At 38.0% G+C, this 72,089-nt stretch overlaps 1 protein-coding gene across 1 annotated transcript; it reads left to right on the forward strand.

Annotated features, from left to right (window-relative positions):
* Window positions 1-20,373: 20,373 nt before the first annotated feature.
* On the forward strand, window positions 20,374-51,908 carry LOC114261916 (serine carboxypeptidase-like 11). The gene is made up of 14 exons (XM_082912392.1): window positions 20,374-20,693; window positions 20,827-20,972; window positions 33,800-33,876; window positions 34,480-34,602; window positions 34,752-34,854; window positions 35,882-35,919; window positions 36,617-36,715; window positions 38,059-38,145; window positions 38,246-38,398; window positions 40,127-40,198; window positions 41,945-42,060; window positions 49,939-50,052; window positions 50,144-50,189; window positions 51,665-51,908. Exons 1-14 carry the CDS (start codon window positions 20,560-20,562, stop codon window positions 51,746-51,748), a joined length of 1,392 nt encoding a protein of 463 aa, XP_082768518.1. The 5' UTR covers window positions 20,374-20,559; the 3' UTR covers window positions 51,749-51,908.
* Window positions 51,909-72,089: the final 20,181 nt, after the last annotated feature.

Below are 72,089 nucleotides of genomic sequence, written 5' to 3' on the forward strand. Positions count from 1 at the left end.
GCTTCTGTGCGCACAACACCTCCCGTTCTTGTGCTCATAGCACACTCCGTCCCCACAGGGGCTTTGGCCTTCCTGGCCCTCTCGAGATCTTCGATCTTTTCCCGTTCGAACTGCTTCAGTGCAGCCTGTTGCTCAGTGTCTTCAGTACTCAAAATGCTCTGATCCTGAGCAAAATTCTTAACACCGGTGCTCTCCGACGATCCACTCTGATTCCCGGCCATTCTGGCTAATGCTGATGTTCTCGTCTCTGACGGACCCTGTTCTGGCTGAGGCTACTAAACAACATCTGGCTCGTCACTAAGCCGCCCAGTATCTTCTGCTCACCCTTCCAGATTAAACTAGTTGACAGTCACGTCTCTCGGATCTTGTTCGTTGAAGAACTGAAGGTTGGCAATGTCCTCTTCTAGCCCCGCTAGGTTATCTAGGCCCTGATTAGGTCTATCCTCTCGTACTACACAGATCTCTGTCCCAACTGGCAGCTCTACTCTCGACCTATCCTGGCTTGTTGAAGTAATGTAACCGCTCGGGTTATGCACAAAGCTTGCAAACCCCTCAGGCTCTGAATCCTCATTACCATCTGCCTCAGCAGTCATCTCAATTCTATCTTCGATAGCAACCACCACCAGTTCAGGTTGGGTTTGGGAGATGTCTAACATGCATAAGTCAGTGCTGTCAGGAATGAACACCTCCGACTTGGGTAGGTGGAAAGGTGTGATATATGTACTTGGGTCGTATGACACAACCCCAGTTTGGATCGTGAGATTGGGCCGTTGGCACGAAATCCGCGAGCTTCAACCCGATTGTATATGCCGTCCTCGACGGACACACGTTGATAGCAGATCCTGTGTTGACAAGGACCACTGGTATCCATTTATCTCTACATTCCACAGAGATGTAGAGTGGTTTGTTATGGTTTGAGCCCTCAGGCGGTAGTTCCTTGTCAATGAAGGTTAACGTCGGGGAAGCTCCTCCCGGAAAGACCAGCCCTACCAGCTGTTCAGGTGTGGTGTCGATTGAAAGTTTGGCCCTGTCCATCGCAGAAAGGACAGCCTATCTATGAACTCTTGAGTCCATGAGCAGTCCCTAGATGGAGATGTCAGCTTGTATCTTCTTAAGCTGTTTCAACACAACCTCCTCCTCGAGTAATTTTTCTTTCTGCCTCTTCGCCTCTTTGTCCTTCCCGAACGCCTCTGGTTGATCCAGGTGTGGGGGCTTGAAGTGCTGCCCACTCCTAGTCATGTGGTCTACTTCTCCAATATACCAAGGATCATCCGGTTGGTTGTTCCCCCAGTCTTCGTCGGTGTGGGCAAGACATAAGTCATCGTCTTCCCACCACATTCTGTCGGCAACCGACAGACACCTGTTCGGTTCCGTTACAATCGCTTCTGTGCGCACAACACCTCATGTTCTTGTGGTCACAGCGCATTCCATCCCCACAGGGGCTTTGGCCTTCCTATCCCTCTCGAGATCTTCGATCTTTTCCCGTTCAAACTGCTTCAGTGCAGCCTGCCGCTCAGTATCTTCTGTACTCAAAATGCTCTGATCCCGAGCAAAATTCTTAACACCGGTGCTCTCCGGCGATCCACTCTAATTCTCGGCCATTCAGACCACTGCTGATGTTCCTGTCTCTGACGGACCATGTTCTGGCTGAGGCTGCTAAACAACATCTGGCTCGTCGCTGAGCCACCCAGTAGCTTCCGTTAACCCTTCCAGATCAAACCAGCTGACAGTCACGTCTCCCGGATCTTGTTCGTTGAAGAACTGAAGGTTGGCAATGTCCTCTTCCAGCTCCGCTAGGTTATCTAGCCCCTGATTAGGTCTATCCTCTCGTACTACACAGATCTCTGCCCCAACTGGCAGCTCTACTCTCGGTCTATCCTGGGTTGTTGAAGTAATGTAACCGCTCGGGTTGTACACAAAGCTTGCAAACCCCTCAGGCTCTAAATCCTTATTACCATCTGCCTCAACAATCATCTCAATTCTATCTTCGATAGCAACCACCACCAGTTTGAGTTGGGTTTGGAAGATGTGTAACATGCACAAGTCAGTACTATCAGGAATGAACACCTCCGGCTTGGGTAGGTGAAAAGGTGTGATATATATACTAGCCTTGGACAAAGACATGTATAGTGGGGTGAAGGTTCTTTGGCCTCTAGGTGCATACCTGGTTGTTTGCAAGCTACTTCCGGATACACCGGTAAAAGGTGTAGCTACAAGGGTTTTGGAAAGGGTGGTGGTGACCATTCCTACATCTGAAGTTCTGGGAGCTGCAGCACTGCTTGTGCCTACATTCGTACTGCGGTTGAATGCCCTCCTAGGCTACTCTCTTTCATGGTCAATCAGACCTTGTTTCGTTGCGTCCTCGATCTGCACCCCTATCTCATGTAAGTCTGTAAAGGTGGGTAGGGGGAAGACGATCATCTTTTGCATGAGCTTGGGTTGAAGGTTGCGCACAACCATCCGAATCTGATCGTTGTCAATGGGCCTGATGGTCATCATCGAGGCTTTAGCCCTCCAGCAGGTTACAAAATCGGAGAAGCTCTCCTTTGGTTCTTGCCTGGTTGTCTCGAGATCACGAGTTGTGACCTCGATCTGTGTGTTGTAGGAGTATTGAGCTATGAAGGCCTCAGCCATCTCTTCCCAACTTCTCTTAACAGAATCCTCTAGCTTTGCGTACCAAATAGCCGCTATACCCGACAGGGTCCGGCCAAACAGGGAAAGCTTCTGCAATCTGGTGAGGCCCATCGGCCTTAGGATATCTGAAAACAGTCATAGGTGCACCATAGGATCTCTAGACCCGTCAAAACGGTCGATGTGCGGCATCTTAAACCGGTCCGGCAGAGTCACAGCCGAGTCGATATATCCATCATCTATGTCCGGAATGGATTTCACACCTTGAGCCTTCTTGAATAGCTTTTCTAGATTACTCACTTTTAGCGCTGTTGGATCCACCTCAAATTCAAACGGTGAATCCACTAGATTGGTGGGCGCTTTATACTGCTGGGGTAAGATTGGGGGCGAAGTTGGCCCCGTTGGAACGTCTGTATTTTCCTAGACGTTTGCGGTCTCCCTGAGTATTAGAACTCTTGGTGGGGGGGAGCTGGGTGCAAAGCAGATGTTCCGGTTTGCTGCTGTAGCCTGGCAATTAACTCTGCCTGTTGGGCCACTACTTCTGCTTGACGTGCAGCCACTTCTGCTTGGCGGGCAGCATCCTGCTTTATGGCTTGCATACTTTTCTGGAGCTGACGCATCATCTCTTCCATACCTACCATATTGTCCTGATCTATCTAAACAACCGGTATATCTGTTTCTGCAGTAGACTCAAAAATCTCAGCCCGACTACTTAGGGACCACTGATCTGGTAACCGTTGTACTGATACACTGCGCCTTACTGACCTCCGTCTAGTAACCGGGGGTAAAGAAAGGAACACTGCTTGTCCGTCTATCAGATCCTCGGATCGATTAAGTCTTCGACCTCTAACCTAGAGTGCTCGGGGAATATCTGCCTGGTCGGATGCAATTGTGCTAAACTACCTTGCAAAAAGATAAATAAAGCATAATAAGGAAACATACAACCAGAAAAAATGAACAGCATAACGGCTTAAATAAAGACAACACACAGTTGACATGACAACACACAGTTGGCACTTGTAAGCTGAATACACTGTTCTCAAACACTGTTTACTGTGCCCAAATTGCTGCCCCAGATCTGATACCCTCAGGTAAAACTAATTCCTGAATACTGATGCCCGCAGGCCTGATACCCAGACTTGCAAACTGATACACACAACCCTGTAGAGACACGCTCTGACAGCAAATATCATGCAAGTAAGAGCCAAAATACCCTTATGTTCAGGTGGGGTTTCCCTGTCCTATTTTGTCAGGAGCTAGGGTTTCACTACGCACGCAGCGGTTTCAAACAACCTACAACCGAGTAAGCAACCTGTCCTAGTTTGGAATAGTCACTATGGATTCCAATATGCACTAGGTCGAATGGTCAAAAGGGTTGCCTTGGTAATAACCGAGGTTTGTGTTCCCATCGTGGTAGAGCCCGTAACCGATCCGCCTTATGGCACACAGCCTCCGGCAAACCGTTTAGGAATAGCAAACGGCGACCACGGTGTCTTAGGCACACTAATGCAAATGCAATGCAAAGAAACACATAAGTATAATCAAAACAAGATATCAAGAGTTTGAGTCAAGTTCTCTAAGTCCCCAACAGAGTCGCCAGAAATTGTAGATCGCCCCGAGAACTCCCGCTCTCCACGCCACGAGGGCGCGAATTCATTTTGTTCTGAGCTACTACAGTTCGGACACAATGTCACGGTTCTGAATCTAATCTCATAAAGTGCAATGTGAAACCGATAAATCACCAAAGAGTCCAAAATCCGGCAAATCGTTTTGAAAAACTGATTATATAACGAAGTGCCAAACATGGACTGCTTTGCCAGATACAGAGTCGCCGCCTAAATGTTTTATTTTGGGGAAATTTAGAAAACCCTGACTCGTGCCTAAGGCCACGTGTCCGTCATCACCAAAGTTGCCTCAGCTCGGGAACTTGGGTACGAGAGGGGAAGGTCATGCAATGAGCACTCCCGCTCGCCCGATCAAAGATCGGCCTGTACTAAGCTTGATATTTTGTTTTTCAAAACACATGTGTTCTTATTTCGGTTATTAACCTAGAATTACTATGTGATGCGCACAACATACAAGTATAGACTAGATCGCCTAAGTTGGAACAAAACATTTTATGTTTGTTTGTTTGAAAAATGGTTTAGAATTGCTACTCACAAGTAGGCTAAGTCGCGGATTTCAATGAATTGTTCCAATTTAAGCAATCCAACCTTCACCCACAGGCATTCAGGCAGTTATATCAAATAAGCAGTTAACCTCATGACAAGCATGCTTTCATGGCAACATTAACACACATGCAGTATGCTAAAGCGTAAACACTCACAGTGTACTCCGAGCCAAAACAAAGAACTAGTTAGAAATCATGCATGATCCTAGTTCATGTTAAGATGGCTAATGCAACACATGCAAAAGTGCAACTAAGATAGGCTCGGCTATCTAGAACGTCATGTGAAATGCAACTTGATAACATGTTGTTGAACACGTATTCAAGGGAATGTATTGAAATACAATGTAGTTAGTATGATGCGCCGAGCCCGGTACATGCAAAACAGATGAATGGACGCACACATGCAAGCATAAGGTGTGCTAATTGAAATATGCCCTAAGACTAGCCATTGAAAGCAGTTAAGTAAAAGGGAGAAAGAAATGGAGATTGGAAGACATGCATCACACACACGCACGCTTATTACAACAGTTGGCCCTCTCAACGGAGGGTCCGAATAAAGAGCTAACTAGGTAATCTAAACTAATTAAACTAATTATTAAATCTCAAAAATTGAATAACTAGCTACAACTAATTATTACAGATCAAGCTAATTAACTAGCAAGTTAACAAATAGCTAATCATATACAAATAAGCAGCTAAACGCATTAACTACTTAGGTACAGAACCAAAGCATAAACTAGCTAAGGAAAGAAGTAAGGAGAGGTCCTCGAGAAGAGGAGTGTATGCATGCCCGGTCGCCTCATTCGGAAATCCGTCACGATGCCCCAATTTGCCTCTGTTTGCAACTGTTCTCAGAACCTTGCACCAAGCTCCAGAAAGCTTCTAACTCACCTTGAGGACTTGTAGGAACATGGCCGACCACTTGTTGATGCTGCCAACCACCTGCCGACCACTTTTCTTTGCTGCAGACCAGAAAAAGTGGTCGGCCAGCTAGTTTTTCCGGTCGGGCGACCACTTGTTGCTGCACTTCTCCAATTTGCTGCAACAGAGAGCAAGAAAGGACATGGCAATGTATTTGCCAGATATGTGTGCACAACCACCCTCCCTATCATTTCATAAGCTCAAGGGAGTGTGGTTCTCGACCCTCAGGCCACCAATCACGCATCTCGATGCATGATGGCCGAGAAGCCGAATTGCACAATTCAATATGAAATAAATGCACACATAAACACATAAAGCTTAGAACTCTATCATGTATGATCAAGAGCGTCAGCGACCGAGAATTGAGGCACGTTTCATCACTTCAAGTATGAAACGTCCCTCGCTTCTTGTGTTTGGATTAACACCCAATCCAAACACAAATGCAACAACAACATGCAAACATGCAATGCAACTACTTGGCATACACAATGCAAAGAATAACATGGCATACTTAATGCAATGTGACATGATCAACTTAACAAAGCTAATGACATGTGAACAATGCTAATGCATGCATACACAATACAAGGCAACATAAGCACGCAACAACATGATATAATGTAACAACATTCACATAACATGCTCGATGGACTTAAACCAAAATGGACAGACCTTAGTCATGCCCAAATCAGTGGCCATTATGATGAATAAAGGCATGAAATGCAAGACAATGCATGCTCAATGCAATGGCTCATCAAGTAAGCCTAAGAGCACAACCCTCAAGAGTGCTAAGGGAGTGACAAATGTGGAAGTGTAACAACACTATAAGCTCTGAAGTTAAGCAAGAAATGATGCCAAATCATTCAAACAACATAAGCATGGCATGCTAGGGTCCTTAAGGCATAAGGCTAGCAAAGAGGACTATACAAAGGGACATGCAACACATGACACAAATGCATGAACTAGCCATGGACAGAGCTTAGTTAGGTCTACACAAAGACCAAAATATGCTGAGATGGGGGCTCAAAGGCCTAAGCATGCATGCATATACACTGGGCCATAAACAAGGCAACAATGCATAACACTCAAAGGTACTTAAAGAGTGGAAGAAGTAGGAACATGGCAAGTCTATATGCTCTAAAATGTCATGTTAAAGGATGTCAAATCATGTACACAACACAAATGAAGCATGCTATGGTACCTAAAGCTTGAAGCTAGCATAAGCATTTGTACTATAGCTATGCAAAACATGAAGCATATGGTCAAGGCAACCCAAAACAGTCCTAGAACATGTCAAAATGAGTCTAAAGTATGCATGTAAGGAAGCTAAAATAAGCTAGCATGAAGGGCATAAGGCATGGAATATGCAAGGCAAATAAGGTGGATTACACTACACCTACCAAGACCAAGCATGAGATGGATTCGCCAACAAAAATCAGAGTTATATCATGGCAAAATAACCCCAAATACAGACTAAAATGATAGCTCGCAAGCTTAGGCATGAATGCATACGCAATGATTCATGTTTAAGGCATAAAAGGGCAAACCTTCCAACGCATTGAAAGAGTGATAAATACAAGTGTATGACCATGAAACATGCACTAAAATCTCATAACAAATGATTCCAAATCTTTCAAATAGGCTAAGTAATGCATGCTAGTGGACTTGATACACAAAGCTAGCAAGCTAGAATGCACCATAGCTATACAAAGCATGGCATGCATGACCAAAAAAACATAAATCAGAGCTAGAGCATGCTAAAACATGGACAAAAGCTTCTTAGAGTGAAGCCGAAATCATGCTAGAATGATGGTCTAAAGCATGATACACATTAGGCTAGTTCTTGGAATTGCACTACAAGTGCATAGAGCATGCAAGGGGCTATCAAACCAAACCTTAACAGAGGTATATCATGGCAAAAAAAACACCAAGAACATGCTGAGATAGACTCAAAACAAGCTAGAAAGACATGCTACTTCATGAAGCATACAAAGCTAGTTTGCAACATTTACACTACAAGTGTATAAGGCATGCAAGGAATGACAAAACCAAGTCAAAATAGAGGTATACCATACTGAAATAACCCCAAATACATGCTAAGATATGGCCAACAAAAGCTTAACAAACAAGCTCACACATGAGGCATTCAAAGCAAGCATGCAAGACATAAGGAGAGGGGATGACCCTGTCCTATTTGGGACCTTAAAACACCATTTCCACCACTACAATTCCTCTGAGTTTCAATGGTGAGAAGGCCAAAACAAGGTGATCCCAATAGCTTAAAAAGATGGCACAAGAACAAGGCCAAACAAGGCCTGAGAGGGGGTAGACTACCCCCAACACAAAAGTGACCTTAAACAAACATCACAAGCATGCAAAATCAGAATTTTTTGCAGTCGGAAGTCAAGCCTAAATAAGCATGAAAAAAGGTTCAAAAGCTTAAGCAAAAACCAAGGTTTAAGGGGTTAAAGGCTCACCCTTGTAGGACAACTTTGAAGCTACAACTCCAGCAACTTTTCTGAGCTCAAACCTCTCCAAAAACTCCAAAATCAACCTCAAAGAGCATCAGCAACAAAAGGATGGTGTTTGAGTGTGTGTTTGTGTGCAATAGTATGAAGAAAAGTCACTTTTAAGGCACAAAAATGAGACAAAGGGAGAGATATAGAGATATATGTGTATCCATAGCTCAAGCACAAAAATCTAAACCTAGAGGAGGAGGGGGGAGGTTCTCTCTTATAGAGAACTAAAGTGTAAGCTTGTTGGACAAGCTTAGGGTCTAAGGCCATCCCTCCATACACGTGTATGGAGAATGGTTTTTGTGCCTTCTAGCTGTGACAACTGGATAGAAAATATCTCCAAGAATGAGCTGGAAAGCTGCCGACCACTTGAAGTGGTCGGCCAGCTACTTCTACTGGTCGGCCGACCAATGGAAGTGGTCGGCCAGGGAAAAAAGTGGTCGGCCACAGGAGAGAGGTGGTCTGCAACATGAAACCAATGTAGTGGTGTGGTGGCCGACTAGAAAATATGGCCCAAAGACCAAGAAAACCAGTTTTTCGACCAAAAAACTGGCTGGCAAGAAGGAAAGTGGTCTCCAAGGGGAAGAACTGGTCTCCCACCCTTGTACCACCTTCCAAACAAGGAAAACAAAGTTTGTGCCAAAAACAAACAAAAAAGGATGCAAGGCGAAAGTCTGGAAGGCAAGGCGCGTAGCCGAGAGACCCGAAAACTGGTCTACGAGCACCAAAAGTGGTCTACGACCACAAAAGCGGTCTCCCAGACCACAGTGTCCCTCTATGCAAAGGCAACAAGGTATGGTTCAAAAATCACGCCAAACGGAGAACGTTAAGCGGTCCCGAGTTAAGGCGCACGGCCGAAGGCTCCAAAAATTGAAAATTGGTCTCCAAGCAGGAAAAGTGGTCAACGACCACAAAAGGATGGTCCACAGACCACCCCCCTCCCTTCAGGGAAGAGAAAACAAGTTCAGTCCGCAAACTGAGCCAAAGCACCGAGAGTTCAGAGGCCCGGAGGCAAGGCACTCAGACGAAAACTCCGGAAACTCGAAACAAGCACAACATGCATAATCACCGAGCGCTCAATCGATGACGTCTGAATCTTAAGGTCGGTCAAAAATGGGGTGTCTACACTCCCCCTTTCCAGAGGTTCAGCAATTTTGGAGACAATATATCTCTCTCTCTCTGGAATTCTCACTCTCTCTCTATATATTGTGCTTAATAATGTCTCAAAGTGTATTTTCTCTTCACTTTTACACTACAACACCTAGTAAAGCACCATCACTTTGTTGCTGAGGTATTTGAGGGTCTTGTTTGGACATCAAAAGGCTATTTTTGGCTTAGAGGAAGGTCTGCTTTGTTACTGTCCTTCAAAGGTGAGTGTATTCTCCTTTTACGCTTACTCTTGTATGCCATCTTAGCCAACTTTGCATGCTGTTTTGGACCTAAGTTTCAACTGAACAAAGTTCTGTATTTAAGTGCTTAAAATGGTGGTTTAAGGCCTAGTTTGAGTTAGGGGTGGTTTACCCCATTTGGTGGCTTGTTTTACCTTGCTTTGTGCCATCTTTTGAGGCCTTTAAGACCATCTCTTTTTGACCTTCTCACCACTAAAACTCAGAAGAATTTCAGTGGTAGAAAAGTGGTTTTAAGGTCCCATATGGGTGGGGGTTGTCCCCTCTCCCCTTCTCTTGTTTACTTGTGTTGATGGCCCATCAAAAGAGCATGTATTTCTATCTTCTTGAGGCTTTGTTTGAGCTCATTTTTGTGACTTTACAGACCTGCCTTAACTTTATTTTTGGCTATCTTGTTCACCTCTTGCATGCTTCACACACTTGTAGTACAATCTTGCATGATAGCCTAGCTCACTTGGTGTTTTGGCCTATCATTTTAGCATGTTTTGGCTCTGCTCCAGAAAGCTTTTACTCATGTTTTTCCATGCTTAAGCCCTATTTCAAGTGTTTTTGGTCATGCATGCCTTGCTTTTTATAGCCATAGTGCAATCTTGTTCACTAGCTTTGTGTTTAAGGTCCCTAGCATGCTTGGAATGTGCTGTTTGCATGGTATAGCCTCATTTCTCACATGTTTTTAGAGTATATTTCATTGCCACACTCTCACATTTTCCACTCCTTCAATGTGTTTGAGAGTTGTGACTTCATGCCTTGTTTGTGAGCCAATATATATGCAAGCTTGCCTAAGTTTTTGGGCTACCATCTCAGTGTATTTTTTGGTCTTATTTTGCCATGATACAACTCTATTTTTGGTTGGTTAGAGAATCCCTCATTTGCTTCTTACACTTGTTGTGTAATTATGCTCAATAGCCTAGCTCACTTGGTGTTTTGGCCTATCATTTTAGCATGTTTTGGTTATACTCCAGCATGCTTTTATTCATATTTTGGCATTCTTTAGCTCTATTTTGAGCCTTCTTGGTCATATGATGCTTGTTGTGCATGCTTGTAGTGCAATTACCTCGACTAGTTTTGAGTTTTGAGGTATCTTGCATGCTTGGCTTGAGGTGTTTGGATGATTTGGCATCATTTAACACTTGATTTTAGAGCATATAGCATTGCCATATTCGCATGCATATCACTCTTTGATTGTGTTTGAGAGTTGTGTTTAATGCCTTATTCATGGGCCAATGCATGAGCATGCATTTTCTAGCTTTTAATGCTAGCATTTCAAAGCATCTCAGCCACTGTTTTGGCATGCATGGGGTCTGTTTGGTGTTGGTTTAGTCCATCGAGCATTGCTTTGCATGATTCTAGTGTTGTGTCTTTCACTAGCTTTTTAATGCTTAAGTATTCTAGCATGTTGTGCATGAGTGTTTACATGTTAGAGTCTCGCATTTCATGCCACCTTAGCATTGGTAGATGGGCATGTTGCTTGCTTTGCATTGTGTTCAATCGGATGTCGTATTGAACACGAGGAAGAATGGTTCATTTCATACTTGAAGTGATGAAATGAGCCAATCTCCCTTGGTCTCCATTGCCTTTGATCTCTCATGATAAGGAGATGGTCTAAGTGTCTTGTTTGTCATGCATTTATTGAGTTTGTACAAATTGGATCTTTGGCCATCACGCATTGCGATGCTTGATTGATGGTCTTGGATCCAATTATGCCTCTCCCTTGATGTTTTGAGATGATATGGAAGGGCATAGTACATACATGTTCTAGGAAGACCCTCCATTTTCTCTATTTTGTGCTCTATTGCAGCTTGGTGTCATAACACACCAGTGGTCGGCACCCTCTCACTGATGGCCGGCACCCTTTCATCTGTAGCCGACAGTGTTCATCCTTGGCCGACAGGGGGGTCGGCAGCCACCATTCATGGCCGGCAAGCCACTGGTGCACTCCCCAGCACTGTTTTGGTAAATTTTAGCAACAAGAACTTGAAGACACCTTGCAAACAAAGCCTCTAAAGAGCATCCGGAGAGCTTTTTGGGGCAAGAAACCGAGTGCATGCATGTTCATTTTCCAAACAGAGTTGTGGCAGCATATTTTAAGGCTTTATTTGTTAAGTTTAATTGGCTTTGTAACTTAATTGATTTGTATAATTAGTTAAATTTTTGTAACAATTAATTAGCTTAGCATAGTTAATTAGTTGTTTTGTAATAATTAGTTTAATTAGCGTAGCTAGTTAGCTAAATGCATTCGGACCCTCCTTCGAGAGGAAAAATGCTGTAATAAGGGTGCGTGTGTGTGTGCATCTCTTCCAGTCCCACTTCTTTTTCCCTTTTACTTCACCGCTTTCGATGTTTAGATTTAGGACATTTTTCAATTAGCATACTTATGCTTTGCATGCGTGCATCATTCATTCGTCTTGCATGCACCAGGCTCGGCACATCATTCAAATTGCATTGTATTTCAATACACTTTCTTGAATATGTGTTTCAAAGCATGTTATCAAGTGTTGCATTCATATGCCATCTAAGATAGTCGAGCCCATTTAGTTGCATTTTTGCATGTGTTACATTAGGCATCTTGCATAGCTAGGATCATGCATTGATTACTAACTAGCTTCTGTTTTGGCTCGGAGTACACTGTGAGTGTTTACGCTTTCGCATCCTTGCATGTGTGTAAGTGACTGCCATGATAGCATGCTTGCCATGAGGCTATGTGCTTATGTGTTTAACTGTATGAATGCCTATGGATGAAGGCTTGATTGCTTGAATTGGAACAATTCATCGAAATGTGCGTTTTAAGCCCACTTTGTGGAGTGGAAAAATCATGTTTTTCTAAGCCCACTTGAGGGTGGCAAATCCGCGTCTTAGCCTACTTGCGAGTAGCACTTTCAAACCATTTTCAAAAACAAACATGAGTTATTTTGTTCCAATCCACGTGATTGAGTCTATACTTGTATGTTGTGCGCATCACATAGTAAGTTAGCTAATAAACTTGAACAAGAACACATGTGTTTTCAAAAACAACATATCATGATTAGGAGAGGTCGATCCTTTGATCGGGCGAGTGAGGGTGCTCATTTCACGACCTTCCCCCCTCGTACCCAAGTTCCCGAGCAGAGGCAACTTTGGTGATGACGGACACGTGGCCTTAGGCACGAGTCAGGATTTCCTAAATTTTTTCAAAAAAAAATATTTAGGTGGCGACTCTGAAATCTGGCAAAGCAGTCCATGTTTGGCACTTTTTGATTAAAATTGATTTTTCAAAACGATTTGTCGGATTTGGACTCTTTGGTGATTTATCAGTCTTATATTGCACTTTATGAGATTAGATTCAGAACCGTGATAGGAGTCCGAACTGTAGTAGCTAGAACCCAATTCGCACCCTCGCACGCGGAGCAGAGTTCGGGGCGGTCTATAGACGTGCCATGGCATCTACGAGTTGGTCAATTCTGGGGAGAGGGAAGCAGTCATTGGGGCAAGCTTTATTTAAATCCGTGAAGTCCACACAGATACGCCAAGTCCCATTCTTTTTCTTTACCACCATAGTTTTGGACAGCCATGTAGGGTAGGTCACTTCCCGGATTGCCCCGGCATCAAGCAACCGGTCAACTTCGTCAACGATGGCAGCAGTGTGTTCTGCGGCTGACCGCCGGCTTTTCTGAATAATCGGCTTGCATTTGGGGTCAATATTCAAACGGTGCTCAGAAACAGATGGATCCACACCCAGCATCTCATATGGTGTCCACGCAAATACATCAAGGTTATGGAGCAAGAAGGAAATTAATTGCTGCCTGTCGGCTTCATTCAGGGAGGCGCCGATCATGAAGAACCTGTCTGAATTCCCGTCAATGTCAACGCGATCTAGGGTTTTCGTGGCCTTTTCATTTGGGAGCCTCCCAACATCATTGAGGCTCTCTCGGTCCGGCACCTCAATTGAATTTACTTCCAACTCGTTTGGTGTCTTTGCGGCAAGAAGATAGCATGCTTGTGTCAATTTCTGGGAACCACGAATTTGCTCAATGTCGTGCTCTGTTGGGAAGCAGAGCAGTTGATGATAGGTGCTTGGCACGGCCCACATGGTATGCAACCAAGTTCGCCCTATAATGAGATTATACTGCGACGGAAGCTTGACAACTAAGAATTCCACATCCATTGTTTGGGAGCCCACACGAACCGGTAGTGTGATTTTGCCCAACGGGTACTCTAGATTAGCGTTGAAGCCGAATAATGGATAAGGAGCCGGAGAGACGTCCAACTCGGTGAACCCAAGCTTGATGAATGTCTTGTAATACATAACCTCCGAAGTACTCCCCTGGTCTATGAGAACGCGTTCAACGGTGAATCGGTTTATGCTTTGTTCGATGACCGGTGGATCGATGTGGGGGAGCGTTACGCCGATCAAATCAGAATCGTCGAAAGTAATGTTTGGGGCTTCATGGGGCCGTTTTGCTGGTGTGAGTTGCTTTTGGGGGTCAGGATGCGACTGAATTGTATGTACTGCGGGTGGCCTCGGCAGGCTGTATATCATATGGATTACGCCGCATGGAGGTGAATCCTGCCGTAAAGCTACTGTTTTTGTCGAGTTGTCTCTTCAGACGTACTGCTTAAGCCGACCATCTTGTACTAACTCCTCTATGTGATCCTTTAATGCATAACAACTCTATGTATCATGGCCGTGGTCTTTATGATATTCGCACTACCTATCCCGTCTCCTTGTGTCGGGAGGTCCCACCATCTTGGGCGGCCACTTGAAGAATGGTAGATGTTAAGTTTTAGTCATAACCGTGCTGATCGGCTCTGATAACTCCGTATACTTCTTGTCTGCACGCCTTGCACGCCTGTTATCCATTTGAAGTTGCTCATTGGCTCGGTTGGGGCACTGGTCGTTCGAGCGGCGCGAACTTCTCTTGTCTCGTGTAGCCCGGCCCCGTGGTTTAGGGCTCCGTGATGGTACAAAACTTATTGGCTGAATAATTTCAAATGGGGCCGCCTTGATGACCTGTTGCCTGTCTTTGACCCGTAGTGCATCATCCTCAACTTTGCAATATTCTTCAACTTTCTTCATCAACGACCAGACTGTTTTGGGGGGGCCTTCTAGTCAAGGAACTGCGAAGGGCACTATCAGGATGCAACCCATTTTAAAGGCGGTGATGGCCATGGAGTCATTGCAGGCGTCATCCACAACATTAAAGCATTCCCAATAGCGCGCCGAATACGCCCGTAATGTTTCCCCTGACTGGATTTGCATTGCCCAGAGAGAGTCAGCCTGCTTTGGCTGGACCTCATTGGTGATGAACCTTGCTCTAAAGGATTTTTGGAGTTGATGGAAGCTCTTAATCGATGCTGGTTCCAATTTATAGTACTATCTGACGGCCAACGGTCCCAAACTGCTCGAAAATATTCAGCACATGAGGGCCTTGTCGTCCGCATGCAACGTCATAGCTTGCTTGTAATGTCGGATGTGATTAGTGGGATCTGATTGCCCGTCATACAGGGTGAACGATGGGGCTTTAAACTTGTTGGGTAGTGCTGCCTTCGTGATCCGTCGCACAAAGGGGTTATGCTGGTCCTCGTCGCCTGAATCATTTCGCCTTCGCTTATGGCGTGCACGCGGACTCTCTTCGGAGGAACTAGTGGTTTCTACTCGTCCCTTCCTTTTGGGTTCTGGTGATAATGAGTCAAAATCACAGTCAGTTTCTTGTCTGCGAACTCGAGGTTGTCGACGATCTGCTCTCAGAGGTCGTCTGGGATCTTGGCGGGGATCTTGGCGTGTAGCTTGCTTGGATTTTGCTACTTCCAAGGCCAAGTCCTGATGGAGGTGCTCGTTCTCAACGATCATGTTTTCCAGCCTCTGTTCGTTTTGCTTTGCCTGTTCCATGATCGCTTGCATTGTCTCATATGCTGAGGTCGAGGGTGAGTTCTGGGCAAGTGAGTCGAAGTTCAAGGCGCGTCTTGCGGCGATAGTCTCCGGTCCAAGCATGTTTGTTGGAGTGAGGTCATCTCTCTGTGTGGTTTTGTCAGTGACTATCGAAGGATCTTCCGTTACGCCCGCCATGGATGTAGTTGAGTATTCTCACAGACGGCACCAATTGTGGGAGAGTGGTTTGGAAATACTCTTCCGATCCTATAGGGCGCTCGAGATCCACAGCTAGTCACCTGAAAAGGAATGAACACTCCAGTCGAGGGTGCCTGAATTAGCACTCGGACGGATAAGTCAGTGTATACTCTCTTGGTTGCTTGTATTTTAAGTTAAGCTTGCTTTTTCTCACGTACCTTTCTTTGACTGTTGTTCCTCTATTTATACTCGCTTCCTAGGCCTCGGGGCCCAGTCCACATTTCACCCATTATCCTCTTAGTTATTCGGCTTCTCCCATGATGAAGCAATTATCACTCGACTCCATAATCCAATGACTATTCAGCCTATTTATTATATTCGGCCTCCGGATCATGCAGGATAGCGCCGAATAATGTCTATCTCCTAGGCCTCCAAGTGTATATTCGGCTCATTTGACTCTGCTATTATTCGGCTCCCACACAAGACTAGTTTTTGCCTTCTTGGGATTTGTTAGAATTGTTTTTCGCAGGAAATTACAGAAATTTCGAGGATGAAATTCTTTAAGAAGGGTGAGCTGTGACATCTAGGTTTTTCCCCTCACTCGAGCGAAGTTTTTCTCACTCGAGCGTAGATCTTCAGCTTCCAGAAGTTGATAGTTTTGCAGGTGGGTCGCTCGAGCGAAGGAGTTGTCGTTCGAGCATGTTTTTCATGTTCCCAATATTTTCACAGTAGCTTTGCAAAACTTTTGGAACATTGCATTTCTCAATCGAGCTCAGGAAGTCACATTCGAGTAAGACCTTCGAAGTTGTATCTCTTGCTCGAGCGACAGAAGTCACGCTCGAGCGAGGCGTCGGGCAACAGATATTTTAAAAATTGATTCCAGACTATTCTTTACCATTTTTTCATTTCTTTTCTCTCACAACTCATCTCCTCCTTACACCCTAGCCCTCATAACCAAAGATTACCCAAATCTCAAACAAGATTTTTCCTCAAAGATCATCCAAGAAAAGGTGAAAAGGGAGAATAGATCGACAATTCCACCGATTGCTTCGCAAGTTTTTTGACTTTTCATGTGTGGTTCGCTACCCTAGCTACTAATTCGAGGTAGGGGCATCTTTAACTCTTTATATCTTCAATTTGAGTAGCTTATGTGGAAATTTCATTAGCTATTCATGTATACATATGTATATATATGTATGTGTATATGTATATTGATTTGAGCTTGTTGACCAAAGATTGAGAACAATGAGGGTGAAATTTTGTGATTTTTGAAGGAATTGTACTTATTGTGATGGAATATCATTGTTTATGATCGATGATTGCCTCAATTTCATAAAGGAGAGAAAAACCCCAACTTTTCATATTTTTCTCAAATCCTAATTTTCAAACTTAATTTATAAAAAGGGGTTTTACTTAATTAATTTCTAAAATATGAAATTGAGTGTAATTACTTGGTTTTGGGTTTGAAATGCAAGTTTTGGAGGTTCCCTTTTGATGTTCAACTTGAGATGAGATGATAAATGATTATGGAAATGCCATGATTAATGAAATGGGAAGAGTTACACTATTGTGAATTGATATCATCTTAGGAAAATTATGCATTATTTACAAACTCATGCATCATATGCATTGTTCATTTCTTTTGGTTCTACTTTTGTGAAAACGGTTGAACGAAAAAAGGGGGTAAATGGTGTATGAGTCCGGATAGTAAGGTTGGTTTTTAGTTGCATATTGTAATTGGTACCTGTGCGGGGAGTCAATGTGCCCAATTGCCCTATCTGCACATATCGCCGGAGGAATGTGGGAAAATGTTTTTGGGTGTCCACCCCCTGCCGTTTGTGGAGCCGGTAAATGTGGAAGATCAAACTGTTTTGGGTGTCCATCGCCCCGCTGTTTTGGAGCCGACAAATGTAGGACTATTTTCATTATACAAAACTATATTACTTATGTATGTTTTAACTTTTGGCTCTTACTTTGGATGTCATAGATGATTTACCACCCTCAATTGTAATGGAAAGGATAAAGTTGCATCCATGCATCATATTTACACATTTCATTTATGCGCATTGTTTTATACTCTCTTTATATATATACTCTCACATGGCATTGCAACACTATAAGTTCCTCATGGATTATATAAATTGTTAAATGCATCACCTACTGAGCTCAGGCTCACCCCAAAGTTGACAATTTCAGGGAATGAAGATGAAGTAACGGCCAAGAGATGAAGTTGGGGACGTGAAGAAAACCTTTTGGGGAATTTGGTGGCTTGTTCTAGATCTTTTGTGAACTCGATAATGTGATTGTATTTGACTAAGAATTTATAAGTTTTGTGTAGTTAAAAAGAAATGTATTTTGGAAGGAAGTCTCCATAGATTAAATTGTTGTGTGTCGTTTCTTTTTTTTTTTCACTTTGGAACTATTTGAGTAATTTGAAATATAAAATAGATTAGGTTGTAAAACTCTTGGAAGTAATTCAATGGAAAAGAGATATATAATTGTTGATACATTGTTTGTCATGATCATTATGTTGGGTTACTTTGTATAAATGCCCAAGCGAATAGGATCAAGAGGGCCTTTTCTCAGGGCATTACATTATTTGTCCTTCATACGATCAAAGTTAGGCTTTGTTTGGAAAGTGGCTATTTTTTTGGCAACTTAACTATTCGACTATTTTAGGAAGCTACTTTAGTTTTTGTATTTGGAATGTTGGGTTGATTGTTGCATTGAAAAATGTGTTTGAAATAATGTTTGAGGCTAAAATGAAAAATTTGCCCCTAACCTAAGACATTCACGTTTTTCTAAAATTAGTCTACAGGGGAAAAATTATCATTTACCACCTGTGGTGGCAGGCTGTCAACCACATGACAGTGGCTTGGGCTACTATTTGAGGCCTTAGGCTATTATTTGAGGCTATTTGACTTTTTTGGTGTTTGAGGCTATTTTACCTCCAAACATGGGTTCCCAAATGACGTCTTAATGTCATTTTCCTATAAAGTGTTATGGTGATGAACTTTTTCTAGCAAGGCAATGACTTCCCTTCAGTCTTGAGGTCCCAAGTTCCATTCTTTCTTGGGTCAGCCATTCGGGCAATAGCACATACAGTTGGTAGGACGAACCTTTCAGGCCAGGGTAAACCGTACTCAGTGTCAGAAATGTGGGTTTGAATCCCCACATATGGGCGAATCCGCGACTTACCCTTATATGTTTGAGTGGCCTTGCTATGTAATACCACCTAAAGGTGACCTCTGAAGCCTCGACTCCTTAGGGTTTAGCCCCAAAAGTCACCCCTTTGTGGTTAGGCTTTTGTCCCTCTAGTTTAGAATTGGACTAGAGCGTGTTGTCAGTCTTCTATGGACCCATCATGAGTCACATATAGATAATTCGAACCGTTCAATGTGTAGAACTCACCGATTACTTCATTCTTACAAAAAATTAAGTTGATCAGATATCGACAATCACTTGATCAAATAAAATTTGTGTCAACGGTAATTATGATTTTAAAAATAAATTATTTACATAAATATGATCTGATCGAGTGGCTATTGATATATGATTAACATGATTTTTTTTTTATAGAGACGAAGTACTCGACGAACCTTACGCATTAAACAGTTTGGATCGTCAAGACGAATCCAAAATAGACCCACAATGAATTGGACTCGACCGTCCAGTTGTCTAGTCCAACTAGAGACAGTCTAGTCCAATTAGAGACACTCCAAGTCCTTACAGGAAATCCCAATTAACTAAGCCTTTGTTTGGGATGTTGCCTATTTTAGTTGACTTTTTGAATATATTTTTTTATGAGAAGAAAAAAAGGTTTGTTTGGGATGATTTGTGATTTTTTTTTTTGTTTTTGTAATTGAATAAATGATTGTGAGAAAAAGTGATTGATTGATATGTATGATGTTGCATTTTATTTTATTGACTATTTTAACTTTTGTCTATCTTTATAGACCATTTTAGCTTCAAAAAAAAGTTGATAACACCCCTTTAGGTACTATTCTTACGAGCAAACGAACGAACGTGACATAATAATAAAATTTCAAAATTTGAAATAAAACTCATGGAAATAATGTGATACAAATTTTGGAATGTGTAAATACTTTGAATTTGATTTTTTTATTTTTTTGGACATTTTCCTCCGATTATTAACCTTTATTTATTTATTTTGGTAACCTTTTAAAATTTATTCATTATTTGCTAAAAATAATAAAAACTATTTGATACTTTTTTTTCATAGAAAAGTTCTTTTGTACGCAATGTACACCATATGCAATCATATCTCAAAATTACGTAAGTTTTTATGAATTTATATAAGTGATCTTATGTAATTTTCTAAAAATTTATGTAAGTTTGTATACATAGCATTACATTTTTTTTTTTTTTTTTCACAACTCTAAAGATTGTTCTTGTGTTTGGATTGAGTCAGCAGCATCTCAATGTCATGTATTTTTTTTTTCTTTTTCTTTTTTATTCAATAATTAGAATGGTAGGTAACAATTGGATTACATTAAAATAAAACTATTAGCTCGTGCACCAAATGAAAAAATATATATTATAAAACAAAGAGTGAAAACCAAGGTCATCTAAATAGTTTATGTTAAAATTAAACAAGTTTCTAAATGTAACGTGCACGATTATCTATCATTGTTTTTAAATGGTTAAAATACAATTATTTGTCATTATTGCTGAGGCTATATTAATTTATTTGTCTTGAAATCATCAAGAAATTAAGAAAGAAAGTCCAAAGAGAAGTGTACAAAGCAACTACCCCCTTCCTTTTGGATTGGTGACCCTTTTTTCTTGTACCCCACTCGCTGTCTCGCTGTCGTTGATTGGTTCCAATTAAACACAAACTTGGCTTCAAAAATGGCACACTTGCTTTTGATTTTCATGCTTTGTCTTTTGATAATTGCTTGTTCATCTAAGCTCGTACTCGGTCACTCCGTGGTTGAGTCTCTCCCAGGATTTGAAGGACCCCTTCCCTTTGAACTTGAAACCGGGTGGGTGGGTCAACTCAGTATACTTGATTCGTCGTCTTTTTCTTCTTCTTCTTCTTCTTCTCTCTTTGTGCATGAATATATAGTTGATTAATGTTATGTTTTGTGTATACATGAATGTGTGTGTAATGATCAGGTATGTGGGTGTGGATGAATCAGAGGATGTACAGCTTTTTTACTACTTTGTTAAGTCTGAATCCAACCCCAAAGAGGACCCTCTGGTTCTTTGGTTGACAGGAGGCCCAGGCTGCTCTGCTTTTTCTGGTTTCGTTTATGAAATAGGTAAATCTTTCATCTCCAACTTCACTTTCTTTTCTCTCCTCAAATTCTTGCATTGTATTTCCCCTTTCCAAAACAATAGTGATGATCGATTTGGGATTTACTTGTTTACGGATGGCTGAGCCGTAAAGCATCTGTATTATTATGGCACACACCCAACAATACTCTGCATATCAGTATTTAGATTGACATTCATATCATATGACCTAAAAATTAGACAACGGCTTTCCTTAGAGCATTTCTAACGTTTACTCAGATGTTTCATTAATTTTAAATTTGATAAAACACGTCTTTTTTTTCTGTTGCAACCATGACATTAAACCCAAATCAAAGGAAGGCGAGGCCAGATTTTTAATCAAATCAAGTGAGCGTTTAATCTTTCATAAAATTTCGCGAGTGTTGGTGGATGACTAGTTTGGGAAAGTTTTATTGAAAATTTGCTCTAGGCCGGATGACTGGCCAAATTTGATGAAACGATTGGAATGCAATATATCCGATCAAACTTTTATTCGAATTTTTACACAAATTTGATGAAAATTTTGAGTAACCATTGAGATGCTCTTACTTGCTTTGTTTATTGGATTGAGTAATGTTAAAGACCCCAAAAATTCTACCAAAAGTTTTACTCAATGTCTCATATGGGTGTGGACCCACACAATGTGGGTTCCATGTGGGTCCCAAGAAAAAAATATACTTTAATAGTGCATCAACCTCTACACCTTAAGCTAACAAAAGTAGTTTTCCCCCAACACTTAAATACATAATCATAAAGTGTTTACAAAAATAATTCTACATGTGGATATACATTCAATGACCTCAATACATGAATCTATAGCATGTAAAACACCTAATCAAAATAAATAAATGCCCTCGAGGGCTACAAAGTCCAAGACTTAAATCTGGTTGCACAGAATGGTCGCTCGAACCTATAAAAGTGTAGTCTTTGGCTTACAAAAATACAATCACAACCAAAACAAGAGCCTTGTGCTCCCACCTGCACATCCACACCCTCAGTTTGGCGGTATCATCACATTTTTTTCTGCACAAAGTCTCATAGGGTGAGCATAAAGCCCAGTAAGAAATTCTTAACAAAGTATATATATATTTTGTACAAATCTCAAGGGATAAATGCACATGCTCATGCCATGCTATGCTTTTGAAAGAAAATCACATCCTCATCTTTTAGAAACCATCATTCTCAATGAAAATTTGAAGTTTCAATAATCCAATAAATTATCAAATTAATTCAATGAGCGGTAAATACAACTTAGGTAATCATTAGGTTGGTGTTTGCAAGTAGACATAACTAGCACTACCAAATCCCCACTTTACCGGTAGCTAACCGGAAGGCATATGGTACATTCTCCGAAAGTGTTTTCGGTCTTTCACCCTAAACACTCAGACCAACTTAATCAATTTCATCTACACCCTTTATCCGGACTTACCAACGTATTTACCCCAAAACATTTCAATAAAATCTTATTTCACAACATTTCCTCTCAATGCAAAGTTTCAAATCCCAATTCAATATTTGTAACAAGCAAAGTATTGAAATGCCAATGCAACAATTATCAATGCCATAAAACACCCTTTCCATTTTCAATTATTCCATGCAATGTTCCCATAGAAATCACAACACTCATTTCTCTTTCCAATGACATTCCCCATGATAGCCATATGTTCATTTAAATTCTGCAATGAATAATCTACAATCTCACATTTCATGCATTCTGAACGATTTAATCATTTCATAACCACATCAACATTTTGAGCAACAATTTCCCAAAATCAACGATTCTCATACTCCATGAAATTTGTCATTTATTATATAAAATAAGAGATTTTTCAATCATTCATTCATTTTAACATGGTAATAGGTAAACACCCATAAATTTTCAACATCTCTCACAAAAATCTCAAGTTTTCTAGGTTTTTGCCAAAACTAGGTATTTCTTTATCTTATAAAAAGAAAATCTCTTCAAAGCATCCTTTCTCACAATGTAGTCAAGCTCTCAAGAGTTTTACAAAAAACAAGGTATAAACCCACTTTCAAAATCATCACTACATATGAACCAAAATCAAGTTCTTATACTTTCCAAAAGAGTTCCAAACCAACATAATCTTGCAAAAATATATATATAACTCTAAGAAAATCTCTACCTCAAGTTTTGGAGAAGAAAAAATGAGAAACCTCCAAATATGACGGTGTTGAAATCTAATCTCCATTACACAAGACGAAGCTCTCGGTTAGCTCTCCAAATTTAATGAAGGATGTTGGGTCAAAACTCTAATGGATCTAAAGAAATCAAGGTTTTGATCTTATTTGGTGTAGATAAATGTAGAGAGAAGGTAAAGAAATGGGTTTTTAGAGAGAGAGAGAGGTATACAAAAAGTGATATATACACACAACCCAAGAAAAGAGAAAAAGGCAGATTTTCGGACTCAGATCCGTCCCGCACGTGCGGCTTTCACTCCTACACGTGTGGCACTTGTTCTCTGCATTACTCTTCGCACCAGCATATAATGCAATAGCCAAAACCAAAATCCCCTCCTTCACTGCACGTGCGGCCTTCCTTCTCGCACTTGCGGCCCTTCTTCCGCACGTGGGGCTCTCACCCCCACACATGCGGCCCTGCTTCAAGACAAAAAATTCAGCAACTCAACCCGAGACACCATGGATCCAACCTCGCACCTCCCGAAGCAAGTGAAACTGAGATTCGAAATAATTAAGAACGACAACATTGAAAGCAAGTTCACAACAACAACTGACCTAACAGTTAACAAAATCTCGCATTAAAATCCGACAGTAAAACGAGAGTAATCCCAACATAATTCAAAGGGGATGAGACGAATAACGTACCTAGTCATCACACCCCCTGAGCTTCAGCCTGAGCCTGGGCCTAATATTCTATCTCGTGGACCGAGCCAGGCCAGGCCAGCCCAGCCCAAATTTTAGTGGGAGCCCGCGCGGCCTGACATGGGTTGGCCCAAGCCCAGGCCGAGCCAAATTTATACCCCTACGAAACACACATACCCACACTGATGTTTACCATATCATATGAAAAGTTTGGTAGAAATTTTAATAAAATTTGTGGACCCATAACAGTTTTGTTAGATTTTATCTCAAATCTCTTTTAGACATTGAGTTTGGCCTAAGGATCTAATAACCACACTTTAAAGTGTAATGAGAGAAAGATTACAGATTCGAGTTGATAGAAAAGCGACGATTCCTTTAATTATAATTTGACTTTGGAATTGCTTACACTTCCATGCACTTACACCTTGTGTGTGCCTGTTAGAAATTGGGCGCCCATGTGGCATGACCCTTAGAACCTTTTGAACCTCATCCAAATGGGTTTTGAATTTGAATTCAAACCTATTTGGATAGCCACTCAGGATATATATCTATCATATCATGATATGGATAGATGATATAGATATCAGATATTATCTCATTTAACCAATGGATAAATGAGATAAATGTAATATATATCTGATATATGGTTATGGGTAACCTAAGAAGAGAGAAACAACGTATGTTTTGTTTCTACCCATGATACTGACTCTCTCCCAAAAAATAACGATCAAAGCCATTTGCACTGTGGTTTGTGTGGGTGATATTCACCATTGTAATATCACCCCACTGCTGGGATTGATTGATTAGATTCTGGAAGCACGTGATTTATCTACGAGGTTTTAGATCAAAAGAGGTATGATTTAAACATTTTATTCCGCTGCATGTTTTTTGTGTTTTGTTTTACATTGGTATCAGAGCCATTGATGGATATTTTCGTGCTTTCTTTTATCATGTGTATATTTATAAAAGATGTGGAGATCCAAAATATTTCATTTTTATGATCATTAATGTCATTTTTAAGAGCATAAATGATTTTATTTTGGAAAATGGAGTCTGGCAGTACAAAAATGGGACCAGAAAACACCCTGGAAAGCGGCGCGTGGTATGCACGCGCCACCCAACGTCGTGAGCTTCAGCCACGCGCTCCCACGCGCTGTCACGCGCTGTCACGCGCCGCACGCGCCCGCACGCGCCATCACGCGCGCGTCGCGGCGCTGTCCACGCACGCGCGCCGTCCACGCCCGCACGCGCGCCGCGTGCTGGAGCCGAGAGCCGAGCCGAGGGCTAGAGCCGAGCGCCGAGCCGCGCGCCGAGCCGCTCCTTGAGCCGACTCGCGCCGAGTTGCGCTGAGCGGCTCCGAGCCAAGCCGAGCCGTTTTTCCGCCTGGCTTGGCTCTAAGGCTCTGTTTGTTTGTTTTTTAATTCTGAATTGCGTTAATTGGCCATAATTTATTCGTTATAGCTTTGTTTTAAGCATGGTTGGTACCGTTAGACTCAGAATTAATTTTTCTACATTCTGTAAAATTTTGAAAATTTTATGAAAATAAAAATATTTTTCCTGTGTTAATAATGCATTGTTTTTGCTTTAAAATGCATCTGGTGTTGCATGATTAATTTTCTGGGGATGAAATTTTTATTGTGGACTTCTGAAATGTTTTACTATTTACTGGTAATATTGTCTCAGTTTATCAGTTTCTGAATTTTTTATTTCTAATTTTATGTGTGTTTATTAGTTATTTAAAATTCCAGAATATTTCAGAAAAATTCCAGAAAATTTCAGGATGATGTACTTTAATTATGGCATAATCTGAATATTGAATACAGCATATTTTTTAGGTTTGTAATATGTTGTAATTAAAGGAGCATGATTATTTATTTATTTATTTATTAGAATTCCATTATTAAATGATATAGCATGAGTTATTTGTAAATTTACATTAAGATGCTATTGTATGGAATTTATCATGCTTTGTATATGCCATAGTCAGTGGGAGGTTATTCGGTTGAGAGAAATCTTTGTAGATTAACTCCCGAAAACCAATATTTTGCGCATAAATTAAACTAAATTTTGGATAATTGTCACTTGTGGCGCAAGAGATGATTACGAGCATAGCGGATTTTCGATCTTGCGACTTGTGTAATATTGTCACTATTTAATTTAGATTTTTGCGGCAAAATTATATTATGCTAATCAAATTAATCCCAATGCGAATTTCTCTCTAAATTGATTTAGTTTATGGAAGTTAATTTGGTTGACCTAAACTTAATAGAGATGTTCAAATGTGAACAAACTAATCCCATTCTTTAGATGAGCAAAAGTCTTGGAGACTTTAGGTCAAACCTTAATTGAGCCAAAGTAAGGAAACATGACTCAAAGTCGCCATGTTTTTGTTGCCTTGTTTGGCACAATAAAAACTAATGTGTGCGCTATAGTTAGCGGCACGCTACATAGTTTTGGTTGGCGAGTTTTGGAGTTATGAAATTAGTAAGCCCTCAATAAATCTGTATATGATCTTGACTAATGAGCTGCGCGGATTGACTTTGTAATTTGACTTGTAAATAATGTTACATCATTGGATGAAGTAACATTCAAGAGTCACGTCATCCAAGAAATGCGAGCTTAAATAAATTAGTCATTAAGTGTAAGACGAGTAACCAGTATGGGCAGTGTTTTGCTCTCTACCCAATTATTGGGAGTTGGATGGAGCAAAATTTCATGCACTATAATAGTGTGCGTTGAAATATCATGTGAAGTTAAAAGATTAGCGCTTAGAAGCTGCAAAATCTATTAACACTAAGTGAAAAGATTAGCGCTTAGTAGCTGCAAAATCTATTAACACTAAGTGAAAAGATTAGCGCTTAGTAGCTGCAAAATCTATTAACACTAAGTGAAAAGATTAGCGCTTAGTGGCTGCAAAATCTATTAGCATTGCCAACTTGTTTAAGTCTGGACACTTACTGTTTCCACACTTGAGTGTGAGACATGAGGAGGGGCTTCTTTGTATAATTCCTTAGCTAGGCTAACGTTTTGAATAACATTTACCACTAAGCGCAAACGTTGCAGCATAGTAATGAAAAGGTCAAGGCCGACAAGGTTGTAATGACTCTAAGAATTTGACGCATCGCTTGTGAGAGCATTGTGTTAAAATTAGACTCTTTAGCCTCATTCGCGCTTAAGTTACTTCAGGAGCTGCCATAGGTGATAGCTTATTCTCTCCTTCTTGTGGATAGTAGAATTAATTGCAAGTAACTATGAAGCGAGAAATAGATATGGCAAGAGGAGTATCGTCATCTTTCAACTAGATGTATTAAAGTGTATGGAGAATAAAATTGACTTGAAGGTGCAGGGGATTAGCACTTACTAGTTAAATTTGCGACTTAGGCGCAGTTGATATCTCCATGACATCCTTTTATGATCTAGTGAATATGAATTAGTCCTGAGTCATTACCTAGTTGGGCCTAAACCTTTTTAAACTTATCTTCGAGAACTCACACATTAAGATGATTGGAATTAGTTTATGACATTGGTCATGAACCAGTGGCTTATTATTCTTAATCACATTAATGAGATGATGACATGATGGTTTGAGTAGGCCTTCTCGGGCCCACTCGCTTATGACATCCTGCTCTCATGTAAATGTGTAACTTTGTTCGCAATGGGTGCGCACAAGTAAGTAGGAAAGCCGTAGAAGGTCATTTGTTTTGGCGCATTTAGTCCACTATGATATTTGTGACTAGATATGTGTAAGGGTATGATAGCTAAGTCTCAATCTCGACATATTTATAGATCACGATACGCATCTAAGTCAAGACTATTTGATCTCCCATAAGTCAAAAGTTTTGAGATGATTTTTGACATTGCACATATGAGGTTGAGATCAATTAGATAAGAGCTTTTGTGCTTTTAGTTTTGACCAAGGTGGCGAGTATCTATTTGAGTTATTTTTAGAAAACTCTGTGAAGAGAGATGGATGCTTAGAAAATTGATTATTCCTAGTACTCAACAACACAATGGTGTAGTAGAGAATAAGGAATTAAATATTGTTAATGTTAGGTGGATAATGGCGCAAAATGTTTCCCAATTGGAAATTGCACTAGTTTGTTGCCTATATCCCTAACTAAGAGCCCTCCATATCAGATTTTACACTCCAATTTTGAGTAATAGGTTAGTGGAGAGCCATCTATGGGCGATCTATAACCGTTAAGCAGCTTATCTTTATGTTACTTCTCATAAGATTGCGAAGTTAAGACCTAAGATTCTATAGCGCATTATTGTATGCTGTCTTGTAAACACAAAGGGTTATGTGGCGCATTATTGTATGCGGTCATGCAAACCCTCCGGGTCATGTGCATATAGGTAAGCAGCTTTGTGGTAGTGTAACTAATTCACATAAAGTTTTATTAGTAAAGGTGACGTGAATAGAGTTTTTGGAACTCTATAAGATGGAGAATTCCAAGCATAGCGCTCTATGTAGCCTAGTTGAGAATGGAAAGAAATTTCTAATATCCTAGGGACAGAAGGAGCGATATGCCTACTAATGGATTACGCCATTAGAACAGAATACTCTACATTCTTAGTTGCGTGGTAGCAAATGTGAAAATTTTCCACGTCATCACTGGGTGATTGAGAGGGAAACATTCATGATTGCTCCCCAAGATGATAAAGAGCCTAGGATAATGCTTAAGGCTCTAGTCCCCTATTTTTAGAAAGTGGATCCATGTTGCGCAGTTTAAGACAAAGTCTTTGAGGATTAACCATTTTTTATAATTTGGTTGACTTTCCATTATGACGCAAAACTGTTATAAAGTTATGCGTAATTTGGATAGTCATTGTTGAGGCATAAGGCTCACTAGATACCGAAAAGTCGCACCATTGAGGAAAGTGTAGACCATGAGAAGACTTCCTCCTGGGGAGTGAGGTTATTTTGACTTAGGCTATGATTGACATAAGTTCGGAACATTGATTTGTGGACATTGTGACCCAACATTCTCGTTAGAGAATTGGATAAGTAGATCCGTAGAGATTTACCTTCTGCTTTCATGATGAAAAGTTAGGAGCGCAAAAAGGTTGCTAGCTCTAATAAATCTTTTACAGCCTAAAACAGTTATCCAAATAGTGGTTCTTAGATTTCGTCAAGCCATAACAGGCCAACGATGATCGATGAAGACCACTGAGGCATGATCAATGGTCCAAAAGAAGTTTTTCCTTACTTAGTCATTATGAGCCAGGAATTTATAAGGTTGTCACCACCTAGGGTGGGCAGTCCTCTATTTTAGATATGATGGACATGGGTGATGTAATTTATATGCTCGGATGTACGATCCTTAGGGATTGCTTTGGGAGAATTCATGTTTTGTCTTCGATGACTTACATAAGGAATATCCTAGAACGATTCTAGATGCAAAATTACAAACCCATTGACTTACCTATCGGTAAAAGCCAGAGCCTTAGCTATTGAGTGAATCCTCAGATTGTCTTTGGGAGAAACAGATGACCTATATTCCTTGATCTTTTCTTTGTTGTGGGAGCCTAAAGTACGCTATGTGGGCGTATTCGGCATGATAAGTGTTATCTTTGATAAATGGTTAACTGAGTTGTTCAGACATTGACCTTGCTCATTAGACTGTGGATAAAATGCTTTATTAGAAGCATATTAATTTGCTCCTTGTAAAATTCAATGCGCTAGTTGGGCACATCTGCGCTAGTTGGGCGCATTAAGAATGAACGCAAATTGGTCACCAAAAATATCTTTAGAGAGGTTATTGCGCAAGAGGAAGTGATCTTAAATCATTTCATGTGAGGCGCACATGGTGGATTCCGTTGTGTATACTTATCGCAAGAGGTGCTGATAAGGCTTATGTTTGGAATCTATAATTGCGCAAGCTGTGGACAATTTTTTTTTAAATCGATCACTTATTTTGAGATGATGGGATGTTGACACTATTATGGTTTGTGTCATAATGATTAGCAGATGATGATGTCAGCAGGCAAGATTGGCTCACTCACACGAGCAATCGCCCTTGGCGCTTGGGAGTGAGCAAGGATGAGACTGGTGGTTTATTTTTATTTGGAGCCAAGAGAGGCTTAAATAATCCACTATGCATGTCGCCTTGGTTACAACCAAGATGAGGTCATGTTAAGGACCAAACATGGATGATAGTACCCACTTTCCATGTTGTGCCTGTTATGATTAGCCAGATGCGAGATCTCATTTGGCGCCTAGAAGGCGAGCAAATAGAGAATTCGGGTTAGGCGCTAGAAAGCGACTAGACTAATATCTGTACGGTGTATCGAGTATGACGTCACTCTTTATGGAAGAGTTACTCCACCGTAGCATGTATTCATACTATATGTGCTTGGCGACCGAGTAATGAGGTGAGAGAATGGATCCCTGCTTCCTCACCGTGTGAGTCTTACGTGTCATTATTGATATGACTTTCATTTATGTACCCTTTTGTGACTTTTGACTATGTCATAAGGTAAGGGGTTGATGTTCTGCTACTTTGGTATGTTGCCTGCGGTCATGCATGATTCGGCCTTAAGGGACATCACTGGGAAAGCGGTCAATCCTAAACTAAATGGCATGAGTGCAAAGGGAAGATCATCTAGTATTACACCACTGTTGTATATTCACTGCCGGCAACTCACATCGCTCTGTATGAGAGGCGAATTGAGTGTGAATATATTGCAAGAATTGAGAGGGTCAAACATGCTCTTTTTGAGGGATTAGAGATGTTTTTTGGACCGGTGTAATTAGATGGGTCTGGGGTATATGAGACACTATTTCTGTTCTTTTTGGGTTGATGTCTCTATGCTGGCTCATTTTGAGTTTCTAGTATAGAGCTCCCACATGCAGGTGTTCTCAGCAGTCGCACGGTGCAGTGGCTAGTATGGGATTGTTTATTTTTTGGGGAGATTGAGATTGAGATTGAGACGTGGCAGTGTCATGCCAACTCATGTCCGAGTGGAAGATGTTAGAAATTGGGCGCCCATGTGGCATGACCCTTGGAACCTTTTGAACCTCATCCAAATGGGTTTTGAATTTGAATTCAAACCTATTTGGATAGCCACTCAGGATATATATCTATCATATCATGATATGGATAGATGATATAGATATCAGATATTATCTCATTTAACCAATGGATAAATGAGATAAATGTAATATATATCTGATATATGGTTATGGGTAACCTAAGAAGAGAGAAACAACGTATGTTTTGTTTCTACCCATGATACTGACTCTCTCCCAAAAAATAACGATCAAAGCCATTTGCACTGTGGTTTGTGTGGGTGATATTCACCATTGTAATATCACCCCACTGCTGGGATTGATTGATTAGATTCTGGAAGCACGTGATTTATCCACGAGGTTTTAGATCAAAAGAGGTATGATTTAAACATTTTATTCCGCTGCATGTTTTTTGTGTTTTGTTTTACAGTGCCATACTTTGTTGGCTATCTTCGTTAGATTCTATGTGTCAATTTTTAGAACATAAAAGAATAAAATCAAAAGTTTTCTACACTATCACTACTAGGGCTATATATAACATCGCTAAAACTACATTAATTCATATTGTTTATTCACTAATCATGGATTAAATTTTAAAATTTATAATCAAATTTCGAAATTGCTCCGTTCTATTAGAATTAATACATATATTTTTTTAATATCTAATGAAACATGGAAGCAAAAATGAGTGTGAGGGAGATTTAATATGTGAAATTTGTTAAAAATTAATAGTTATATATATGAAAAATATTATATAAAATTAATTTGTGTTATATACGTAAAAAATATTATGCAAATTATGTTAAATATTATATAAATGATTGATAATTATTTAAGAATATTTTTCTAGTAAATTGAAACCGGCCCAAACTGCGGTTTGGTTACTTGTCAATATGTCATTCACAATTTAATTTATAATTTTATTCTCAAAATGCCGAACTGCTCACACCCAGAATCATCATATAGACACTTTTTCTTTTTAGGGGAATTACTCAATAGTTGGAAAGAAATATTAAAAAAAAAAAAAATTACACAAATATAGAGGGCTGCAACTCAGAGTAAAAAATAAAAAAAATTCTGAGAAAAGGGTATTTGTAATTTTTCAAATCACAAGAGCAATTCGTATTTTAAGTAAATCTGCAGGGGTATATTTGTAATTTACCCTCAATAATTAATACAATCTTCTCATTTTTCCTACAATTTTAACTAGTGTTAAAAAAATAAAAAAAATTAAAAAATAAAAAGAAAACTATTTTGACCCCTCTAAAATCTATACAATTTTGCTACAGTTCCTCCGAATATAAGTAATTTTATCATGCTCCAAACTTTTGAAAAATCTCACTGTTCCTTATGCAATTTTGAGTATTTATATATACATACATATCTATATATATATATATATAAAAGAAGTGCTTACCTATTTCAGGTTCGTCTCTCTCTTTTTTTTTTTTTTTTTTCCTTTTTTTTTTGAATAATTTATTAACAGTGGCCCATGTATTAAGTGAATGTTTTTTTCATAATTATGCAAACAGTCTTGATCAATTATGAAATATAAACGTTTTATTTTTTAACAAATTACAAATACACTAATAAGGTTTGTTTAAAATATGAATCGGTCCTCTAATACTAGAAATTACAACTATCGTTTTTTATAAATTTTAATTTAACACAATAATAATAATAATAATAATAATAATAATAATAATAAAATCTATTCTCCTATGCAATAATAAATTATCAAAATTATTTATTGAAAATTGTTTCTTATATCATTAAAAATTGTTAATTGACTTAATTAACAAAATGGTTAACTGAAAAAAAAAATTCATATCATTAAAAGTTGTTAATTTACTTAATGATTTGCTTATTAATACAATTGGTCATTTGTTATGCGAGTATGATTAATGTATTATTAAAATTGGTCATTTGTATATATATGTATTTTTTTCTACTTCTTTATTAGTTTAGTAAATTATCTTAGTAGTTTTTTTTAGATAGGGGAATTATCTTGGTATTTGTTTTATATTTATCTGTAGAGAAAAACTATACCATTTTTTTTTTAAATTCGGAAGAAATGTTAAAGATTCATGAATTCACCCAAAATGGTAAGGTAGTAGAATTGCAGTCTACATCATTAGGTATATAACAAATCAAAAAAGATATATATCATACCACATAATTATATCATATATCTAATGATTTATTCTATTCAATTTCATAAAAAAAATTCTAATTTTAAAAAAATTATCAAAATATAAAATTTAAACATACTGTAATAACACGGGTTTTTTTAAACTAGTATATATAAATTTTGGTCTCACTAACATGCATAAAATTTTACTTCAGTCCTTACAAATTCTAAATGATTTTACTTTAGCTCTTTTGTACAATTTTTAGGTTCATCACTAGCCATGTATACATGTAAAAAAATAATCCGTTTGATTAGAAAGAAAATTTAGTAGAAAGTGAAAGTAAGAGAAAATGAAGTGAAAGAAAAGAAATAGAAAAGAAAATATATTTTCTTGCAAGCGTTTGATTAAGATGAAAATTTTGTAAGAAAAAGAAATAAAAATTTAAAAGTTTAGTTGTAGATAACTCACACATTTAATTTTTCTTGTGTTTTTTTGCAAGAAATAAAAAATTAATTACAATACTAATATGGGTTGTATAAGGAAATTAGTTTTCTTATACTTTTCACCACTTTCGAGCTAAAGAAACCCATGAAAATTAAATTTTTTCCCTTTTTTTTTAATTTTATTTTTTTTACTTTCTACCTAATCATTCTAAACAAATTGGGCCTATGAGATTTGTGTTTAGTGAATAGTGCAGAAAACAAAAAAGGAAAAAAAAAAAATTGAAGGAATAAAATAAGAGAATAAAAAAGATTAAAAAAAAGAAGGTGCCCAATCGATTTGAATTTGTGATTTATTGAGAATATATAATGGCTTAACTAATTTGCAGGTCCACTAAATTTCGAGGCCAACCAAAAAGAAAGGAGTTGGCCAACTTTAGTCTTGAATCCACATTCATGGACGAAGGTAGATAGAATACACGAAGCGTGAGGCTATTATTGTCATACTAGTTTTATACGCTCTTAAGAGAAACTATATATAACTATCTAATGCATTAAAATGCTATATGTTACCCTAACATCAACCATAGTTTGTCTAAACACCCATCCCCCCCCCCCCCCCCCCCCAAAAAAAAAAAAATCAAATTGATTTAGTAATTATAATAACATATTTCAACGTATTTATCTTCAAAAAATAGATGGCCTATTTTTAAAAGCATATTTGGTTTTTTTTTTTTAAAGATAAATATGAAGAAATAACGTAACTGTGATTTTATGATAAATTTTATTTTATTTTTTTATAAATGATCTACACATAGGGCTCACTCAAAGAATGACCCCTAATCAGACTCAACAATAACGTCCAGTCCATTTCATTTCCAAATAAGATGGATGGGAGATGAATTTGTAATAGGGAAAATGAATCCCACTATGAAATCCACTTGTCCTCTTACAAAAAAATTGGACTGAAAGTCAAATTGACAGGAGAGAAGTGGGTTCCTTCCGGGGATTATGTGCATGAGCACATATGATAACATTAATTTGATCATGGTGCAATGATAAATATCAGGTGGCGAGCATAATTTTTATAGACTTGCCTGTTGGTACTGGATTCTCCTACGGAATGACATCACTTGCTTCTCAATCTACTGATTTGCAATCATGTGACCAAGCTTATGAATTTCTCAGGAAGGTACCTTTTTAAACTATCCAATAAAAGCAACATGAAACAATGCTTTAGAGTGGCTTTTGAAGAGTAAATGAAGAACAATCCATAGCATAAACCAGTTGTACATAATTTCAGAATTTATGCAATCTTATTGTTTTGAAAACTTTTTGCAGTGGTTGATTGATCATCCAGACTTCCTCTCAAATCCAATTTACGTAGGTCGAGAGTCGTATACAGGCCTTACTATTCCAATTATAGTTCAACTGATATCAAATGGTAAGAAAGTAAAAGGATGAGTGAGAGAAATTTATGGATATTGGTACAACTCTACAATTTGCCACTAACGTAGACACTGATTTGTGTAGCCGGACATCTAACAAGCATATCTAAGTAATTCGAGTTAATTATGCACATAAAACTCTCATATTATATGTGAAATGATGTATGACATCTTTGAACATCATTTCACTTTAAAAAATATAAAAAAGTACATCGAAAAGCATGAATATTTTGTAGTGTCTCCATATCTTCTTTGACATAGGATTAGACAAATCAGACACTTTAGATAAATATCCGCACTAGACACAGGCTTGCCCTAGTCCAAGGCAAGCAAGGCTGCCGCTTTGGGCCCCATAATCTTATTAAAATTGAAGGGCCTCAAAACAGTTTTAGTCAATGTAATATTAGTAGTCCAAAACTGAAGGCCCAATCCAATATTCTTTTACCTCACAACACAGATGACTAAAGGCCCAAACAAATTTTGGGGTTGAAATTTAAATTATAAAATATATTGGACAAAACTTGCAAATAAAAAATCTTTTTATCACTTGACCCTTAGGTTCCACAGTGTATTCTCTTCTCCCATAGATACAATCTCTAGCTCTTGGTTCTGAAAGTCCATTTCTCAGGCTTTTGCCTGGGAAGCAAACCGTAAGTCAACTGAATGGACGACAAAGAAATCGATTAAGGGGTAAACCGTAAGTTATCTATACAGTCCGTCTTGGGCCCCAAAAAACTTAGGGCCGGCCTGATTAGACACTCGTATGTGATTCCATATAACATAAATATATGTTCAAATTGGTAAAAATTAAACTCTGGTAACAAATTAATACTATTTTAAAAATTTAGGATTTAAATAATTAAAAGGTTTTGATTTAATTTATTATTGAGGTCAAACTTCGGAATTTTTTTTATTTGTTTATTTTTTGTAATTTCCGAAAAAAAGAAAAAATAAATGAAAAAAAAAAAGACTTGGCAGTAATTTGAAGAAGGGATTGATCAAGTGTACTGTGTTGCAATGCAGGAAACGAAGCAGGCATTAAACCACTTATCAATCTCAAGGTTTGTACCTCTTTTCTGTCACAATAACTAGGCCACTTTTAGATTATATCTTTTGGATTTTTTTTTTTTTTTTTTTTGTTTGGGTGAATTGGATAGTACCTTTTGGGTTGATAGAAACATGAGAACTAAATTTTAATGCTTTACAAAGTTACAAAGTGTTTTTGTTGTGATTCGAAAGGAGTGGGGCAAATTATATAAGTAGTTTCTATTTGATTTTTATAATTTTAATTTGTTCGATTTTGATTCTGATTTTTATTTCAATTTGGTTTAATTGATTACAACTATTAGCATTATTTTATGAAGAATGTGTACACGAGTAGAATGTCTCATGCTTTTAGGGACAAAATTGTAAATTTGATCAATTCAACGAGTAAACATCAACCAATTCAGTGATAATTTTCGTAAAAAATCATAATGGCATTGTATATTGAACCAAATTAGTACAAGATCTAAAATTAAAGATCAAAATTGAACCAATTGAAAGTGTAAGTATCAAATGATACAAGGGTCGACATAAGGATTACTAGTGTAATTAAAAAAAAATAATATAGAATTTTCATATATAATGATACATTTATGAAGATAAATTTGTTTACAAAAATGATATTGTCACATTATTCTTGTTATTTATTTATTTAATTTTTTTTTTGCATAAATTTTATATATGAATAATTTTTCTCATTCTGAAATGGTTTAGGGATACTTACTTGGCAACCCAGCTACAACTCCTAATGACAGCAATTATGAAATCCCGTTTGCTCATGGAATGGGACTTATTTCAGACGAACTCTATGAGGTGCTTTAATACTTTGAAATGAATTCCTTCTCTCTTTTAAAATCTTATCAAATATCTTCATTTAGTGTTATTTCATTCGCAATTATCACAAATCACAATTGTCCAAATATTTTTAAATAAAATGTTGATCAAACTAATACTCCTCCTCACATGTGACGTCGTTTCATAGATAAAGTGAATAAACTGAACAGATTGAGTGCCTAATGGCAAAGGTAATGAAGAGACCATGAAACACCGACACTTTGAAATATATGTCGTAGCGCTGTTAAACAATGGGATAAATATTGGACACACCAATAGGTGTCCTGTTATTTAATTAATTTGTTTTGAGCAAACACGTTGAGGACACCGGCTAAATCTCTCTTCTTCTTCTTCTTCTTCTTCTTCAATTTTATTTATTTATTTATTTATTATTATTATTTTTTTGTTAATGCATTTGATGGAGGTTAGATTTTGAATGGTCATTACTTTTTACTTAGATTTAAATACTTAATTGTCCATCTATAAAAGAAGACATAAATAATAAGAGATAACATAAGAGTGAGATTTATTTTTAAATATCGAATTAGCATTAATTTTTGTTAATTTTAATTATTTGTGGATGATATTAATTTTATAGCAATTAAAAATATATATATAATATTTTTTATTGCCGTGTTCGTCTTGTGTTTGAGCCTTCATTTTTTTGACAAGGTAAATCACTCTAATCTCCCTTGAGATTAGAAAAAAAAAAATACAATAAGTCCTATAAATTTGGCATAATTTTTGATAACTTGGTATTCGGCTCAAATGATTGACTAATTCATAAGACTAATCCAATCGTCCATTTGTGGTGGTCCAATTAAAGTCAAGGTAAAGCCTCGTATAGATTGGCTCCTCAAATAAATTGTTTGGACTTAAAAGGTTTTGAACCTAAAATCTTGGAGGGAGCATACCCCCAAACCCCAAGCCCCAAGCATTGACCACCAGGCCAATCATTTAAGGTTACAAATTTGACATAATTACATTGGGTTTCCTTGAGATTGTAATTCATATAACACTTGGCCCCTTTTTCTTCAGAGTAGCCCTACGAATGAAAAAAATGACATTATCATCTTTTTTATATTGAAATATATATTTTACCTATCTTTATGTTTTCATACCATCTGCATTAGATCTCTTTAACATTACTAAAAGGGAGGCCAGTATAATTATGTCGAAATTGTAAGACTTGTTGTATTTTCTTTAAAACTCAAGGGAGGTTAGTATAATTTATTCTTTTTAAAATCACTATATCCCGTGTCCATGTCTGTGTGTATGTCCTTACTTAGGACAGAGACAATATGTGAATTCTGTTTTTCCAGTCATTGCAAAGAAGCTGTCAAGGAGAGTATTTGAATATAGATCCCAACAACACATGGTGTTTGCAAGATTATCAGGCTTACTCTCAGGTTAATATATTACATTCTGTTCTACAAAACTTTCCATTACCTTATTGTGTGCCTTTTCTTGGATACTAAGTTGATGAAACTTCTTTGTTTGTGTTTGTAGTGTATTGATGGAGTTCTAAAATATCATATTTTGGAACCATCATGTGGTTCTGCTTCTCCAAAACCACAGGAATTGTTTAGTGAAAGAAGATATGTCGACGAGAAAAACATAGAGCTTGTTGTTCGTCAATCATCGCCTTGTGATTCTAGTCGTGTAAGCCCTCCTAACTTTTCCAATAATTTGCTCCCAATTTAGACTTAGCATGGTATATTGTTTAAAAAAATGAAAAATTAGTGGTAATATGCTATGGCATTACGAAAAACAAATGGATCAAATTTTGATTTTTAATAAGGTTTCATAAGCTATGGTCTATTTTGGATTTAAAATTTTATACCAATACCGAATGAATTGACTGAAATATAATATTTAAATACTTTTTGTGTTATGACTTTTTAAATATTAGAAGATGAGTCATCAATTTTACAGATTTTACAATAAAGGAGAATGGCTTAATTAGTGAGGGATTCCCATGTAATTAATCCGGCCAAATTGAAGAACTGCGAAAATGGCCAATATTAGATGGTCTAGTGCACAAAAGAGAAGTTTGGCAATTACAAAGTTCAGTCTATCAAAATCTTTTTGAAGCTTAAAATATTAATGTTGGATCAAAATCTTTTTGGGCTATTTGAGTTCCCATACCTATATTATAGCAGCCGGGTGCTTTAATGAAGCTATCATTGAAGTAGCTAAATTTTAGCATTGCTATCCTTGACAAGTATACCATAAAGTGGGTGAAGAACAGAAGGGCAAACCCCAACGAAAACCTGGCAATGGGCCGGGGCGGGGTCGGGGATCACCCTTCCCGTCCCCGATCCCCGAAACTACCATGTTTCCAGTCCCCGACCCCGATCCCCGGTGGAGAATCCATCAACCCCACCAACCTCGCCCCCTACGGGGATCGAGTTTCCCCGACCCCGGTTTATCCCCGTACTCATCATCAACAACATCATTCACAATCAGCAACATCATAAAAAAAAAAAAGGTCAAAAATCATCAACATAAACATCATCAACGACAGCAAGCAACATCATCAAAAAAAAAAAAAAAATTTCATTAACACATCATCAAGGCAACAACATCATCAAAAATAAATAAATAAATAAATAAATAAATAAAGTAGAGACAGATCTGGCGGAGGAGGGACGAAGTCGGCGTTGGCGGTGGCGGGATCTTCTCAGATCTGCCGTGGCAGAGAGAGGAGGAGGCGGAGGAGGAGACGAGAGGCGACGCCGACGGAGGAGGAGGCGAGAGGCGACGGAGCCAACGGGGGACGAGGCTGCAAGAGACGACGGAGGAGAGACTGACTGAGTGAAAGGGATGAGATACGGTGAGAAAAGAAAGAGAGATCAGAGGAGGTGAAAAGAGAGAGAGAGAGAGAGAGAAAGAGAGAGAGAGAGTAGAGATGAAAGAGATAAGAAGAGAGAGAGTGTGTAGATATTTTAATGAAAGAGATAAGGCAGAATCAGTATCTAGCATATTATATATAATATGTCAAGGATAGCCGGGCCGGGGCCGGGGATTTGGCACTTATCACCGTCTCCGGCTCGAAATTAATCGGGAAATAAATTTTGAATATTATTCCTGTCTCGTCGGGCGTATTTTTTGGATAAAATCGTTCAAATCGGGATCCGGGGATCAGGTCCCTGTCGGGCCGGTTTCAAATTGCCATCCCTATTCACCATGCAACATGTTTGGAGGAAGGTTGCCAAACTTTTACATTTTTTGTATTATGGCATAGCTAAAATTTGACAATGACTTTCAACATTGTTGATGCTCTAATACAGCATTTGAAATTGCACTGATTTTATCCCAATGATCCCATGAGTATGGTTTGATAAGGAGATTATCTTATGATTATTTGTTTGCCATCCTTCATTGTAGATCAATGCGTACAGACTTTCCTATTTTTGGAATAACAATGACAGAGTTCGAGGAGCGCTCCATATCCGAAAGGTAAATTTGAAATTATTTCTTTAGAATCAAATTTTTAAATAACTGCATTAGAAGAAGAATTTTGATTAGTTGCAATATAATAGTATTGAGCGGATTGAGCAAAACGTATTAGAAATTCAGAGATTTGGTAACTCAAAAACAGGCCATAATTAAAAGAGTTTACCATAAGTTTTCCTTTATAAAATATCAGCAGCTGCAAAAATAAAAAAGAAAGTGTTTTATAGTAGTCTACCTATCTTATCATTATGAACTAATGGTATCGGTTATAATTGATACGTATTTTGAATTGGTTAATACACATGCATTTTTTATTGGGCAAATTACACTTTAGCCCCCTCAAATATTGTCCCATATCACTTTATTCCTTGAATTAAAAATTGTAACACTTTAACTCCCTCATCTATCAGTTTTTTCAATTTGGACATTTTTGACAAAAATACCTTTTTAGCTATAGGATAATTTACAATTTACCCTTGAACTGTCACCCAATATTACTTCGTTTTACCCCTCAACTGAAAAATGCTACATTTTTTTGACCTTGAATTATAAATTTATATCATGTAAATATTCTTTTAAGGACATGTTACTTAAAGAGATGAAATGATATCTCAAATTGAATGCCTAAAATGATAATCTATTTAGTGTAATTTTTAAAAACCATTTTTGAGTTTTTTAGTTTTCTTGTAATGAACTTTTTTAATATTTAAAAAATATAATATTTTTACGTACCTCTAATTTACATACATTTAAAAAGTAAAAATATTTATGAATAAATCTAACAAAACATTCACTAAAGATAAAAGAAATACAAAAATATACCAGTTTTAATTTTGTTTTTTATCTTTATATTTTTTAGTTTTCATTTTTGTGAACTTTTTTTTTTTAAAGATTTTTCTTCACAAATATTTTACTTTTTAGGTATATTTAAATTAAATGCATATAAAAATTTAAGAAATTTGTTTTTGATTAACATATGAAAAAGTTTTACTGAAAACAAAATAACTCAAAAACTGTAGTTGAGTTGAAATACCAAACAAAGGCCTTGTTTGGGAATATGCTAATTTAGTAACTTTTTGGCTATTTGGCTAAAACAGTAGGTAAAAAAATTTATATGTTTGGGATGACTTTTTAGCTAATTACGAAAAGATGTGCAAAAAGTAGAGAGAAAAGAGAATCTTTAACTTTTTGGTATGAGTTGTTGGCTTTTTGGTTAAAAAAGTAACTTTTTGACTTTTTGACTGAAAAGGTAAGTCCCCAAACGGAGTGTAGTATTTTTTTGGTTGAGGGAAGTAAAGTGATACTAAGGCCTCATTTGACAAGTGCCTCTTTTAGTCAAAAAGTCAAAAAGTTACTAAAAACACTAAAAAGTCAACAATTTATACTAAAAAGTCAAAGATTTCATTTTCTCTTTACTTTTTGCATATCTTTTCGTAAAAAGCTAAAAAATCATCCTAAACATACTAGTTTTTTTTACATAACATTTTAGCCAAAAAATCAAAAAGTTACTAAAAAAATATATTCCCAAACGAGGCCTAAATGATAGTTTAAGAGAGTAAAGTGTAATTTACCCCAATAGATGAAAGGGCACTTGCACCATTAAGGTCCAAATTGAAAAAGATTAATGAATGTGTAGGATTAACTGACACAATTTTTAGTTCAGGAGTTAAAGTGACATACATGCTTGTCTATATTTAAAACTATTTATAAGAAAAATGACAAGAAAATGAATTGTACTTCTTAAAACAGGGAAGCATAACGGAATGGATAAGATGCAACAAATTGTCTTACACTATAACAATTTGGGACAGTTTCCAATACCATGTAAACCTCAGCACTAAAGGTTATAGGTCCCTTATATTCAGGTGAGATCACTATGTTTCTTGCATTAAACCAAGCTTTTAAGTCCAAAAAATAGGGGTGCTTCTATTTACACACTATTTTATCTCATTATACTCATTTAAAAAAGTGATGTTAATAGCATTCACCAATCTTTGGACCATTATTTTCTTTGAACTGTCACCTCAAAATTTAAAAATTTTATCTTTTACTTTGAACACCGACCTTAATCTCAATTCTATCATTATCTCTAACATTTGAAACCCTAATCCTAGCACTTACTTTTGATGAGATAATACAGTCCAAGTTAGAAGCTCAACCAGAGTCAAAGGAAAAGAAGTCCAGTCAGCATTTAGTTACCAAACCATAGTTATGTTAGAATCAGTTGTAAGTTGGTTAGAACTATAGTTGAGTTAGGTTTTTACACTCACGTGTATAAATCTATGTATTGAGATTATATTCATCTAATAAAGAAATTCTTGATTCTTTGAAATCTCTTTATGGTATCAAAGCATCTTTGAGCTCCAACGAGCCCTAGGTTTGTTCCATGGCAGATCCATCAAATCTCCCTCCAAATCTCACATTACTCATCTCAAATATCAATTCTTTTGTGAATGTGAAGCTTGATTCTTCCAATTACATCGTGTGGAAAAATCAATTGCTCAATATTTTATGAGCGACAAAGCTTCTCTGCTATGTTGATGGATCATTGTTGTGTCCTCCATCGATTGTTCTTGATTCTTCGAACAAAGAGGTCGTGAATCCAAAACATCAACAATGGTTAACTGTTGATGCACATTTGTTAAGTTGCATCACCGCAACTTTATCTCCACCGATCTTCACAGCGGTTTGCTCTTGCAAATCAAGCTTTGAGGTATGGATATCACTGGAAAAACAATTTCCCTCTCTCTCTCGGTCTCATATACATCAGCTCAAGAATCAATTGAATCGTCTCTCCAAGAAAGGGCATTTAATGGAGGATTATCTAGGTCAAGTAAAGACTCTCTCAGATCAGTTAACTCTGGTCTCCTCTCCAATTGATGATGAAGATTTAGTGCTTATCATTCTAAATGGTTTGCCAGATGAGTACAGCGCCTTCAAGACTACCATTCAAGCACGAGCTAAGTCTATTTCTGTCGATTGTCTATGTTCGTTACTCTGCTCTGAAGCTGTTCATGTTAAGTCTTCAGCCAAGCACTCTGGTTCTGCCGATGTGCCTTTTGCGTATGTTTCTAATAGGCAAAATTCTTCTCCATTTGCTAAGTCTGTCAGAGGAGGTTATCGTGGTGGCTATTCTAGAAATTTCAACAGAGGTGGTCGATTTTTCAAGGGAAATCGTAACCGCAGTGGTAGAGGCAGTAGACTTTCTACTCCAAATTCTGCCTCTGCTTCTTATTCTTCTGGTTCTCCTACTAGTTTACTCATTTGTCAAATTTGTGGCAAAGCCAATCACACGGCTCTTGACTGCTGGTACAGAATGGATCAAAGTTTTCAAGGTTCTTCATCTACTATGAGAGGTACTTCCCCTAAGGCTTATGTTGCCTCTTCTTTATCTAACAACAACAATGCGAATTGGTACCTTGATTCTAGGGCTACTAGTCATCTCACTAATAATCTCAACAATCTATCTCTCTATCAACCATATGAAGGTGAGGATCATGTTACCATTGGTGATGGAAATCAATTGGCTATTCATCATACTGGCACTGGTTTGCTTCCCACTCCTACTACTCTTAAACTTCATGATATTCTTCATGTTCCTTCTATCTCTTCTAATCTCCTTTCTGTTCAAAAACTAGCTGCTGATAACAACTGTACTGTTACATTTGATGAACATTCTTTTGTTATTCAGGACAAAGTCACCAAGAAACTACTGTTTCAAGGCCATCATACTAATGGTCTATATCCTCTTTCTATGCCATCTTCATCTCCATCTTCTTCACATTGTTTTCACAGTTCTGCTACTGTGTCCTCTTCCTCTGATTGGCATCTTAGATTGGGTCATCCCTCTCTTCAGAAGCAGAAGCAACTCTCCAAGACTACTAATATTTCTTTTCCTAATACTAGTTCCGGCACCTTGTGTACTCATTGTTGTGTCTCTAATAGTCACATGCTTGCCTTTAGTCTCTCAAATACTACTGTAAATAAGCCTCTGGTATTGATCCATACTGATGTTTGGGGGCCTTTTTCTCCCTCCGTTGCTGGATATCGCTATTATGTACTTTTCATTGATGACTATAGTAAATTCACTTGGTTGTTTCCTCTTTCCTATAAGAGTGAGGTTTTTAACAAATTTCTTGAGTTTAAAATGTTTGTTGCAAATCAATTTTCTACTTATCTTCAAATTCTCCGTAGTGACAATGGTGGTGAATATCTTTCTCTTAAGTTTCAACATTTCCTCACTGCCCATGGCATCCAGCATCAATTAACCTGTCCCCACACCCCTGCTCAGAATGGGGTAGCTGAGAGAAAACATCACTACATTGTTGACACTACTATTGCTCTTATGCATCAATTTGCTATTCCCATTCAATTTTGGTTTGATGCTATTGCTACAGCTGTCATGTTAATTGATCGCCTTCCGGTTGCCAAGCTCAACTTTCTTACCCCTTTTGAGGTTCTAGTTGCTCATCCTCCAGATTATTCTATTCTTTCCACCTTTGGTTACCGGTGTTATCCTTGGTTAAAGCCATATACTTCCCACAAGTTACAACCTCGTTCTATTCCATGTGTTTTTATTGGCTATCATCCTGCTGTTAAAGGATATCTCCAAGTTAGAAGCTCAACCAGAGTCAAGGGAAAAGAAGTCCAGTCAGCATTTAGTTACCAAACCATAGTTATGTTAGAATCAGTTGTAAGTTGGTTAGAACTATAGTTGAGTTAGGTTGTTACACTCACGTGTCTAAACCTGTGTATTGAGATTATATTCATCTAATAAAGAAATTCTTGATTCTTTGAAATCTCTTTAACTTTCACTTTTGGCAGTCCCTCCCCCACATTTTTTGCCACTCCTTAACCCGCCCAAACCCACCTTGCTAGCCCTAATTTGAACACCATCCTTAAATCTCAATTCTACTATCATTCTTAACATTTGAAACCCAAATCCTTATCCTCTACCTTCAATTTCTATAGCCCATTTTCTATCTTCCCGCTACCTATTAACCCATCTCCATCCAACCTACCAGTTCTCAATACCATTCCTGCCATCTTCTCCCTCTTCCCATCATCATCTCTATCGTCACTTTTCCTTCCACATCTCTCATTCAACACTCTCCTGTTCATATTCTTCATCTCTCAACACCACCCAATCTCTTTCTCTTCTCCTCTCATTTTTATGAGTCTCTCTCTCTCTCTCTCTCTCTCTCTCTCTGATGCATGCACGATTTCTCTTTCTCTCTCAAAGGGGGTTGTGGAGAAATAAGAAGGGGATAAGGATTGTTAGGAGAGAAACAAGAAGATAAAGAGGAGCTGGGAAGGGGTGGGAAAAGGTAGGGAAGAAAAGGGTTGGGAGAGGTGGAAATGGAGCTAGGGGTGGCATGGATGGAAAGAGGCTAAGAGTGGAAAACAGAAGTAAGGAAGTGTAGGAAGGGGTTGGAGGTCATAGCCGGAGATGGTGGCAGTGGGTGGTATAGAATTAGGGTTAGGTTTGGAAGGTTAAAAATGGAAATAAAATTGGAATTTTATAGTAAGGTGATAATAACAAAAAAAAATTATGTAGTGGATGCCCAATATTCTAATCTTATATGCATCCCTTACCTCACTCTATCTCTCTACGCCCCCTATCTTCTTGACTTTTCCACTCATTCTCTCATTCTCCTACCTTTCCCACTCTTCTCACTCTCAGATCTACAAGAAGGGGAGTCTCAATATCTCAATCTAGGGTTTCAAAGGTGGTAACAATGATGACGACTAGGATTTTAGAAATTGTATTTTACTAGGTATCAAAAATATATATATAAAAAAGTAAAAGAAATAGTGGGTTCCATCATTTCTATGGTTACTTCTTAAACGGTGAGGTCTTCCCTATACAAAGGAGCCTTGGTGAGAAGAGATAGTGGACGTTGCGGAGGAGAATGATTGGCCATGAGGGAAAGGATAGTGAGGTGAGAGAGATGAGGTACTCAAGAGGAGGATGACAGATGAGGGAGTACAAAGGGTTTGGCAATGATGGGGAACGGAGATGAGAGGGGTGGCGATGGGCCTCAACTGGGAAAATGGGTGGCTTGGTGTAATAAGGAAATTGATCTTTAGAATTTAAGGTTTCAATTCTTAAATGGTAATTTCAATGAGAAATACATGGTAATAAAAATAAGGACAAATTATACTAACAGTCCCTGTAGTTTGGGGCTTGTGTCACTTTAGTCCCTGACTTTTCAATTGCGACACATTGGACTCTGCATTTTGAATCTTATTCCAAATAAGGACAATTAAACATACCATTGATTAATTTCAAGGGCAAAAATGTCAATTTGATCAAATATAAACTAATTTGACAAAAATAAATGTCAAAACAATATTTTAAATTTTTTTTAAAATTATTTCTACCCACCAAAAATAAAATTATGTAAAATTGATAAAAATTACATGATTAATTTTTAAAAATTAATTTTACATGATCATCTTCCGAATACATAATAAAAATTAATTTGGTAAAAAAAAATAAATGTCTAAAAGATTTATCAATTTTATATAATTTTATCTTTAGTAGGTAGAGATAATATTTAAAAATTCAAAAATAATTTTTAACATTTATTTTTGTCAAATTAATTTATATTTTATTAAATTGATAATTTTGTCCTTAAAAAATCCAATAGTATCTTCAATTGTCCTTATTTGGAATAAGATTTAAAATTCAAGATCAAATGTTTCACAATTGAAAAGTTAGGGACGAAAAATGATACAAGCCCTAAAGTATAGAGACCGTTAGTGTAATTTACCTTAAAAATAATTTAGAAAATGACGAGTGTAGAGAAACTAATGTGTGGTGTATAGAGAGGCGGGGCTTTTCCCATATTAAGCCTCTTTTGCATCTTATTTCTCAAACTAGGCCTAGTTTAGACGGGTTTCCCAAACTAGGCTAAAGCGCTATTACAAATCGCGCTTTCATTGTTTGGAGCCTAAATTTGATGAATAGTGAAAACGCTATTTAAAAATGCGCTTTTGATTAAGAAAGCGTTGTTGAAAATCACGCTTTTAATATAAAAAAATTTTCTGAAGAAAACGCTATTTAAAATAGCACTTTCACTGTGCATATGACGAAATCGCGGTTCCAAACCACGTTTTCACTTTGCATGTCTATTTTCTTAAGAAAATGTTTATAATATATTAAAATGTAATCAACATAAAACTTAAGTGCTTTGTAGCATAAATGGTACTGCACTTGTTTGGCACCACAGTAGCGTGGGTTCAATCTGCGGGAGTTGCTGCCTTTCAATTAAGTTTAACTCTTTATTTTATTTATTTATTTATTTTTACTCACTCTATACTTTATATATTTATTATGATATTTTTTTTTTTGAGTTTAACTCTTTTTTTTTTTTTTTTTTTCTTCCACTCACTCTATACTTTATATATTTATTATGTAATTTTTTTATCAAAAAAAAGTAAAATGTTTGTTTGGTTAACTAAAAATCAACTCTATAAAATACAAAATACGTGATTTGGAACAGCGCTGATATAAAATTTTTAATGTGTAAAATTCGAAAAAAAAATTTACAGGGTTGATTTACAAAATTTTGTGAAGTTGTAAAATTTTGTATATCACTCTGTAAAATATATTGAAAAAATTAATACAAAATACAATTTTTTTTTAGCAAAATGTACTAAAAAAATGTATTAATATTTAAAATTAATATTTTGTATTAATTTTTTCAGTATATTTTTTATATTTTTGTATTTTTTCACTCACTCTATACTTTATATATTTATGAAAAAATAAAAATATGTACGCTTTTAAAATATTTTACGTACATTTTTTGAGTACATTTTGCTGAAAAAATTAATATTTTGTATTAATTTTTTCAGTATATTTTTTGTATTTTTGTATTTTTTCACTCACTCTATACTTTATATATTTATGAAAAAATAAAAAAATGTACGCTTTTAAAATATTTTAATATATTTTAAAAGCGTACATTTTGCTAAAAAAATATTTTTTGAGGACGCTTTCACTGTGAATATTTTTTTGAGTACATTTTGCTAAAAAAAATGATAATTTGCTGAAAAGATACTAAAAATATAAAAATATTTCTTCAGTACATTTTTTGTATTTTTATGTATTTATTAATTTTTAAAAATATTTTTTCACAATTTTTTTGCTTTTTAGATACATCTAACTAAGGTGCATCTAAAAAAGTAAAAAAAAAATGTTTAAAATTTTAAAAATATTCACTAAAAACAAAAAATACGAAAATAAAAAAACTCAATTTTCAAATAATTAAATCCAAAAAATTCAAACCAAATACACTGAATACTTTTTAAACAATCATGTTGACATTTTGAAAAAAATTATATTTTATAAAGTTGATTTTTAGTTAACCAAACAAACATTTTACTTTTTTTTGATAAAAAAAAATTACATAATAAATATATAAAGTATAGAGTGAGTGAAAAAAAAAAAAAAAAAAAAAAGTTGAACTTAATTGAAAGGTAGCAACTCCCGCGGATTGAACCCACGCCACTGTGGTGCAAAACAAGTGCGTTACCATTTGTGCTACAAAGCACTTAAGTTTTATGTTAATCACATTTTAATATATTATAAACATTTTCTTAAGAAAACATATATGCGCAGTAAAAACGTGGTTTGGAACTGCGATTTCGTCATATGCACAGTGAAAGCGCTATTTCAAATAGCGTTTTCTTCAGAAAAAAAATTTATGTTAAAAGCGTGATTTGGAACAGCGCTTTCTTAATCAAAAACGCGTTTTTAAATAGCATTTTCACTATTCATCAAATTTTAGGCTCCAAACAGTGAAAGCGCGATTTGTAATAGCGCTTTAGCCTAGCTTGGAAAATCCGTTCAAACTAGGCCTAGTTTGAAAAATAAGATGCAAAAGAGGCTTAATATGGGAAAAGCCCCCACAGAGGCTCCCATGAATAAGAATCTTAAAGGAGGTCTAATTCTATCTGCTTGGCTTTGAGCGTTGCAACATATTTTATTTTGATGATTTAAATTACTTATTTTGGGAAGTCTTATTGTGTTGGTCATCTACCAACAATAAAGAAGATTGATCTAATAAATTGTAATTTTATAATTTTATTATATTTTGTCTTTAAAAAAATTGATCTAATAAATTGTAATTATATAATTTTATTATATTTGTCTTAAAAAAAATAATATTTGAACAACAAAGATTTATCGTTAAAAGAACATACCAGTTGCTTGAAATCAATACACGTGGTTATTTTTCTGAAGTTAAATATGCTGAAATTATTAATAATAATTATCAAATCTATTTAATTTTTCTTATGTATAATCTACCTATAGGGAGACCCACCTAATGAATTATTTGGATCATTAAAGGACCTAAGGTAACTGGACATAACCAATTTTTTGTTCAACTAAAGATAATTTGGTTCCAAAAAAAAGTAATTAATACTTTTCACTTACATAATTTGATTCAAGTTTTTACTTTGATCTTTATTGTGTAAATTTGAACAATTTAGTCAATACATTTGAAGTCATGTTTAAATTTAATTCTTCTGTCATAAGTGTCTCAAAGTCATTAATTTTGCCTTTCAATATGAACGAAATAATCAAATTAAAACGAGAATTATAGGGTAGAGTCTAAATTATTTAATTTACAATAATAAAAATAAAAATGAAATTTAAATCAATAAATTAAAATAGTAATTTCCCCTAATAATAATTAAGAAAGCTGGTGGAGTAATGATGGTTGAAACAGTGGTGATCACGACATGTGGATTCCATTCTTGGCAACTCAAGCATGGATCAGAGCTCTCAATTATTCCATTGTTGATGAGTGGCGTTCATGGTGGGTCCATGGCCAAGTTGCCGGGTAGGTTCAGTTCAACTTTTCATATTCATTTTTAAAACTTACTAAAAAAGTTATTTTATTTATTTGTTTATTTTTGATTGCCAATGTGTAGTTATACAAGGACTTACTCAAATTGGATGACCTTTGCTACCATCAAGGTATGAAATTTCTCCTCTTCACTTGTTTTCCATATTTTTCAAATGTGTTTGGTATCGCTTTGAATTTTTTTATTTTTGTTATTCATGTTTTTGAAAATAAAAATAATAAAAAAATTGAAAACACTTATCCCTTTCATTTTTGTGTAAAAACAGTTCTTAAAAATTGAGAAAATAATTTAAAAGTATTTCTAAAAAAAAAAAGATGTTCTCAAAAATATTTTCAAGAGAAAAAACAGTTAGCCAAAAAGTTTTCTGCATCAATTTTGTTTTTTCTTTTTAATTTTAGAAGAATAAAATGAAAATAGTACCAAACGTGAAGTATGCTCTTTTTTTTGTTTGTTTGTTTACGTCCTTCATATTTTTTATTACGTCGTTTTTATTTTTATCTCTTAAACTATCATTTTTTATTCTATTTCTATGAATTTCGTCTAATTATTTCTTAGAGTTTCTAATGTGAGGTGATGTGATCTAATCGGAGATGATTGTCTATTGAAAAAAAACTAGTTTTTTTTTGGCTAAAAGAAAGTCTACAAAAACTTTTAATGCTAAAAAAGCTAATTTATTTAGCACATTCTTAACTTTAATGATTTTTCTACAGACTTTTGAGTAGTTAAAGTTCATTTTTGGCAAAACATGAATTAGTCAGATGAGATAAGGCTTTTTAGAAAAATAATTTTTTTTAACCAATAAGTTGGCTTTTAAACCATAGCCAAATGAAAAATAAATTAGTAACTGCTAAGGCTAACTTGATGGGTAAAAATGTCATTTCAAAATTTAAACAATTTAAACAATATAATGCAAAACTCATTTTTCTTGCTCACTATTTTGAAATAAGGGGTGAAGCGAAATATGGGTATTTGGTTATGGGAAGCCTATAGTGTGCACCCCTTAAGATGCATAACATATACACCCTACCATAAATTGATGTAATTTTATTATGAAAATTCATAATATCAATTATAAAATACGTAATATCGTCATAAATTAACGTAACAAAACGTCCAAAACTTTGGGATTCATGTAACAAAAGTTTGTGGTTTGATTGTGACATTTTTTGTTACACCAATTTGTGGTGAGATTATGCATTTTGTAATTGATATTATGGAATTTTGTAATAAAATTATATTAATTTATAATAAGGTGCATATGATATACACCCCAAACCATAGAGTTTCCCTTTGGTTACCTAAGTTGTGAATAATAAGACAAGTGCTTAATTATATGATTTAGATTTAGATTGTGCAAATTATAAAACTACCTTTTGAATAGGGGTACCAGGTTAGATTTCCACCACTATTAATTTGGACATTTTATCTTGTGAACATATGAACTGAAATAAAAATAAACAAATAAAACACTCTATAGACCAAATAGATAAAATTAATAATTTCAAAATAAAAATAAAAAATAAAAATGACAATAGTTAGAATGATAAAAGAAAGTGAAATTAACCTCTCTTTTTTGTGTGTTAACAGGGAGGAGGACATACAGCTTCCGAGCAAAAGCCTATTGAATGTTATACGATGTTCGAAAGATGGATTTCTAATCAACTTCTATGATATATCAATCTTTGTATTATCCAAATTGGTGTGGCAAAACCCAAAAGTATGGTCACTTTGATGCTGCCAAAACTCTAATATGAGACATGGTCTTGTCTATTGATACAACTATTTATATGAACTTCATTTTTTAAGGATGCAATGTTTGTTATTTTTCTAAGACTAGGCGATCACTAGCTTGCTCGAAAAAAGACCCCATTGGATCTAGAAATAAAATAAGGTACTTAGGTTAGAGGTCTGCTTTTAATGTCACTTATTTATTCACCTCATCGTCACTAGCCACCGTTCTCAGTCCCCAATGACTTTTGGGCTAATTTTATGGCAATGACGACTTTCAACGCATGTTTTTATCAGCAAAAAAGATTATACCTTAGACAAAATTTTATATGACCGCATAAGTGTGGATTTTTCACTAATTAACCTAATAAAATATTAAATTTTTAGAGATTGAGAGGTTGACACCATGGAGAATTTCAGTCTTTTGGAAGAAAAATGGCATACAAATTCTTTTGTTTTTTATTTTTACTGCCAAATGTGTCATACAATGATGAAATTTCATAAATTAAAACATAATTCGCTCCAATAATGCAATTGGTGTCATATCACTAATATATTATTGATTTCATAAATCATGCTTGGTAAACGAATATTTTAAAATTTATTTTGAAAACAAGTGAAAGAGGTAATTGTCGACGATTGGAGATGATAGTCGAAAATTGTTGTTGGATGCGAGAGGTGGTAACTGAAGATGGTTGCTATCAGTGAGAGGTAGTTGGTGGTGGCTGGAGGTGGTTGGCAGTGACAAGAGGTGGTTGTCTACCGTGGGCAATTGTGGCCAAAAGTGGTTGCTGACGATAGAAGGCTTGCGGCCAAGGGAGGTGGTTGGGGAAGGAGGTTATTGGCAATGGTGGTCGGTGGTAACGATGTGCAATGGGAGTGGTTGAAAAAGGTTGGAGAAAAACAGAAAAAATAGAATAGATAAGTAAATAAGTGAAATCAACTCTTTGTGGTTGTCAGCTATTTACAACTCCTTAAAAATAAAAACAGAAATTAAAGGAGTTTTTGACCAAAGTATTCAAAAATTCTGTATATATAATTATACAACTGCTATAAATATTACCAAACACGCCTTATAAATTGTCTTCTTTTTTTTTCTTAACATTTTTATATCACCAAGGTATATGTGATAAGATATTAATTCTATTAATTAATTCGTTATGATAATCAACCATTAATATTCATTATAGGCTGTAATACAAGATATGGACAAAAATGCCAGCAACATATAACATTTCTTAAATTACAAGTAAAATGTAATGACGTAGTTAATAATTCGCTGAGTGACCCCGTTGAGTGAAAAGTCTATTACGCCAACGGCCCCCTTTTGATTCTGTCTCTTTATGGTGTAGGTGATATTATAATTTCCATGTGACCCGCGTGTCGCTGCTAATTGCTATCATGTGTCGCTGCTAATTGCTATCATGATTAAAAATTAAAAGTTAGGAAAATTCTATACATATTGCTTTTTGGATATGTAGTATGTGTCTTAGTTCTTATTTTTGTGATATTTGGTTATAATTTATTGTGTTATTGAGTTGATTATGACTCATTGACATAATGGCTTCGTTTGGGAAGTTGTTAGTTTAGTAGGCTATTTTAGTTTTTGGCTATTTTAGTAGGCCAAAATTTTTATATTTGGGAAGATGATTGGATTTTTTTGTAGTTGGATGTGATGTTTGTGAGAGAAAAAATAAAATAATTATGGGTTTATGTGATATTTTGTCTTATTAACTATTTTAGTCTATTTTGTCTTTTTGTGAATTTTAGCCTAAACCAAGCTATTTTTTTCTTGCCAAACACATGATTATGAAATTATCTGAGTTCTGATTCAAAAGGTCTTTAGTTGTACTTTATGTGATATTTTTTGTTATAACTCTTTTTTTTTAATATTTAAATTATGATTAAAAAGATCTAATTATGATATTTGTGACAATCAATATCACAAATGTCATAACTTGCTATCATAGCATGACCCTCAACTCTATTCATTTTCTCCAAATTACCACATCCCTTTTCTCTCCGTTTAAGTTGTTTCTTTCCATAGATTTTTGGGTTTTTTAGAAGTGAAAAAACTTAAATGTGTTTGAAAAGTTACTAAAGAAGTTATTTTCTGTGAATGGAAAAAAAATAAATTAATGTGACATTTAGTTTTTTTTTTTTTTTTTAGCTAATGACAAAAAATTTGGTGATTTTTTGGTTTTCTCTAGCAAAAGTTGATTTTTTTCGCAATTTTTTGGGACAATAGCTCCAAGATCTAGTATTTTTGTAAGGAAAAAAATAATAAAATAATTTGAAAAGACGATATTTCCCCTACTTATTTGTCTATTTGTTTATGTCACCTATCGGTTCAAGTGTCATCTAGCTGTCCACCTATTTATCCAGGTGTCATCCTTCATATTTGTAGCACTTTAGGTCTCGCCTCCGAACCAATACACATATTTGTTTGATGTGGCACAACCTCTTTATTCTTGTATGTTGATTCACTTATATGTATCGTTATCACACATGCTTGGTGTTATTGATACAATAAATCATGTTTGAGAGTTGAAAAGTTGATATTAGTGTTAGTGGCATTGAATAGGAGACTTGGTCTGGTACACAAAAGTTGGCCCAAGATACCCTGCATAACAAGAAGAAAAAAAGGCATTGAATAGGAGATTTGAAACCAATTGTTTTGGGCAAAGCGATCGATCGCAATGTTGGAGCGATCGATCGCAACTTGATTTTCAAGAGCTAGTGATTGATATGTGATCGACTGCCTTGCGATCATTTCGACTAGTCATTTTCAAGCTTGTTCAGTAGTAGATTGCAATCGATGAGTGATTGATCGCTCAAACGATCACTTCTTAAGTAGAGACTAGCGATGGGCAAAAGAACAATTGCAACTTTTGAAATTTGAGAATGATCAATCTCTCTTTCATGGTGATCGATCGCTAGTCCAATTGGATCTACTTCTACAACTTTCTTTGCTTTGTCTTGTCATTTACTCCTCTTTCTTTTTCTCTCTCTTTCCCTCTCTTTTTCACTCTAGCATAACTCACCATAAATCTTTCGATTAGGAGCCTTAAGAGATTCAGTTGATAAAAAAACTCAAGTATTAATATCATAGAGCACGTTGAGGGCTTTACTTTCATCAGAGCCGATCTTCATTTCGCCACCATTTGATTTTTTTTTTTTTATTTCTCCTTTTCTCCTTTTGAGGAAGGATTTTCTTTTATCTATGTAATATGGGTTTATATCTACCATACTGAGAAATTGGTGGAGATTTTGGAAATATGCATTATAAAGAATTTAGGGTTTGGAATTTATTGGGTATTTCTCTATATTTTTCCTATAAAACCTATTTTTCAAATGTTGTATAACATGAGGATGATTTAATTTTTTTTTAAAAAAAACCTAATTTTCTTGAAACCTGAATTTGTGAAATTGTTCAAATATTGGAAATGTTGTCTTTACTTGAAATTGAAGTTGAATACCTTTAAATTGTGGAATTATTGGATATCGTAAAGATTGATTATTAGCCATTAGTAGAGAATGACATCGTTGTAAAAATCATCATCATAGGATGAATTGAAACTCATGTGATGTATATTGAATTGTTGAATTCATGAGATCAAAATTCGTTGATGAACAGAGGTGTTGTTGAACATATTTAGATGGAAATGAGAATTGCATGTATTGCATTGGGGTTTGAAAATCATTGTTTTAAATTGAATGGTTATGGTGAATCCAAATAATGTATAGAGGAATGAGATATGTTGGCAAGGGAATCCACGATGAAAGACCGAAAACCAACGTAGAGTAGGTGCCTATTTGTCCTAGGGGTGTGTAGATGGTACTTAGTGATGGCCACTGACATATACATGTCCCTTTAGAGGATTCACTGGAATGTAATGTAATGAATTAAGAATTGAGGTTTCTTTCTAAGCACTTTGAGAATTTATGATTTTTGGAAAGTAAACATTCTTATTAAACGAATTTGAGTATCCTATATATGTATAACATTATGATCATATTCTTGTGTGGATACATGTTAGTAGGCATAAAGAATTCTTTACTAGACTATACGTTCACCCTATGTTGTTAATAAATTTTAGGTGTTGAGGACGTGCCACGACCTTGAGTTGACATCGGATATTTTAACCCACATGTATGGATGCATCCATACAATTTTGGACCCTTGGTATGACAGGTTGTGTTTTGGCGATTGTGATCGAATCAGTTTAAATTCCTATTTAGCGTATAACATCTTCAATATTCTATTATTGGGCATAAGGATGAAAAGTAGAAATGTAGAAGCCTTTCTATAGAAATCAGGCTTGGTGTAATGTCTGGGTACGTAGATTGTTTTATTCTCCTCTAATTGTGCTGGATATTAGAAAACTATTTCGAGGCCTCGTCGGCTGTTTAAGTTCATCACTTTTGAAGTCTTCCTCAAAATTGTGTCTCAATTTTTGTTTATGGAGTTGGGTTTCTTATTTTGGTTAATTGAAGTCTAGGTTGGTAGCACCTTCTTGATCTTGCAAAATATAGTGTTGGAGCAAAACTGCATGTGCGGGGGCTAGAGCCGCACGTGCAAGAGGTCGCATGTGCAGTGAGGGGGAGTATTTGGCGATTGAAGATTGGAATAAACACACATGCAGGGTTAGGAGCAGCATGTGCGGGAGGGCACGTTCCGCACGTGCGACGAAAGGTGTGCCCTTGCGAGAAAGGCAGAGTCTAAATTTTCTTTCTTTTTCGTCTCCTTGAGCTAAGTATGTGACGTCTCGAAACTACACCATTGGTTGCAGTCAAGGGAGAGTCACTAATGAGTCCTATGGTCAATAACCAGTAAGATCCCAGATCGCCGGAGGAGTTAGATTAGCCTCCCTTCTAAGTCCAGCTTTCTTAGGCAGCGCACTACCCTTTTGACAGATCTTAAAAGGTATTGACACAAGGTCTCATAAGTAACGATAAGGTTCATACATGTAAATATTAAAGTATAAGTGCATAACAACCACGAATATCCTTAATTTCAAAAACTTGTTCTATTACATTACATCCCAAAAGAAGCTTTAAAACTTCATATGAGTTCTTACAAAATAACAAAAAGAAATTTCTAGCTTTCCTAAGATAGCCAAAAGTCTTCGAAGGTTTCGGGCTCGTCGTCTCCAGCTATAAATTCCGCTTCGTCACCTGGCATGATACGCCGTGAGCTTTGAATGCCCAGTAAACACACACACACACCCACCCCTTTTTCCCAGTCCAATACACAATCACATTTATAGCACCAAGTAGTGAAGCATGAAGCTCCAATAAACAAATAAATACATTAGGAGTTGAGTCAGATGTTAGTAACTAGAAATCCCCCAAAGAGATTTCGTCCTCCCAACCACAAGAATCAGACGCGGATTATTCGGTATGCCCCCTCTTTTGCTGCTTTGTTGCAGAACTAACCTCGGATGCCTACCAACGGTTATATACCGCGTAGCGCCAACCGCAGGGCCTCAAAAGAGACGGTGAAATAGGGCCTTGCCCGAATCCCTTCTCACACCAAACCACCTAGGGTCCGAACACAACCGCTCCGTTCAAGGATTCCGAAAACCACTTGCGCAAATCCCAATAGTCCATATATCACATTTTCTCATCTTTTCATTACTCAAGTGTTCGAAAACCCAATACCCACCCAATTAGGTTTCCCGTTGAATTAGGTGTTTTAAGTCAAGGTTAGTTCAACTAAACGATAAAATAAAATTCACATAAGCATGCCTCCTCAAGATAAGAAGATAAATAACATAACATACCCATACAACATTATGCCAAGATATGATAATAAGCCATTAAAAATTTTCATGAATACAAGGGTATAAAACATCCAAACATAACAAATTTCCAGATTTAACATCGCATGAAGGTTAATAGGGAAGGACTACTTAGGTTCATCCACCGGGCTCGGTTTTCCTATGGTTCGTAGAGAATTTGATCTAGTTCCTAGAACATTTTTCGGAAATGGGATCGCTTTTCCCGATTTTAAGTTATTTAGGAAATAATCCAGCACTGTTCCAGAATCTGTCCAGAATCTGCCCAGATCTGTCGACTGTTACGAAAACTTGTTTTTCTTGAAAACCACTCAATTTTTTTGATGAAACCAATTTTAGTTGAAATCTAACTCCTGAAGGAAGGTTTTGACATAAAATAGATGTTCATAATATTTTTGTACATTTTTCTGGAATTTTTGAAAGTTGACTGAAAAAAACAGGTTTTAAGGTGGAATGCCCAAAACAAGGAAATTTATAAAGAGGGGGTTCCACCATGGGAAAGTTTCATTTCTTTTGTGAAGAAAATATGCTAACTATCACATGTTTAACTCAGAAAATTTGTTTGAACGAGTACCCTTGAAAAGTTGAGAGATTTGTACAAAAAGAAGATGGTTTGTACCAAAATGAGGAAAATACAAGAGAGATGGAAATAATACTCAAATCTTGGTATTTTGAACATAGGAACATGATAATAACAAATCTGAAACATCACTTAAAATCTTTAAAAAAACATGCATTAGAAAAGGAAATGAAGAGAGGGTTGTGTTGGTGGCTTGCCCTCCAAGCTTTGCACAAGAAACGCTCTTTTCTTCCTCCTTCTTCTCCTCTAGATTTCTCTCCCTTGCTCTCCTCTCACTCTCTAACCAAAATGTGTGTGAGTGAGTGTGTTGTGTGTATGTTTGCAAGCTAGGGAGGGTGTGGTATATATAGGCAAATTGGGGGTAAAAGGACACAATAGCCCTTTAGTTGGAATTGGATGGAAAGTTAGGATTTTGCTTGAATTCTAAAGGAATGGAAGGGACTTAGGAGGTGTGTTCCATTGGTTTAGGCCACATCTAGTTGTAATAAAACTAATTCTTGAATTTTGTATCCTAGGTAGGTCACTAGGTTGTATATTTTCCTAGAATCTCATGATGGTGTTTCTTGGAATTTGATTTCTCACATTCTCCAAGGAAGGGCAGCCATAGGGAAGTGTGGAGGGAAAATTCTTTATTATTTTATGTCCTAGGGTACACTCTTCAAGATGTATACATATATAAATATATATATATATATATTACATGATTGATGGTACTTCAAGGTACAAGGTACAAGTACTAGTTTTGGGATAAGTTTTGGATTTAATTAAAGAATGAGGGCTTGAGGTTAAATTCTTGTAACTTAGGTAGAATTAAATTAGGTTAGGGAATTCATTCCGGCTAAGGTAATTCCTGTTTCGATAAAAAAAAAAAAAATAGTAATGCTAACAGTCAAGATTTATTCAAGTAAACGAGGGGCTTTAAGAAAATAATTCATCTTTAGGGTCTTAAAAGTAAATACATATTTTAGGGGCTTCATATTAAATGTAATGAAATGTGAAGGATTAGAACCTTAATGATGTATTTAATTATGATCTAGTTAGGTCTAGGACTAATGTAAATATCTTCTAGTTAGAAGTACACACATATATATAGCAAATCTTTATAGGTACCAAAGTCATTATTGCTCCAAGATTTCAAGAGATTTTAAAGTACAATGATTATAGTCTAGGGGGGGTATGATGGCTAGCCATGTGATGGTGAATTGATGGACATGTTATATATATATATATATTTTTTTTTTGGTACAAATCTTGAAAATTGTAAAATATATTATTAAAAAAGATTTTTGGGTAAAAGTGTATATATAATAGTACTTGTTTGGGGTCAATTTGTGATTTAATAAAAAATGTGCGGGCTTGGGTTCAATTAAAGTATCTATTTCAAGTGTAAAATAATTCAGTTTGTATTATCTTGCTTTGAATTTAAAGGTAAATAACCGAACGATGACTGTAAAAATTGAAAGTTAAGATTTAGAGCGATTAATCTAAAATTTGAGAGTTAAGTAATTAATATTAGAGTGTTAGAAGTGATTTCTAAGCTTCCAGGATCGATTAGGATTTGTATGGATTTGCCCGTGATGCGTTTTCAGTCCTAAGGCTTAATTTGCGATTAATTAACGAACTAAGGGCTTTATTATAATAATTCAAAATTTAGGGACCTAATAAGGTTTACAAAAAAAGTCAGGGGCCTCACAAAGTATATCTCATTTCCTCTCATCTCTCTCTCTCTCTCTCTCTCTCTCTCTTTAAAAACATATTTTCCTCTCCCTTCTCTTTACAAACACCCATCCACCACCATAAATCCTTGATTTCTCCAAATCTATTGGAGTTTTGACCCAAGTTCCTTCATCAAAGTTGGATAGCTCACCAAGGGCTACATTTTGTGCGGTGGAGATCGGGTTATAACACCTTTGATTTTGGGGGGTTTTTCTCATTCCCTTCTCCGTATCTTGAGGTAGAGATTTTTCTTACAATTGTATATACTTTTTTGCAAGTCTATGGTTATTTTGATGTTGTTTGGAGTGTGTTGAGCTAGGGTTTAATTTTTATGGGGTTATGTTTTGCTTAAAGAGGGGTTTTCTCAAATCTTTCTTAGAATCTTTGAACTATGAGAGTTTTTTGGAAGTTCATAAGCAATTTTTTTTTTTTTTTAAAATAAGGAATCCTAATTTTATGAAAACCCTAGGCTTGAGGAGGTTGAGGAAAAAGTAGTATCAGTGTAAAATATGAGTTGTGTGATAGTTGGGGTTCTTAATTGTGTAAAATCTTTCGAAAAGAGAAACCCTATTTTTTTCTTTTCTTTTGTGAATACCTAGATTTTGGAAATTTGGGAAAAAGTTGGGATTTTGTGAAATCATGAATTGTTGGGATCCATTTTTGAAAAATGATGAGGAAATTATTATATTTATCCCTATCCCTTGTAAGAGAAATTGATATTGAGAAAATAGTAAATAACAGGTTGTTATACCTATCTTGAATAGATGAAGGTTGGAAATGATGATTTTCATGTTGAGATTTCTTTGTTTTAAAGAGAAATGGAATATATTTGATGATGTGTTTTTATCTGTCTCTTAGAATATATATTGTATATATATATATATTGAGTAGAGATGTAGAACTTGATCATAATGGAAGATTGTGTGGATGAAATGAGAGAATATTCAGAAAATTTGAGAAAGTCTAAGGCATTAATATAGACATTTATTGTTTTGGCATTTCATTTCATGTTCATTGTTTTTCTTTTGAACTGGTGTTGTTGAGATCATTTTTGAAATGGTAATGTTGTGGAACAAATGTTGTTAATGAACCGTTTTTGAGGTACATACAGTGGGAAATCTTGTTAGGGGGTGTAGTTTGAAAATTAAGTTGGCTTGAGTGTCTTTGGGGTAAGACCAGAAACATGCATGTACGGATGTCTAAGCCCTCTGGTTAGAAGCCAGGAAGGTAGGATTTGGTAGTGCCTGATAAGCCTACTTTCAAATATATGGAAATCATTGGATCGATTCTACTTTTGAACGAGCATTGCGTAGGAGATTTTCAAAAGAGAAAAACTATTTTGAGCATGGCATGGCATGTGCATCCATCTCATGAGACTGTATAAAATGTATATATACTTTGTTAAGAATTCTCTATTGGGTTTTATGCTCACCTTTAGTGGATTTGTTGCAGGAAAAGCTGTTGTGATCTTGCTAAAGTAGAGGTCTGGAGAATTGTTTTGGAAGCACGAAATTCTTATCTCTTGTTGTTTTATTTTGATAAGCCAAGGGCTATTTTTGTATGGGTTAGAAAATCATTTGTCTGTAACAGGATTTATGCCAGAACGTGTAGCCCATAGGGGCAATATTTTGTATTTTAATTTCTGTTGAATCCTCGTTACAAGTTGTAAATGATTGTCTTAGAAGCTTTGAAAATATAAAGGCATGTGGAACCTTGAGTTTTTTTTTTTTTTTTGAATATTCTAAAAAAATAATAATTTAGAGAATCGACCTACTTTTCAAACTATTTAGAGAACTAACCTACTTTTTGAAATCGCATTTTTAACAAGCAATTTTAACTTGAAATTGCATGTTCAAAATGCAATTTTATGATGACATGGACTACTATCCTGGCAAATTGAAATTATGTACTGTAAATATGATTTTATTGAAATCGCAGGTTTAAAATGCAACTTTACTTGAAATTGCATTTTTAACATGTAATTTCAAATGAAATTACATTTTCAACATGCGATTTCAATTGTTAGCTACCTCCATGACTTGCTACAACGATTCCAATGTAATGTTATCAATCTTATGTTATGTTGTATATCGTATCATATTTCTTAATATAAAAGTGTGTTATAACATTTATATTTTTATGAGTAAAATGAAGTAAATGATAAACATTACAATTGACATAGTTGTTGTGGGAGCCGAATAAATAGAAGAGCCGGAAGGTGCGTACCCCAGAAATCAGATATTATTCGGCTCTATATTGCGTGACTAGGATGCCGAATACGTTAGGAAGGCCGAATAGCCAGAGATCAGTAGCTCCGAATAAATAAAAGGGGAATGGGATAAAAGTAGGCTCAGGCCTCAAGGCCTAAAAAGCAAGTATAAATACAAGAACCACAGATTTAGACAGGTATGTAACAATCACTTTTTGCTTAACTTAGAAAACAAGTTATTTTGAGTACAAGAACTGACTTGTCCGTCGGAGTGCTAATTCCGGCACCCCCGACCGGAGTGTTTGTGTCTTTTCAGGTGACTAGCTGAGGATCACTAGCGTCTCCCAGGTTCTGAAGAGTACTTCCAAAATCACTTCTCCATAATTGGCGCCATTTGTGGAAATACTCAAATACATCCATGGCAGGCGTGACTGAAGATCCTCCGATAGCCATTGACGAGACCACACAAAGAGATGACCTCACTCCAGCAAACTCGCTTGGACCAAAAACCATCGCAGCAAGACTTGCCTTGGACCTCTGCTTATCTTCAAACCTAACATAAAAGACAATACAAGCTACCATTGCACAAGCTAGGCAAACCAAACAGAGGTTGGACAACATCATCGTTGAGAATGAACGCCTTCGTCGTGATCTGGCCTCGGAAATAGCAAAATCCAAACAAACAGTGCGCCAGGCTTCTGAGTGACCCCCGAGGGCAGATGATCGACGATCTTGAGCCTGACAGCAAAAAACTAACAGTCGCTATGCCTCAACAGATCATCTTGAGGAGTTGGCAAAAGGACGAACGTCTCCAATAATGCGTCCGGGGGAGTGCGACCAAAACACCTGCCCTTCCGAAGGATGCGTTTCCGCTTGACACCGTCCACATGATATACAGCCTGCCAACAGCCCCGGCCGTGCATGCGATCCAATCACATCCAGCCCCCCAACAGCAACTCACGCTAGCAAAGCGGCTCCGAGAAATGCCAAGTATCACCTTTGACGACTCTGATTTGATCGGCTTAACACTCCCTCACATCGATCCATTGGTTGTTGAGCTACGCGTAAACCGGTTCACCGTCGAACGCGTTCTTATCGACCAGGGCAGTACTTCAGAGGTTATGTATTATAAAACCTTCATCAAACTCGGATTCAATGAGTCAGACCTGACTCCGGCTCCTTATCCACTATTCAGCTTCAATGTCAATCCAGAGTACCCATTGGGAAAGATCAGCTTACCTGTTCGAGTAGGTTCCAGAATGGTGTTTGTGGAATTCTTGGTCGTTAGGCTGCCATCGCCGTACAATCTCATCATGGGGCGATCGTGGTTGCATACCTTGCAGGCCGTCCCAAGCACCTATCATCAACTGCTACGTTTCCCAACAGAACATGACATTGAGCAAATCCGCCACTCCTAGAAATCGGCACAAGCATGTTATCTCCTTGCCACCAAAACGCCAAAGGAACTGCAAGTAAACTCCATTGAGGTGCCGAATCGGGAGATCTTTGATGACATTGGGCGGCATCCAAACGAGAAGGCCACAGAAGGTTTAGACCGAGTTGACATCGATGGAAGCCCAGAAAAGTTCTTCATGATCGGCGCTTCTCTGAACCAGGCCGATAGGCAGCAGCTGATCTCTTTCTTGCTCAACAACCTCGATGTCTTTGCGTGGACTCCATACAAAATGCCGGGAATAGATCCGTCAGTTTCACAGCACCATCTGAATGTCGATCCCAAATGTAAGCCGATCATTCAGAAAGGCCGGCGGTCAGCCGCGGAGCACACTGCCGCTGTTGTTGAGGAGGTAGACAGACTGCTTGACGCCGGGGCAATTAGAGAAGTCACTTACCCTACGTGGCTCTCCAATACAGTGGTGGTGAAGAAAAAAAATGGGACTTGGCGAGTGTGCGTCGATTTCACAGATCTGAACAAAGCTTGCCCCAAAGACTGTTTTCCTCTACCCAAAATCGACCAGCTTGTCGATGCGACGGCACGCCATCAACGCATGAGCTTCCTCGATGCTTACAGAGGCTACCATCAAATCGCCATGCATCCAGATAACCATGACAAAACTGCATTCCTCACCCCAAGAGGAACCTACTACTACAAAGTTATGCCTTTTGGGCTGAAGAATGCAGGGGCAATCTACCAAAGACTGGTCACCGCCATGTTCAAAGAGCAACTCGGCCACACTATGGAAGTATACGTCAATGATATGGTGGTCAAGTCCAAAGAAGAATGGAATCCTATAGCCGATCTAGAAAAGACATTCAGCATCTTATGCAAATACAGAATGAAACTGAACGCTTCCAAGTGTGCGTTCGGAATCGGCTGTAGCAAATTCCTGGGTTACATCGTCAATCACCGAGGAATCGAAGCCAACCCGAGGCAAGTCACAACAATCTTGGAACTCGGCTCCCCCCGTTCAGTAAAAGAAGTCCAAAAGTCGATGGGGATGGCCGCTGCACTCAATAGGTTCATCAGCCGGCCTACAGATTGCTGCCAACAATTCTTTCAGACACTATGGTAGGGTAAGGCTTTTGAATGGTCCGCCGAATGTGAAACATCTTTCAACGGACTCCAGACCTACCTCCGCTCAGTACCTCTCTTGACAACACCCGCCGCTGGTGACCCGCTCATTCTATATCTGGCAGTTTTCGATAGGGCCGTCAGTGCCGTACTGCTAAAAGAGGAGGAGGGGGAACAACGACCAGTGTATTATGTGAGCAAGGCAATGGTTGATGTCGAAACATGCTACCTTCCGCTAAAAAAACTCATCTTAGTCCTAGTCATAGCAGCAAGAAAACTGATGCATTACTTCTAGGGACATAGCATTGGGGTGCTAACACATTATCCCCTTCGATCAGTACTACGGAGTGCAGAAGCATCAGGACGTCTTTCAAAATGGGCTCTTGAACTCGGCCAATACGACATTTAGTTTTTACCTAAAACCGCAATCAAGGGGCAGGTGTTGGCCGACTTTGTTGCCGAATTCACCGGCGAGCTTGCCAACCTCAAACCTGACGAAGTTCGACCAAAGGCTGAAGTTCAACCAAAGCCGAACTGGAGAATTTATGTCGGGGATATTTGGCAATTATACTGTGATGGATCGTCTAACCAAAGGGGCAGCGGCGCCAAAGTTGTAATCATGTCTTCAGACGACGCAGTAATTGAGCAGGCCGTCAAGCTTGGCTTCGAAGCCTCAAATAATGAAGCCGAATACGAAGCCCTTCTAGCCGGTATGCGGAATGCGCACCTTCTCGGCGCTCGGCGTCTGCTTGTGTTTTGTGATTCAAAATTGGTAATCAGTCAGCTAAAGGGGGAGTACACGGCAAGAAACGACCGTATGGCGGCCTACATGAAAACGGTCAATTCCTTGCTGGCAAAATTTGACCATCACGAACTGAACCAAATAACATGCGACCAGAACACACACGCGGATGCCTTGGCGTGCCTAGCCTCCGCCAGCAATTCTGAGATCAAACGGACCATCGAAGTAGGTTTCATCCCGGAGTCGAGTATTGTCCCTTCGAAGGAAATCCATGTCAACGTTATAGAATCCGCACCAAGCTGGATGAACCCCATTGCTGCATTCCTCTCTTCTGAACAACTCTCAGAGGACAAAAAAGAAGCACGAAAGCTATGAAATAAAACCCTACGATACTATCTGGATCTGCAAGGAGGGCTTTATAAAAAGTCCCTCTCTGGTCCATATTTGGAATGTGTGCACCCCGACAAAGTGGAGGAGCTTCTGATAGAGATACATGAGGGCAGTTGTGGTGCCCATTCTGGAGGACGCTCCCTGGCCCATCGAGCTATAACACAAGGGTATTATTGGCCGACAATGAGAGCTGACGCGGGGAGTTGGGTAAAAAAAATGCGAACAGTGCCAAAAGTTCTCCCCATTAACCCATCTGCCTGCCAAAGGGTTGAACTCTGTCACCAGCCCCTGGTCGTTTGCTCAGTGGGGACTGGATATCGTAGGACCATTGCCGATGGCCCCAAGGAACAAACGATTCTTAATCGTCGCGACAGATTACTTCACAAAATGGGTCGAAGCGGAGGCTTTAACGTATATACGAGATGCCGACATTAAACGCTTTGTATGGAGAAACATCATAACACAATTCGGCATTCCGAGAGCTCTCATCTTAGACAATGGCACCCAGTTCGATTGTGGCGTATATCGAGAGTTATGCAGCAAATATGGCATTCGGCCTTACTTCTCTACACCGGCCTACCCCCAAAGCAATGGTTAAGCTGAAGCCTCTAACAAATCCATCTTGGACGGCATCAAAAAGAGGCTGGAAAAAGCTAAAGGCAAATAGGTCGAAGAATTGCCGAGTGTATTGTGGGCTTATCGTACTACGCCGAGGAGATCCACTAGAGAAACGCCGTTTGCTCTATGCTTTGGAACCCAAGCAATCTTACCCCTGGAAATCGGCCTCCCAACTCCGAAATCGCAAGTTTTTGATACGGGCCGAAACGACATGATGCTTGCCCTGGATCTAATTCTAATCGAAGAACGAAGAGACCGTGCCCTGGCATCCATGGCACGGTATCAGCAGCAGCTCGCCAAATCGTATAATCAGCGAGTTCAGTTGCGCCGATACACGCCAGGAGAGTTTGTCCTAAAGAAGGTACTTCCAGCCGACCGGAGATTGGCCGATGGAAAATTGGGTCCAAACTGGGATGGCCCCTATCAGATAGAATCCATCACAGGAACAGGGGCATACCAGTTCTCAGACATGTCAGGAAGAAGCCTGCCACGGCCTTGGAATTCAACACATTTACGTAAATTCTATCATTGACCCGACTTGTGGGCCTGATACTTGTACATATTCCACCTTTGCAATACAAAGCTTCTCGTTTTCTCAAGCTTGCTCCCAAGCCTTTAAGGGTCGATTAAGCCTTCTAAGGCCAAAATAAAGTCTTCGAATTCGGAGCCCTTTTTGGTACATGACACCTTAGGGCCGATTAAGTCTCCGGATTCGGAGCGCCCTTCGTGGATATCACGACTGGCCAAAATAAAGTCTCCGGATTCAGAGCCCCCTTTTGGTGCGTGACACCTTAGGGCCGATTAAGTCTCCAGATTCGGAGTGCCCTTCGTGGATATCACGATTGGCCAAATTAAAGTCTCCGGATTCGGAGCCCCTTTTGGTGCATGACACCTTAGGGCCCATTAAGTCTCCGAATTTGGAGCGCCCTTCGTGGATATCACGATTGGCCAAATTAAAGTCTCCGGATTTGGAGCCCCTTTTGGCGCATCACATCTTAGGGCCGATTAAGCCTCTTAAGGCCGGTTAAGACTCCGGATTCGGAGCGCCCTTCGTGGATATCACGATTGGCCAAAATAAAGTCTTCGGATTCGGAGCCCCTTTTGGCGCATCACATCTTAGGGCCGATTAAGCATCTTAAGGCCGATTAGGACTCCGGATTCGGAGCGCCCTTCGTGGATATCACGATTGGCCAAATTAAAGTCTCTGGATTCGGAGCCCCTTTTGGTGCATGACACCTTAGGGCCGATTAAGTCTCCAAATTTGGAGCGCCCTTCGTGGATATCACGATTGGCCAAAATAAAGTCTTCGGATTTGGAGCCCTTTTTGGCACATAACATCTTAGGGCCGATTAAGCCACTTAAGGACGATTAGGACTCCGAATTCAGAGCGCCCTTCGTGGATATCACGATTAGCCAAAATAGTCTCCGGATTCAGAGCCTTTGTGAGAGATGCATTCGGACCACTTCACTGGCCGAATAAATATTCACTGAGAATTGTTCTTAATTCGAGCCGGTCAATGCATGTTAAAACATTTGCACCACACAACACAAAACTTGCCAGTAAGTTGAAATAATACGTTTAATTAAGCGCATAACATTTCAAGACCAAATACGAATGTTGAAAATAAAAGAAATTCTATTTGTTCGGTGCGAAGTCTGTTCTCGCGTTCCAAAGTCTATTTATTCAGCACCCTCATCGTCGCTCTTCTCAATTTCGAAATCGGAATAGGGTAAGTAGTGACGATGATACAGGGGCGAAACCGAATCAACGCCCACAGTTTTGAGAGCTTTCTCGATTTGAAGGGCCCTAATCCAGCCATGCTTTTGGTCGGCCATGTTTTCAAGCGCAAGCGCTGATCAATCTGTGCCTGGGCCAGCCCTAACGAGTTAGGCCCATTCGGTTTCCCAAGCTCACGCTCGGGCTAAGGCAAGGGCAGATTTACTAATCTGGTCGGCCATGTTTTCAAGCGCAAACGCCGATCAATCTGTGCCTCAGCCAGCCCACGAGTTAGGCCCATTCGGCTTCCCAAGATTCGGCTTCCCAAGCTCGCGCCCTGGCTAAGGCAAGGGTAGATTTACTAATCTAGTCGGCCATGTATTTAAGTGTAAGCGTCGATCAATCTGTGTCTCAGCCAGCCCATGAGTTAGGCCCATTCGGCTTCCCAAGCTCGTGCCTTGGCTAAGGCAAGGGCAGATTTACTAATCTGGTCGGCCATGTTTTCAAGCGCAAGTGCCGATCAATCTGTGCCTTAGCCAGCCCACGAGTTAGGCCCATTCGGTTTCCCAAGCTCGCGCCCTGGCTAAGGCAAGGGCAGATTTACTAATCTGGTTAGCCATTTTTTCAAGCGTAAGCGCCGATCAATCTGTGCCTCAGCCAGCCCACGAGTCAGGCCCATTCGGCGTCTCAAGCTCGCGCCCTAGATAAGGTAAGGGCAGATTTACTAATCTGGTCACCCTGGCTAAGGCAAGGGCAGATTTACTAATCTGGTCGGCCATGTTTTCAAGTGCAAGCGCCGATCAATCTGTGCCTCAGCCAGCCCACGAGTTAGGCCCATTCGGCTTTGTAAGCTCGCGCCCTGGCTAAGGCAAGGGCATATTTACTAATCTGGTCGGCCATATTTTTAAGCGCAAGCCCCGATCAATCTATGCCTCAGCCAGCCCACAAGTTAGGCCCATTCGGCTTCCCATGCTCGCGCCCTGGCTAAGGCAAGGGCAGATTTACTAATCTAGTCGCCCTGGCTAAGGCAAGGGCAGATTTACTAATCTGGTCGGCCATGTTTTCAAGCGTAAGCACCGATCGATCTGTGCCTCAGCCAGCCCACGAGTTAGGCCCATTCGGCTTTGCAAGCTCGCACCTTGGCTAAGGCAAGGGCAGATTTGCTAATCTGGTCGACCAAATACCTAAGCTAAACAGCCGATCTAACCATAACCGAAAGCAATATCATTCATCAACAACATTTGCTTAGCAAGTTGGGCACAACTCATGAAATTTTATATACGCAAATTACTAAACAAAAAGCTACAAGCCCGTATGAAAATGCCTAGCAAAAAAAACTATGACTGTAGCAACACATGAAAAATAACAAATTAAAAACTGTAAAAATACATTCGACATGCTAAAAACTATGTCAGTCGCCCAGATCAGTCATCAAAGTCCAATGGCTTAACATCCACTTGCTCATACGGTATTGGCATAATCAATGAAACTTTAGCAACAGCAAGGGCTTTGTGCCAGCCATGTTTGAATCCCCGATTTTCAAACTTGGGGACTTGGTGCAAATACTCGGCGAGTCCAGCATTTTTCCCGGCCTCGAATACTTTGGAAGCCTCCGAGTCGGCTGTTTCCTTCACCGCCTTCATTTCAGCCAACTCAGCCTCCAGTTTGGAGACCGCCTTCTGGGCCAATTTGAGCACATTTTCGCTCGCGTCTGCCTGCTTCTCGGTATCCGATCTCAATTGATCCGCGCTACGAGCCCTCTCCACCTCGGCGTCGGCCCTTGAGGTTTCCTTGTTCGCCCTCAAAGCTTCGACCTCGGCACTTCTCCTTTGGCCCTCAACTTTCTTTCGCAAACGACCAATCCGTTTGACGGCGTCGCGATGGCGACGGCCCATATCGACTATCCTTCCGACGGTCTGCAAAACAAGAATTTAAAACTACAACTTCAACAGTATTTGGATTAAGTGAAGCAAAGTCTGAATATGTACCAGAAGTGTCGATTGGGCGGCTAGTGCTGTCTCATTCAGATCTGGTTTCATCCGAAAAGCCTCCCTGTCAGACGGCAACGATACAGACGTAGCCAAGCTGAATGCGACTTTTGGATCTTTAAGCGCCGAAGCGTCAGAAGAAACCGGCATGTTTTTTATCATCGGCTGAATGACAAAAGGAACGATCACATTCGATTCCTCTAATCGAGGGCGTTTGCTGCATTGTTCTTCTGAGCCGGCCTCAAACTCGGCAGGGCATTTCTCTGCCTCTTCCTCAACTTCTTGGCCGGCTTGTACGATCAAAGTGGATTCGGCATTCTGATTTTTTGCCGTCTCCACCTCAATAACGCGCAAGGACTCTGATTCGCTAATAGGCAGGGAGAGTTGAGATTCGGTGGCGGGTGGTACTTCAGACGGAAGGGCCTTCGCTCTTCACCGAGCGGCTAACCTTTCCGCATTCGCCTTCCTGGCAAGTTTTGTCAGGCTTAACCCAGCCATGTCTTCGGGGCCTGCGGCGGGAAGATCCTCTAAGCCGTGAAAAGCGCCGTCAAGTGAAAGATCCCCTCAGCCCGAAGTGGATGGAGGATTGGCCGAATTCAATACCTCGTCAGACTCGGTTTCGTACTGATCTGATTCGGTAACATTAGCTACATCCCGCTCCGAATCAGACCCTTCAAAACCAACCTGCCTCAAGTTTTTGAAGTCGGACAAAATAAGAGCGATAAGAGAATCTTCACCCTCCGGAACCAGGATATTTTCCGCCGCCGAGAAGGTCGTATATGTCGGCTCGTAACGAAGTAGAACGTGGACCGCCCTCCCTTGTTTCCGAAGACTTCGACGGCCGAAACACGTGAGCGCGACTTTGATATTCGAAAGAACGGTGTTGTCAGTCGAAGACAGGACTTTCTTCAAATCGTCCCCTTCGCCAAATTCCCAGTTACCCTGGACAAAGACCATAACATCATCAACTCGTTTCCCAGAACTGGAAACCATAGTAATTAGCTGATGGTCGATATCCTTGGCCCTAAGGAAGAAACTCCCGTGCCGACCAGAACACTTAGCCAAGGCATAGCAATGCCGGATGGCTAGAATGCCAAGGTTAATTTTAAGGCGACGGTTGACCGGTATAACCCCCATTATAATTCTAAAGAAATTCATATTGAATTGGGAAGGGATTAAACCCCAATGGCGAAGCACAGCCCTAGGAAACGGGTGAAGGGGAAAACGGACTCCACCCTATGCGATTGACAAAAGAAGAAAGACAATTGTGGTTTTGTCCTCCCTCTCCATATCAAGAGTGTCGTCTGCCACAAACGACAGGCGGACATCATCAGGAATGGAGAAATGGCATTTGAAGCCAGCAATTCGATCTGACGAGAGAAGGTCTTTTAAATGTTTTGCCATACCCTACAGTTTATAAGAATATGCCAAGGAAGGAATAAAATAGAAAGAGTCTTCGAAGCAAGGAAGGAGAGAACTTACAAAGGACGAAGAGGATATCGGAGAAGAGAGTTGCAGGGACGATTCAAAAGGCAATCCAGCGACGAGCGTCATAAAATACATACTCAAAAGGACGTCAAAATTTTAAATCGCAATAAATAGACACGTACGAGGGGACAGGAAGTCGACACGACAACCGAAAGGGCTGCGCTAAGATATCCGCATGAGGATGAGGCCAACCGCCGAATTTTGGTTGACTTTTCGAAATTTGGAACCAAGCACTCTAGCCAAACTGTCGTTGGTAAAGTGCTTGGGGGGCAATTGTGGGAGCTGAATAAATAGAAGAGTCAGAAGGTGTGTACCCCAGAAATCAGATATTATTCGGCTCCATATTGCGTGACTAGGATGCCGAATACGTTAGGAAGGCCAAATAGCCGGAGATCAGTAGCTCCGAATAAATAAAAGGGGAATGGGATAAAAGTAGGCTCAGGCCCTGAGGCCCAAAAAGCAAGTATAAATACAAGAACCACATATTTAGAAAGGTATGTAACAA

Source organism: Camellia sinensis, unplaced genomic scaffold (genome assembly GCF_055761805.1).
Source record: "Camellia sinensis isolate YWXY unplaced genomic scaffold, ASM5576180v1 Unanchor3, whole genome shotgun sequence".
Taxonomy (NCBI): domain Eukaryota; kingdom Viridiplantae; phylum Streptophyta; class Magnoliopsida; order Ericales; family Theaceae; genus Camellia; species Camellia sinensis.

Bases quoted from the DNA above. Each gene is read 5' to 3' on its own strand.
- LOC114261916 (XM_082912392.1), top strand. From the start codon at position 20,560: ATGGCACACTTGCTTTTGATTTTCATGCTTTGTCTTTTGATAATTGCT. The intron at 34,603-34,751 runs GTACCTTTTTAA...AACTTTTTGCAG, and splicing joins CTTATGAATTTCTCAGGAAG to TGGTTGATTGATCATCCAGA. The intron at 38,146-38,245 runs GTTAATATATTA...TTGTGTTTGTAG, and splicing joins ATTATCAGGCTTACTCTCAG to TGTATTGATGGAGTTCTAAA.